General features: G+C 47.4%; 1 protein-coding gene across 2 annotated transcripts; it reads right to left on the bottom strand.

The window, feature by feature from the left end:
- Positions 1-8055: 8055 nt before the first annotated feature.
- LOC119406565 (uncharacterized) lies at positions 8056-44637 on the bottom strand. Of its 2 annotated transcripts, XM_049419589.1 has the most exons (4): positions 44505-44637; positions 42412-42564; positions 15823-15983; positions 8056-8505 (listed from the first exon to the last, which is right to left on the bottom strand). In XM_049419589.1, the coding sequence occupies exons 1-3, from the start codon at positions 44625-44627 to the stop codon at positions 15834-15836; spliced, it is 426 nt and encodes a 141-aa protein (XP_049275546.1). In that variant the 5' UTR covers positions 44628-44637; the 3' UTR covers positions 8056-8505; positions 15823-15833. The 2 variants fall into 2 exon arrangements, with proteins under 2 accessions (XP_049275546.1, XP_049275545.1); XM_049419588.1 differs by lacking the exon at positions 15823-15983.
- Between the last annotated feature and the right edge of the window lie 24152 nt (positions 44638-68789).

Here is a 68789-nt window from a genome sequence, read left to right as displayed (position 1 = left end):
TGCTTAAAAGACCTTGGTGTCCTGCATTAATGATATACGGAACGAAAACTTGCGGTGGTGTTTTGTAGCAGAACAATCGTTGAACTGCTAAAATGCCAGATAAAGAAAAGCGTTTAAAAAAAAAAAAGAGGACAAGAAACATCTTTTTTTCCGCGACTTTCGGTTTGTGCTTAGTGCCCAGCGGCCGCCGGTAGCAGCTGCAATGCTCATCACACCCCGCGCGCGCCGCTAAAACCGCCGCAACCGCACGGCTGCGGGTGCCTGTTCATTTCTGTCGGCGCAGTCGCGTGTAATGAGGTACGTCTGAACCACCGGAAACTTATCTCTTTGTATGACACGTGTTTTTCCCGCGGTCGGTCTTCGTTTTTGACGTTCGTCGCGGCGGGACGAAATGCCTACTACGGCTGCCGCTGAAGGCTTTCACAACAGGATCGTCGGTCGCGAACACCGTTGCATACGTTCCTAGAGTGCACAAGCGCGTAGGCTTTGAATACGTGCTGCTCAGACATCAGGCCAATGAACTCATTGAAATGTGACTTCCTTTGCTAGCTCGGAACACTTCGTCGCTTCACTTAGCTGCGTCTGAAAAAAGAACCAAAAGCAAGGAAACATGGCGCCATCTAGCTGTAATGCGCTCAAACGAGGCTTGCTTTCGTATATTTCGTGCTCTCCATCGTAACGAAGGCAACCGATTTCGAATAATTCCACATGTATACGGCTTATGGTAGCGGGATGTGACAGTAGCTTCTGTATGCACAGAGCTATGAAACGGCTGAGATATTCCCCCATGCGGTGTCTCGTCGCGCTAAAAACGAACTGCTCAGCAGTCGAACGCCGACCGCATAGGTAAACACAAACCGACGAGCTACAATGCCTTGATTCAGCCGTAATAACTGCCTTTTGTGGCCTCATCGAAGCTAATGAAACAACTCATTGTTACGTCCTCCGTAACATTAATTTATCTACTGCTGCCGCTGCCACGTTGGACCATGTGGCTGACCCAGACTGCCTGACTGGCACATGCGCGGCCTCCTGCTCCTCTTCGTCGCATGCCACAGCAGGCTCGTAACCGTAATTTTGGCAAGTTTGAAATGGTCTCCATCAGAGTGATTTATAGCTGGTAAAGGGTATGGCGACATGAAGCATGCTGTGTGGCTATGTGAAGGCGTTGCGCGCTTCGAAAAAAGGCTGCCGATCGGCCCACCGGCTGTCGAATGAGGGAGCCATGACGTCAAGGCTTCCAACTCGCGCTTGCCGAGTGACATGCGCACGCTCACAAAAACGTAGAAATAAGACCGCCATCTGAAAAGTTCGATAAGAGCGACACTGAGAATTCATTTTCAGCATTTTCGCAAAATTTTCAGTTTGCATCAGTACTCCAAATACTTCAGGTGTGCGCAGCGCCGCTGCGATTGCTTGTACCGTCGGAAATGAACTCATAGTTCATGCTCCGAGACGTCGCGTCGCCTTGTACTATCGAAGTGTGGGCGCACTGTTTTTTCTTTTGTAGCGTTAGCTACACTGACCTAGCCGAGCCATCCTCGCGTGGATCCTCAAGAGCCGCTGCGCATGCGCGAGGTTCAGTGATTCACGCACCGAAGCCGGCACCTCCCTCGCACTTTGCCGCCGCCGCCGCCGGTATGCACTTTCCAGAGGATACGTCGTAGCCTTGGCAGACGTATTGGCGCCGGAGCGCGCGCAGCTATTCGCCTTGTGGTGTGCATCGCCGTCTGACTCCGCTGCTGGCGCTCTGACTGGCGTTTGCCAGTTTGGTATAGCCATGGAAAAGGAGAGCGCAAAATGCTGCTCAACGAGCAGAAGAGCGGAGAAGCTTAACTCATCAGATGCCGAAGTAGTTTGCCTGGCAAAATAAAAATACATGTGCCACATAATACGTATAACGTGTGTGTGTGTCATTGGAGCACAGTAATCATGATGTCAAGCTAATCCTAGACAATCGGAAAACTAAGAATAATTAGCTGAACCTTTACTAACGCTACGTTATCCTGGCATAGCCGAGCTACGCCACTGCACATACTTTTTAGTGTGCCCACATCGGCGAATCGGTTTTGAGACCCAAACACTAGGCCGAGCTGGTATTGCCAATGGTAACGTTGGGGCAGGTACAATGCCGACTGCGCGTTCTCTTTTAGTCCGCTGTTTGGGCTTCTTCGTCGTTGTGGAATACACAACCGCTTGCACGTTGCCTGCTTCGCTAACTTTTAACAACATGGCGGGAGGTGACGTTGCTGGATTCCTTCAGGAACCAGCTTGAAGGAGGCATCCGTCTGGCTTCATCCACCGCCGTGCCTTAAGCGAAGGTTACATGAGAGAGATAGCGAGCCACGCTTGACGATAATTGTTATGTTTAATGGCCCACAAGCCCCGATAGTATCTGATGGACGCCGTAGTGGAGGCTCCGTAAATTTCGACCTGGGCCTTTTTAGCGTGCGTGAATATAAGTACTCGGCCTCAAGAATTCTCGCCTCCATCGAAATGCTGTCGCGGCGGCCTAGATTCGATCCCGCGACCTTCGGGTCAGCAGTCGGGCACCATAACCACTATACCACAATGGCGGTCATCCCACGCCTTGCTTTCGATGTCAGTACGTTGCCGACCGTCACGACGATATTATTTAGGCTCTCTGTAAGACCCTTCTGTGGCTGGTAGGCGGTTGCCTAAGGTAATTTTGTCTAATAGTATCGCAGGACTGCTCGAGCTAGCGCTGCCGCAAAAGCAGTTCTTCCGTCGGGATAACTCTGGAATACCACATCGCAATTTACAAGTTTCTACGAAGAATTTCGCGACTTGGGTGGTACTAGGCATGTGCAGACTTTTCGTTTCTTCGACTAGCAAGCAGATATTCTCTACTTAGAACATTAGGTTTTGACCATTTGTTAATGTCGGAGCGGGTCTAGGTATGTGCAAATCGATCGCTTGACCGGTAGGCAAGATGGTCTGATCTTCAGCGGGAATTTCGTCGCTCCTTACCACGGCAACGTTTGGCGTTACTGCCAGTCCAGTGGTGTTTTGACGTAGTGAGCGAGGTCAGCGTTCGGGCACAAACAGCGCTAGTTTTGAATAGTCGAAAGCGTACGTTAGAAGTCGAGATGGCCAGCATCGGCCAGGAGAAGCTCTGGCGGTAGTGATGAGAGCAAACGAGAATGTAGGCAGCACAGAATACTCATAAGTTTAAAGGAAGACGCTTTGAACGCAAAACAATGAAAACGCAAGTATCAGTTCCCTTGGTGACGTCATCGGTCTTGCCTTCAAATACTCCATAAGTTCTGGCCCAGTCCACTGCTACGGGGCGAAGTTGCCTGCGTTCACAGTTACAGTGAAGGTGATTTGTCCTGGTCATCTTGCAGCGGCAGGTGTATGGGCCGTGGGGAGAAGGGGCACCAGAGCGATTCCGCCAGGCTTGTGCACCACGGTTGTGTCGAATTCGTAGAGTCTGATGCTATACAATGAGAGAGGTGACCTGAAGGGTCCTTAATTTCGCGAGCCAACAAAAGGCCGAGTGTTCCTTACCACTTCGGGGAGAGAGAGAAATGTTTATTTACAGAAAGGCAGATAGGTGGACCTGAGCGATAGTATGCTCTAAAGCCCCTCCATCGCGTCTGCTGCCGCTTTTTTAAGTACCGCCATCTATTGTTTCGATGGCGACGCCCACTTCCGGTTCCGGAGCTTCCGGAAGGAAGTTCTTGAGCCACTTCCTTCCTTTTCCTTCCATCTTTTTTCTCGCACGCATGTGCACACGCGAGAAAGCAAATATTCACTCTCCGTTTCGCAAGTTGTTGTTGTTTGAGGTTCGTCGTAAACTGCCTGCCGCCGAGCGAGTTTTCGCTCGGTGTTCTGCGTCGCGAGGGCATGGGCGGCATGGGGCGGGTGCATCAACCGGAAGAGCAGCAGAAACATCATCGGCATTTCGGCTTCCGCTAGGCGGGGAGCCGGTGTAAAGGGAGTGGGGGAGGACGAGTTGCGCTACTTAACCTAGCCGGCGGAAACGCATGGAGGGCTTTAGTATGCTTAGCCTGCTACTCTACACCGGGGGAGAGGAAAGCGGAAGATAAAGAATGATAAATGACGATGTTGAGTTAGAGAGTTGAGTATGTACAGTCCCTTCAAGTTGGCGCAGTGCTATAGCCGCTCCTCCAATGCAGTGGCCTGTAGGGAAGCTGTGATCGCTCTTACGACCACAGTTGCACTTTTGGCGTCAGGAACACAACCTCATCAGTTAATGACCTATTATTAAATGGTTCAGTAGCGGAAACCAATTGCTGTCGGTCACGTGCATATGCTGGTCAGGTAGAAAATATGTGCTGAAGTGTTTCTGGCACTTGAATGTGATCACAGGAGCCTTCCGCAAAAGGTAAGGGCAAAGCCGTCAAGGCTTCTGATGACGCGAGGCTCCGAAGAGTCGAGATTCCACTATCGGCGTACTTTAGCGAACAAGGCCTCGAGATTTTACCTGATTAATCTGCTTTGGTCGCGTTCACGTAGGAGCCAGTCACGGCCCATGCCATATCCATCAATGGGCATAATTTTTGTTTGCCCCACAACACGCACAGAATATTAGGGGCTATGATGAATCAAAGCCTCCGCTGAAGTCCTGATGCAGCCGGCCTAAAGATGTGCATGACGGCCGTCTCGCATTTCTTCACCTTTCTCAGCACGAAGATGCGGCTTACGTCCGTGCACGCGATGTTGCAACTCTACAGACGCTGTTTCCTTGACACTTCAGGTCAGTTTTCCGGTGCTGACGAACACGTGTAAAATTAATTTAGGATATGAAATGCTCTGGGCCAGGCACTGGGAGCGTTTGTGATTACCACGCTGTAAAGTCACTTTACCACGCTGCACTTCAAGAGCGGTGACCATTGTGATTGCAAATGATCATCCTGGCGCAATTCACGCCACACTCGAGGTACTTGCAGCGCATAATAGCTCTCCTCGATGCCCAGTTCATCAGGTAACCTCACTTCCGAAAGACCGGCCTGTGCCTCCTTTCGCAAGAGGATATAGGCTCATCGCGGGTGCCTTCTACTGCCTATGCTTCTGCCTATGGTCTGAGCTGCAGGTTCTCTGGTTCATCGGAGGCTGCAGCACCCAACATAGTCAAACGTTTGTGCCATGTGTTCTAGGCATGCTGTACTTGATTGCTCTGGCGTGTGGTAGGAGGTACATAGACATAGAACGACCGGCTCCTTGAGCACAGTCACAGTGTCTGAACGACAGTATCGGGGCATCTCGGTATCCACGTGGGTGACTGCGAGTGTAGGCCTGCCTTTGAAAGCACCTAGCACGTAGTCTAGATCTGGTGGTGAAGGTAATGATTCAGGCAGAGGATGTCGCACGTATCGGCGAAACATGCACAAGCATGCCATCGTTGCACCTTTCTTATAACGAGTTTTCCTTTCTGGAGGGTTCCAGAGATAGCGGCGATTGAGTTGCATGTTGCTGACGTCCACTTGGTTGATAAATCTAGCTCGTGTTTCAACGCCTTGCTTGCGTTTTCAATCTTTTCTGGATTCTACTAAATTTCGCTCAGGTCTCTACTAAAGTTTAGCTTTAAGGAAGCACTGCGTCTCCAATCTGTTTCTCTTTGTCTTGTGTTTTTCGCAAAGTGCAATAATGAATGATTTGTTCCAGGTAGCCTAACTCACAAATCTCCTATGTTGATTACGGAGGACGTATATCCACTTTGTGGGCTTTGGGGGTGTAAGTGACGCTTTTAACTAGGTTATATTTAACTGCTCAAGTGCTAACGAAATTTTTGACTCAATCCTCATTAACCTATCTATCCTGCTAAACCATTAGTGAACAATTACTGTCTTTCTATAAGGGGCATTAAATTCGAAGCATTCTTAGCGAACCCAAGGCACTTTGAGCGTTTCTATCTATCTATCTATTATCTATCTATCTATCTATCTATCTATCTATCTATCTATCTATCTATCTATCTATCTATCTATCTATCTCTCTATCTATCTATCTATCTATCTATCTATCTATCTATCTATCTATCTATCTATCTATCTATCTATCTATCTTCTATCTATCTATCTATCTATCTATCATCTATCTATCTATCTATCTATCTATCTATCTACTATCTATCTATCTATCTATCTATCTATCTATCTATCTATCTATCTATCTATCTATCTATCTATCTATCTATCTATCTATCTATCTATCTATCTATCTATCTATCTATCTATCTTCTATCTACCTACCTACCTACCTACCTACCTACCTACCTACCTACCTACCTACCTATCTATCTATCTATCTATCTATCTATCTATCTATCTATCTATCTATCTATCTATCTATCTATCTATCTATCTATCTATCTATCTATCTATCTATCTACTATCTATCTATCTATCTATCTATCTATCTATCTATCTATCTATCTATCTATCTATCTATGTGTGGGCGCTCCTGTGATCGTCTCCTTAACGTTGTGTAGGCCAATATTGGTATAGGAGGGTAGGAGGGTCTGATGAATATGACTGTCTGGTAATGACATGAATAACATGAAAATGCTGTCGCGTACGTCGTCAAACCCTTTCCTCCATAAACGTGTGGCACATACCCGAATACCACGGCCCGCGGTATGCGGGTATGCGCCACAGGTGATTGACACTTTATATCCACCCAGGAACGCCAAGAACAGACATCGGTAATTTAAATGCGAGAGCGTTAAGAAAAAGGGACACCGGCAGTGCTGACTCGACGAATGCAAAGAATAAAAATCAGGATCTCAGCAGGAATTGAACCCAAGCGTTCTGCGTGGCAGTCAGGTGTTCGACCACATAGCCACGCCATGTCTTTAGGCTGTTTTGTAAAAAGACCTTGTGCAGGCGTAATGTCGGTGCAACGTCACTTGTGGTTGCAGTGCTGGGTATCTAATTTTCGAAAAAAAAAACAACAAACATTGCATATGTACTTCTAGGGCACAGGCGTCATGTCGTGTTGACGCCAATAGTGGTACCAATGTTGGCTGCACTTTTATAGAAGTCCAATAAACATTGCATTCGTATTGCTTGATTCAGCAAGCTATATTGAATTGTTGGTAGACATAGGCGTGCGCAGGGTTCCCTATCAGGGGGGGGGGCGAAGGTTCATCGCAGCGCCCCCCCCCCCTCACCTCACCCCCCCTCATTTCCTCACCCTACTAAGTCAACGTATGGGGCAGATTTTGCGCCCCCAATCTTAGGTAACTAGAAGGGTCAATGTACGGGGCCGATTTTGCGCCCCCCCCTCTTAGGTGATTAGGGGGGGCGGCCGCCCCTGCCCTCCCTTTGCGCACGCCTATGTTGGTAGACCCCGAAGCAACACGCTAACGAAAGTTACGTATGATATTCACACCATCGCACCGTAGTGCGCACTTCGTTTCGATAATACTGACGTCCGTGGTCCAACGTGACTGCTGACGTTACCTCAGAGCATTAGTTACTATTGAAGCGCCAGTGCAGCCGGCGTTCCTGGTAAGCACACGATGTGCATACAGCTACTACAATTCCAAAAACAGGTTGATCCACCTCGTAACGCTTGGCTCAAAGCCAAACAGTTCCACGCCACATACGTGTCTGCGCATTTATTATTTCCTCTCTCTGTTTCTCTCATCTTTCCACTGTCCTTTCGCTTTCCCCCGGCGTAGGGTAGGCAACGGGACTGCTATCTGGCTAACCTCCCTGCCTTCATCCTTTTGTACTGCTCCCTTCAAAAACATGCAGCGAAGACCATTACTTGCCGGCTGCCTTGCATGAAATAGATTCCCACAGTGCGTGGGATCTGCCCAATTTTATTTATCACACTATAGTTACACATTTTTAGGTGTGACGAGAGATCAAGATCTCGGCTATTGTTAACTATCGCGAGGAGTGAGCGCCATAAAAACTGTTAATGGCTACGGGATTAGAGGCGGATTCTTATTACGTTAACTTCAGTTTATTTGTCTCCGTATCGAACATTGAGTTTTTCAGTTTCTCAATGAAAAGCCTGAAATTTTCACCTCTCATCAGATAAGGCAACGTTCCTTACGGGAACGTTTGCCCATTCGGTATTTCGTATTCCTGAAAAGTTAAATTAAGAGCATGCACGTCTTAAGCTACTCCTCCCGGGAAAAGAAATGAGCGGTACTTTCTTGAGGGACTTGGTCGTGGCGAAAGTGTCGGCCAGCGCTTGTACCACGGCTTGTTCTGCAGGCGTTTCGCATTCAAGCGAGACCGTGTGGAGGTGGCGATTTCTGGCAATGACTGTCAAGCACTCGGCCACGTCCGGAGCTTCGCGTCCATCCAGGTTCAGAGATACGGAGGGCGTTACGGCCGCCAGGATGCTATCGAAGAAGTACGATGCTCGAGGATTGGTCCAGTTGATGTAGAGACGAGAGAAAGCGTTGATCGTACAAATCAGATCGAAGAGTATGAAGACTCCTTCCTGCGGGTGCTCTTCTGTGATAGTCACCTCGAGCAACTTCAGCGTCTTGTTCACCTGCAAACACATGGACGCAAGAAACTGTAGTGTTCCACAGAACGCCCGTAAAAAAAGCTCACAGGGCCTTTTCTGCATTCACCGTAGGCGACTCTAAGGTGAAAGCCATCTTTTTTTCTTCTCACTCGATGCATTGACCCTTCACTACCGCTCTCGGAGATATTTCCGCAGCTAATGTTGTTTTTGCACTGCCTCCAGGATCGGAGGCATTGCAAACTTTCTGCACTGCACCTCGTTTTGCACTGCCTCCGTGATAAGTCCAACTTTGACCAAGCTACCTTGGCATGTGATGACGTCACAAATTTTGGATATCTGTGACGTCATCACGACAGGATAATTTTTTAGGACCACTCACGTTGACGCCAACGCTAAAGGTGCCGCGGGACACCGACGGGAAATTTTCGCGTTTGATGAGGCATCTAGGCTTTCATCTTCAAGATCGAATTGAAGTGCTCTACCACACTATATGCGACTAGGGACTACAAAGGGTGTCTTGTTATCCACCGTTAAAAATTAATAGGCTGAATATTGCAGGCCTTGACATGACGGAAATTACTATTTCAGAGCTCTGCGGATTCATCACGCAATATCCAAGAATTAGAAGGCGCTACGTAATACTCATATTCGTCTGTGTATACCAACTGATGTGTCTTCGTGTTATTTTATTGTAACAATTCAGTTCAAACCTTTTTCGGAGATATTTCCTTTATGATTGCTATAATGGCCTTTTGCTCTTTCGTATATCACGCATTATTTTGACGCATAATTACTGTAATTCTTGTATCTAGTATGTGACATTCTAACTTTGAGACCACACTCTTGTGAACAATTATTGTCGTATGTGCTGTATTATCACTCATGATAAATATTATTACTATTATTCATGTGGACATTATTATGAATATTACGAAATAAACTAAGAAACTTGGATTAGCTAATAACGAGGGATACATGCGACAGGATCATCCTCTGAGGTGCTATGTTGCCCATGTCCTGGTACGTTCTAGGCACCTTCCAATGGTCTGTCTAGCGCTTTGCTTCACCCAAGCTGTTTCCTGCGAAGCTATATATTCGCGCTATAAAATATATCTAAAAGCGAAGGGCCGAAAAGGAAGGCACGTGTCTGTATTTGGACTTTCACTACTTTAAACGAATAAACCACACGAAGTCAGTAACAGCTTAGGCGCATGCCTCGGATGGAAGTTGTCTGCAATCCGCAGAAATTTATGTGCCCGTTTTACCGCCTGGCTCCTGATGACCACTCGCAGCAGGAGTTTCGAGAGTGGCGCTGGAAGGCAGGATTGCTTTCGCTGTTTATGAAATGGGATAGTGTTGGGGAGGAGTGTTTGGGTTGAGTGAGTATTGTTCAATGCAGTTGGCTGAGCATAATTGTATCATATCTTGCACGTTCTGTGCCCAAGACATATAGGACATTAAGGATCGTACTGGCTACGGCATATTCGGTGGACTCCACTACTTTATATACATGCAATCGCACGCAAACAACGTCTCGCAGCACCTTTTAAGGCAGAAGCCGTAGATCCCTCATCAAACGCGGAAAGTGACCGTCGGCGGCGTCAGCACGACAGATGCAAAAAGTCATCACAATGTGATGACGCCACATGCTGACGTCACTGTGACGTCACGTAAAGTAACTGTCACGAGGACGTCATTACATGACATTGTCGCTTGGTCAAAAGTGGGCCGATCACGGAGGCACTGCGAAACCACGTGAGGGGCAGAAAGCTTCGAATTCGTCCGATCCCGGAGGCAAAGGCACGTCGGGTGAAGAAGGCATTTGGGCGGGAGGGGGGGAGAATTCAATAGAATGAGAAGGAAAAGTAGACGGCTTTAGCCTCCCAGACGTCTTCGGCAAATGCATAAGGGGCCATGCGACTCTCTCAACGTGGCCCGTGAGCTAAAACCGACCGCTGGGCCTAGGAAAGCCAAGCCTAGCAAAGCCAAGCAGAGGCTCTCTCTCTAGTTCTCTTTCTTTCTCTCTTTCCCTGTGTTTTTTCTCAATATCTCGTTCTCGTTTTATTGTGGATCGTTATCTCGCTCATAGCAATCATGTGGTACTCGTAAAGGCTTGTTCTGCTAGCGTGCCTGGATAGCCGAGTGGTTACGACGCTCACCTTCGGACAGTGGGCACCCTGGTTCGAATCCCGCTTCGCCAAAAAAATTTGCTTTCTTACGTTTATTCTTTCTCCTCCTCAACTTCTCCTATTCTCTTTTCCTGCAACGCGTTGCTAGGCGACGCATGGTGACGTCATCGGTCGGTGAGATTTCCCGCGCACACCGATTGGCTTAACCTCCGGCTTCAACCGCTTCCCTGTTAAAAAAATGCCCCTACCTCCCCGAAGGGAATCGTGAGGAAATGCGAATGCATTTCTTGCGCCGAGAGTACACGGCGTAGTAATTTTTCATTCATCGCATTCATCGACGCGCTCAAGCGTCTCCATTTTGGGCGCCTCTTTCAACGAACGCTTCCTACATGCGTTCGTAATCACCTCAGGGATGTTGCCACCGCCTTCAAAGCAGTGCAAACGCGTTTAGAACGCGCTGTTTTCAGGGTGCGCCAAGGCAGCACAAACGCTACAAACGCGTTTCAAACGCACTGCATTGAGGCGGTGGCGCAGGGAGGAGAGAGAGCGAACGGCGAGAGAAGGAGCGGCGAGGCACTGCGCCTACCCTCTCCTACACTCTATCCACACACGCCAGAGCGCGCTCCTCCGCTCCACTCACTCTCCGCTACTCCGCCCGCACCACCTGCTCCGGTTGCTAGGGGCGAGGATAAGCGCGCGCGCCCGCAGCTGTTGCTATGGGAGAGGGAGTGAGAACGGAGAGGCGCGCGGACAACGCCGGATGCCTTACATAGCCCGACTAAGAAATGCATTCGTATTTAAAAAGCTCGGCAGCATGTCACATCCTGTAGCACTTCAAGGCGAAAGTCTGCTGCGCAGTTGGTAATACATTACGTTATACGAGATCAGGCTTCTTGCAAGACATAGAGCCACAAGGTGGGAGTCACGCACGAAAGTACCTTCATGTTCTCAAGTGATTGTATTACTGCTCTGTGCGGAGGTGTCAAACGATGTCTGAATTTTTAGCCACAGGCATCTCTGTACCATTGGCGATTGCGCGCTTCATCTGTTTCTGAGAGAAGCAAGCTATGTACTACATAAGCATTGTGCACCTTTAAGTAAAGAGGAAAGCTGATTGCGCATGTGAACTTTACACAACGAGAGCGCGAGCACACGGTATCATGCCCTCTTTACTGCGCACTCGGTTATATTACGCGTCACGAACGCAATGTATCATAATGTATTGCAAAACACGGCTAATTGGGCTAGTTGGTATTGGTTCATATTTAGACTGGATGGGGCGCGCACACAAACAGGGGCACAAGAAGGAAGCCACGCGAACAACACAAGCGCCTACTCGCAACTGTAGTTTATTGGAAAGAAAAGCGCGTACATTTATATCACTCCTGTCACATGACTTGGCTAGTAAAACAGCAAAAAAAGAAAGGGAGATAATGCGTGAGTGCGCCCTCCGTAACATTAACTGACAATAAATTTTCGTATCTCATCAGCACACTGAGGGTCTGATATGAAGAAGATGTGTCTAACCACACGTGTATATTTTTGGTATCTCCCTCTTCTTTTTGCTGTTGTAATAGCCAAATCATGTGACAGGAGATTATATATATATATATATATATATATATATATATATATATATATATATATATATATATATATATATATATATATGCGCTTTTCTTTCCAATAAACTATAGTTGCGAGTAGGCGCTTGAGTTGTTCGCGTGGTTTCCTTCTTGTGTCCCTGTCTTGTGCGTGCCCCATCCAGTCTAAATATGAAGCAATGTATCGTGTTGATTTAGTATAATCCCGACTACAGGAAGCATCGCGTGTCGGTAGTACAATATTTTTTTATAAAACATTTCAGTGCAGAGCGTTCGTTCAGCTTTCTTGTTCTTGTTCGCTTAGTGATGAGGGCGCCTGAACAAATTTTCAATCGCCTGTTTAGAACACAAGCAGCTTATCTAGCCCGGTTTTCGCATTTCACCACTGCCTCACTCTTTACGTATATCCCGCTTATGTTAAACCATGGACGGAGCCTTGCGCGCTTTCATACTCGCAAACGATCGTTTTCGCCGATGACCAACAGCGACAACCAAACCCATGCTGATCGGTGTGTCCCTTGCGCTGCGTGACCTCGGTCTGTTAAAAAATTCGCACATTGAAAAACGGCCGCTGATAGTTCGCTAAATGTAGCTTATATTGCAGGAAAGGCATATGAAATACAAGGGATGATGAAAAGCAAGGATGGGCGGCGCCTCTACGTAACACTTCATTGAAAAAAATTGGACCATCTCCCCGAAGGGAACGCTGATGGGATGCGAAGCAGCAGCGTTGCGCACGGGTGGCGTCACGGGTTGAACGGCGCTAACGCGGGTGTTGCGGTGAGCGCTGGGAGATTCGTTTGAAGCGAAACTCGGTGTAGCGTTTACTGGCGTAAACGTTTGTTTGAAACGCAGACACGGGACGCGAGCGGGCGTAGGAGCCGGCAGCTGCGGCGCTCCGGCGGGTGAAGGAGAGAGTGACGTACGCGCGCACCTGCGAGGGAAGCGTGCGAAGGGTGCGTGACGTCAACGCCCAGCTGCGGCGTGACCTACTTGGTACCGCTCCAACACATGCGCCGAGGGAAGCGCGTTGCCTCGCGTTTGTGCGGACGGACAGCGTTACACAGGCTAGTCAAAGAGCTGCTACGCATCTAAAAAACGCTAGGCCTGCGCGGAAAGCGCAGTACGGTCACAGCGAAAGCTGGAGGAGCGGCATTTCAAGAGCCCATTGTAAACTCTCGTGTGGCTACTAATACAAGTATACTAGCAACGTACCCACTACGCCATAAGTCATAATTTTCTTTAATTTGGGAAGCACCCACCACGATATTATTCGTCATTCTGTGGAAAAGCGAGGTACCATCTGTAAGGCATTAGGTGCACTTTGTTGATGCGACGGTTGATTACGATGAAGAATTATGGTTGAGCCCTTTGTAATGGGTTCGAAGCCTTAAACGACCCCCTAGTTACGTAATTCACATTGTGTGACGCCCGGTCGTTATTTAACTCTCCCACCACGCTTCATAACATACCTTAAAGTGAGAAAGAGAGAGAGGGAATTAACATTATTGAGACCCTGAGGAAATGGATCATGGGGAGCCTTATGGGCTCCCTTGGCAACCAATAGAAGTGCCCTTGCGAGGAACCCACTACGCTATAAATAATGATAATTTTTGTGAAGTAGGGAAGCAGCCACTATGCGATTTTTCGTCATTCTGTAACCAGGCGTCACACAATGCGAATTGCGCAACGAGTGGGTTGTTGAATGCTTCAAACCCATTACAATGGTCTCTGCCGTAATTCCTCATCGTCATCAGTCGTCGCATCAACAAATTGCACATAATGCCTTACAGATGTGTGTGCTGCATGGCATTATGTGCACTTTGTTGATGCGACGACTGATGACGATGAAGAATTATGGTTGATCCTTTTGTAATGGGTTGGAAGCTTTAAACGACCCACCATTTACGTAATTCGCATTGTGTGACGTTATTTCACTCTGCCGCCACGCTATTATAACATACGTTAACGTGAAAAAGAGAGAGAGAGAGGGGAGCGGGGAAGAACTTCATTGAGACCCTGAGGAAATGGATCATCGGCTTAACGGCTTCCTCGACAACCACTTGCGAGAAACCCACTACGCTATAAATCGTCATAATTGATCTGTAGTAGAGAAGCAGCCACTATGCCATTTTTCGTCATTCTGCTGAGAACCATGGCACCCGCTAAACAGCTGTAAGGCATTATGTGCACTTTGTTGATGCTGTACCTGATGACGAAGAATTATGGCAGAGCCCATTGTAATGGGTTTGAAGCATTCAACAACCCACTCGTTGCGCAATTCGCATTGTGTGACGCCTGGTTACAGAATTCGCGTCGTGTGAAGCCTGGTTGTTATTTTACTCTTGCACGCTATATTGCATATGTTAATGTGGTTCCTTCTCGACATGAAGCCTGTATAGGGTCTTTTCCCAAGGCAGTTTCAAGCGCCGGCATGGCTCTGAGGTAGAATACTGGGCTCCCACGCAGAGGGCCCAGGTTCGAACCCCGTTCCACCCTGGAAATTTTTATTTCGTTCTTTTTTTCTTATTTCGCGCGATAGTGGTTACGGACACCGGCGGCGGCGGACAACTACGGCACTCATAACATAATGATCTCATAACAGCTTTCGCGGTAAAAGGCGTACTGGTTTCGCACCGGAACGGCGGACATCTGTACAGGTGCCTCCTGCGGAAGCGAAGAGGCAATTGGACACGTCCTATGCAGGACGTGTCCTGCATAGGACGTGTCCTAGCGGCTCTCGCTATGACACCCAGCGATGCCCGCTCCGGATGCTTTTGGACCAACTGTTCTCGATATATTTGCTGGACCCAAGATTCTAGGACCATGGACATATGCGTCGAGGGCGCAGAAGGCAGCGAAAGCGTTACTGATACGCCTAAAGTCAACAGATCTGCGCGACCACCTGTAGACGGTGTGCTGCCCCACGTGTGCTTGCGATTCTAACCATCTCTCTTTTCTTCTCTCTCTTTTCGCCCCTTTATGCTTTGCTACTGGTAACAAACTGGGCATGCGTTGTTGCCAAGACTCGTGTTTGCCATGGCTCTCTCGTGCCCTGGACAGCACACGAAGTAGTGGTAAGACATCTCAGGACGGTGGCGCAATACCAGCGGCTGCGAGCTGAGACTTTAGAATATGTGACTGGTCGTGGTTCTTTGAATATTTCATACAATGTAAAACCTTTAATTGTTGATTCTTCGAGCAATCTCGCTCAATGACTCAGTGTGCAGGCTGCTACGGAGAGAAAAGCAGTACGGCACTCATTTGTACCTCACCACAAATTTAAGACAAATTTCGTTAGGGCTGATTTTTACGCGCCAAAGCAAGCAGAACGAAATAATCTGGAGGTCTCAAATTTAAGAATGAAGAAGGATACTGAACAAAGCTAGAAAATTAGGCGAGCTGGATTACGGTCGTGGTTTACAGCGCAAAAGCACCCGGACAAAGAGGAGACCATTCAGCTGAAAGACTGTGGCTATGTGGTGTGGTCTTCTGTTTGTTGAAGCCCATTTAGGCTGCAAACCATGAGCCAAGAAGCAGCTTAATTCTGTATCTGTGCGCTTTGACACGTATTACATCGGTAAGAAGCGTAACCACCTGCACCTTACCTCAAGGGCTCCTATGATGTGGTGCAGAGCTTCGGTTGTGAAAGAGTTGCCATCCGAGCTGAGCTCTCGCAGCCTCCTGTCTCGCCGAAGATGTGCTGCGGCGGACATCGCGAACTCATCACCGAGGCCACAGTTGAACAGTTGCAGACGAACCAGGGTGCCTACACCGACATGATGAGAATAGTGAGGAGAATCATCTTGCACATATTAGCGTCTACGTATAATAATAATCACTGTTGGCGTTTCACGTCTCCAAACCACGATATGATTGTGAGGGGCGCCGTAGTGAAGGGCTCTGGAAATTTAGACCACCTGGGGTTCTTTAACGGGCACCTAAATTTATAGCGTCTACGTTGAAGATACTCTATGCTGCCTCAGCTAAGAATATTCTTCTTTTAGTACGCCTGAACTCCGATTTTGAACTCACTGCTCGCTTAAATTGATTAAGCATAATGAAATTACCTTTCACTATCAACTTATTTAATTTACTGAAAAATTACTTTATTGGCTTTTATCATCATATATCATATATCTGCACAGTCAAGCTATCAGTCACTTTTGTATAACTTTCGCTCCTCTAGACGTGGTTAAGCCGATTAACGGGAATGCCGCCTTTCTTATGCTCTCAAGCGACCGGCGCCGCTCCGCAAAAGCTTTCCATGACGGTTGCTGCGGCAGGACACCATGGTCTTTATCTTTTTGATGGCCTAGGTTTCACGCTTCTGCAGGGACGGAGTGAGGGGCACGCGAATGTTTTTTTATTTACTTTTATTGCAATAGCAAATATACAGACTATCGCCGGGTTTTTGCCGTCGCCGTCATGTCCTGTATATGTATATATATATGTAGAAAAGCCCCAAATAAAAATTAGGAAGAAATAGTTTTGGACGTGCGCCGAACCTGCGGCCCCTCACTCCGCAGCGCGCTGCATTAGACCATTCCGCCACGCAGTATACATCTCCAAGCTTCTTAATGGCGAGCTATTTATATACACCTTTTACCGCTGGCGGTACGCAGAGCTCAGAGGTGCGTCAGCGTGTTTGCTAGCACCCGCGAGATGGCGCGAAGGGCGTGCTTTAAAAGGCCATCGCCTCGTTAGCAGCTACGTTGGGTAGGCCGCTCTTGTGTTCGGATGAACAGCAGCGTTTGACAGTTGGATCACATCCAGGTGGCATTGGTTGAAACGCACGGGACGCTGCACGTGACGGCAATAAAATTATGAGAGACGTGGGCCATGCTGCGTGATTGCTCACGCTTCGTTCGCGTCGTTTCGCTGGCGAGCCATGCTAGTTCTTGATTTTCGGGTCTTGGGACAACGCATTCCCGCCCTCATATTGCTGCTTCTTCCAATAGATATTTTTGGCACAACAGGTGCTTTCCCCATATAATCAATCACACACCCCCTCCCAAATACCTTGCTGCGGGCCTTCCCACGATAAACCGGTAACTACTCAAACTGCATGAAGTCGGTCAAACTCTCAGTGCTCGACACAAATCAATAAAAAAATGTGGTAGAGGCCACTACTCGCCTAATGCTTCACATGACATCGATGTTCAGAAGGAGTGGGATCTGCCTAATTTGTTCGCGCGTGACTACGTATAAGGGCTTGTGCACATATTGTACCTGCCACTGCGTTAGTCGATACTGGTGCTACAGTTTCTGTCATGAGTGTGACATTCAAAGAACGGCTTGGTCGGAAAGTTATGTTCCCGTGGAATGGTGGTGTGACATTTCGTGGTGTCAGCGGAGAGTGTCTTGCTCCCCTTGGCATTTGTGTTGCAAGTGTTTTATTCGGCGAAGAAGATCTCATCACGGAATTTCTTGTTCTACCACGGTGCACACATGTGATTCTCGGGATCGACTTTCTTCAGGACTCTGGTGCTTCCGTTAACAGTCGCACAGGCGAAATTACGTTGAATAGCGCGCTTCTCTCTACTCTTGCCGACACATCCTTACCAGAGGAAAACTATTTTGTCGTATCGAACGATTCGCTTATAGCGCCGTGGTCTCTCTCGCGTGTTCCTGTTAATGTTGCCGCGTCCGACCTTTCATCGTTCGACGCGCAAACCCAACCACTTGTGACGGGTTGCGTGAAGAAAGATGTACTTGTGCCGCGTTCTCTCGTGACAGTTGTGAATGGCGCCTCAAATTTGTGGGCTTTCAATTGTTCTTCGGTACCTGCTATTCTCCCGCGCGATATGAAGCTCGCTAAATTTGACGAAGTCACTTACAGCTCTATCACAGTTTTAAGCGAGGAGGAGAAGTTTCAAAGAAGCGACCCCCAACGAAGCAGTTCCGAAGAACAGGTCTACGGATGATCAGCAAGTCGCTGCCCTCACATGAACGTCACGCTCTTGCACGAGTCCTTCTGTCACATCTTTCTGTGTTCGATTTCACAAAAGGTGACACGGAGGCTTCACTACCACGTTCTCGTGCTCACCACAGAATTGACACCGGATCTGCACACACCATTCGTCAAAAGCCATACCGCGTGTCTTCGACAGAAAGGACAGTTATAGCTGAACAGGTGACCGACATGTTACGGAAGGGTGTTGTGAAAGAGTCATCTAGTCCGTGGGCCAGCACCAGTGATCTTATATAGTAAAGAAGAAGGATGGATCGTGGCGGTTCTGTGTTGATTACAGAAAACTAAACTCGGTCACATAGAAGGATGTGTATCCGCTTCCTAGAATTGATGATGTAATCGATTGTCTACATTCCGCTGCCTACTTTTCGTCGCTGGATTTGCGATCAGGGTATTGGCAGATACCCATGCACCCAAACGACAAGGAGAAAACGGCCTTCGTGACGCCCGACGGCCTTTATGAATTTAATGTTATGCCGTTCGGCCTTTGTAATGCGCCAGCAACATTCGAACGATTTATGGACACTATACTTCGTGGACTTAAATGGGAAATTTGTTTGTGCTACCTCGATGATGTGGCGATTTTTGGCAGCACACTGAACGAGCATAACAGACGCCTCAGTCTCGTTCTGGATTGCGTAGAAAAGGCCGGCTTGATCCTAAACTCAAAGAAATGTCGTTTCGGCGAAACGGAGACGTTAGTACTCGGGCATCTCGTAAACAAACACGGTGTGAGGCCAGACCCACGAAAGATTGAGGCTGTCAGCTCCTTCGAACCACCTAAGTCCGTGCGGGAGCTGAGGAGCTTCTTGGGCTTATGCTCATATTTTCGTCGCTTCGTTCCAAAGTTCGCAGACGTGGTTCATCCCCTAACGTGCCTTCTCCAAAAAGACGTGCCTTTCAACTGGACTTCGGCTTGCGACGAGGCGTTCCGCCAGCTAAAGCTTCTGCTAACGTCGGGGCCTATATTGCGTCACTTCGATGCGTCCTCGCCGACAGAAGTGCACGCCGATGCTAGTGGCATCGGCATCGGTGCCGTAATAGTGCAGCGTCATCACGGGGCTGAACACGTAGTGGCTTATGCTAGCCGCTCTTTCAGTAAGGCTGAGCGCAACTATACCGTGACGGAACAAGAATGCTGGCAGCTGTTTTCGCGGTACACAAATTTCGACCTTATATCTACGGACGCCCGTTCACAATCGTCACCGACCACCACGCTTTATGCTGGCTGGTGAATCTCCGTGACCCAAGTGGACGACTTGCACGTTGGGCTCTTCGACTACAGGAGTACGACTTCGTCATCTCGTACAAGTCTGGTCGTCACCACGCAGATGCAGACTGTCTCTCCCGCCTTCCTCTGACGACAACCGAGTGTGACGAAGACAGTTTTGATGACTGCTTTTCCCCCATTTCTTCCACATTCCCAGATTCGACGACTTTCAAGACAGAACAAAAATGATATTGGTTTGGAACCACTATTCGTCGCGGCAACGCGTCCTGGAGCCACTGGTCGCTTTTGTGTCCGTGACGACCTACTTTACAGGACGAATTATTCGGCTAAAGGCGCACGCTTCCTTCTGGTCGTGCCACAGAGTTTGCGATTGGAAATACTTAGAGCCATGCACGACGATGCGACCGCTGGTCATTTGGGGTTCATCAGAACTTTGAACCGGATACGGACGCTTTTACTGGCCCAGAATGCGAGACACCGTCAAGCACTATGTCTCAAGTTGCGAACAGTGTCAACGCTACAAGCGCCCTTCGACTTCTCCGCCAGGTCTTCTCCAGCCATGTCACCGCCTCGTCTACCATTGAACAAGTGGGTATTGATCTTTTAGTCCCATTTCCACGATCATCTAACGACAATCGATGGGTGATAGTATGTGTCGACCATCTGACCCGTTACGCGTAAACGGCGGCCATACCATCTTCTACAGCTGCGTGCGTTGCAATGTTTTTGCTTCGATTTATCATTCTTCGGCATGGTCCTCCCGTGTGATCATTAGTGATCGTGGTCGTCAGTTCGTCGCGGACGCCGTAGAGAACTGGTTCGTCTGTGCAATTCGCAGTTCCGTCATTCATCGCCTTATCACCCTCAGACGAATGGGCTTGTAGAGCGTACGAACAGAACTCTGACTAACATATTGGCCATGTACGTATCTTCCGACCACAAAGACTGGGACGATGTTCTCCCTTCATCAATATGCGTACAATACTGACAAGCAGTGCTGGGCAGTATCGAAGATACATGTATCTTAGATACTCTTTGGGTATCTTGTATCTGTATCGCGATACACCTCGCAAGACATGTATCAGTATCTGTATTTCCGATACATTGAAGAATGTATCGTGTATTTTAAGATACAAGATACTGCAACACCACCGTGCGAAAATAAACGTTGGCTGAACTCCGCTTCTCAGGTTGATACTGCTGCCACTAAATAAAACTAAAGTCAGTTACATTATTTTTTCTCTCCACCAGAGTTTTCCAGCGAGGGCAGGGGGTGATGAGCTCTGAGCGTCCATATTGATGGAGCAGTTCACGTGTGGTGCTCGCATTGTATCGAAAGACGAGTGCGCGAACAGTCCAGCCCAGCCGACCTTTTGCTTTTTCGGGGTTTTATTGTTTTCTTTAGTTGGTATCATTGTCATGACACTGGCTCTTAGCCATTATCCTGTGCCGCGTGCTCCAATGCGTGCGGCGTCTTTCGCACGACATTCTGATGCCGCTGTAGTGTCATCAAAGTTTCTCTTGAGTTGTGTTTCGTCACGAAGTCTGAAGAATACAAGAATGAGGTTGCTTTGCGTCTTGAGGCTTTCACCACATAGGCGATTTGAAGGGCCTCGTTGATTAAGTTGACTTACATGTAGTGATATATGCAATAAGGTTCTCATATCTATAGCACCACCGGTACCGATGCTAGATCTATAGAACAGCATTCACCTAACAGAAGCTATCTTGGCGTACGTCTTTTTTCATTTATTCAATGAGTTTTTAAACCATATTTTTTTGTAAGCACACGTTCTTTCTCAGCTGTTTCGTCTTTTCCATCTGATACATTACCTATGTCTCTGTATTGTTTTTTTCTTTTGGTCCGCTTGCTGCAATATGCTTTAACGAGCTGCCAAGGTAAGCTTCTCTGCATCATTCTTACTTTTAACTGTCTGCGTCGTTTCTGCTACAGAATTACATACTTATAGTCCATTTGAGCTTACATTCTATGGAAAGCGATGTTGAGAACAAATATACAATAATCTGCTCGGCCTGGAGTGTACAGGAACACAAATTCTGCTTACTACTTAGTAGAAATAGCGAAAATTCGTTTGCTATAATAATAACGCAAATTATGCTGAGCATCTTAAAGATGTCAGCAAAGGAATTCGGGAAAGATTGTTATAACATATGCTCCGTTTTTCTCACGAGTATTCCGACGAGCCATTTTGCGCTATTTTCCATAGGCACTGAACTTTCTGTGGTCTTACCTTAATGGTTAATTGTTATAGGCTATTGGCGGTAGCCCGCGACGGTGGGCTAGTTGTTATGGTGCCTGACTGCTGACCTGAAGGTAAGGGGCCGACGCATTTCGATGGAGACCAAATAGTAGAGGCCCTATGTGCATAGGTTTGCAACCCCGGTGGTCGAATTTCCGGGCCCCCCACTACGGCGTCTCTTGTAATTATATCGCGGTTTTGGGGCGTAAAACGCAGCATTTTTTTATTTGCGACATAGACTTGTCCCTTAAGGCATAACATTTGTTATGTATATTTTGTTAAATGTGCGCCGTTAGGACAAATTATTAACTCTTGGGGGTACCGCCTGCATCGTGTTTTTATTCTTATTCCCTGTGTTTGATGCGGAAGCGCTTATCTTTTTTACTTAGATATATTGAATTTCCTTTTTAGGCTTTCCTAAATGCTTTACTCTAACTAATCCCAGGTATTCGGATATATAAGTGGCAAAATAGTGTGAGTAGCGGTGGTGTCCTGGGGCACTTTGTACAAACTATACAGTAAGTCGACACGTTTCTGGGCTGCACATACTCTCTCTGGAAGAAGAAAATGTGAAAAGATTGTGCATTACGAGTACATCGCTAACGAACGCTTACGCCAGCAGATAGCGAATAGAAAGGTCATTTCAGTTTTATGACCCTCACATAAACACGATGCGTCGCGATGAATGTCCCTACAAGCGTTCTTGCTGATGCACACCTGCCCGGTGATCGGTACTGCGAAAACCGTAATACGTTTACGGCCGATGTAGAACTCCAGAAGGATATTTGCACCATCGTGCTGAGGCTGTGAAAGTTTTTGTGAAAGGGATCAGCGAAGTGTATGAAAAGCTGTCATGTATTAAACAGCTACATCAAACGCCAGGGAGTTTGTTTCGGAATGAAAACTAATATACCTTGATGAGAAATAGAAAACTTTGGAGATACCGACAGACATTTCATTCAAATGAAACAAATCTGGTCGCAGTTAATAAATTTTCGAGTGAAAATTTCTGTGCATAGGCGTTTAGTGCTACATTATATAGACGTATAATAGCAAATTTGCGAATGTATCGAAGTATCTTAAGATACAATTGCAATGTATCGTATCGGATACAATCAGTGTTGTGGTATCTTGTATCTGTATCTCAAATATTTCTTGCCTGAGTATCTTGTATCGTATCGCGATACAATTTCAAGTATCTTTGCCCAGCCCTGCTGCAAAGCATGAGACGACCGATTACAGTCCTTTTACCTCCTTTACGCACGTCCACCGCTAAGCTGCATCGACACGATACTACCGTTTGAATTTCATAGCGACTACTCTGTCGCCAGAACGCTGTGTCTTGCCGAAGAAGCCCGGCGGATTGCTCGCCTTCGTACTGTGGCATCGCAGCAGCGATCGAAAGAACGCTATGACAGCCACCATCAGACTGTCTCGTACTGCAAAGGAGACATCGTGTGGTTGTGGACCCCGCAACGTAAACGTTGATCGTCATCGCCCTTTCGTCATCGTTGATCGTTTGAGCGATTTGACGTACGTGGTGGCACGCTTGACGTCAGCTGGCCGTCGGTCAAGCCGGACCCAGCTGGTACATGTTGCCCCTGTTAAGCGGTTTCACTCTACACATTCTAAGTGATTCGGACTGGCCCAGCGGGCTTCGTCTGGGAACCGGGGAATGCAACGGGTATGAGCCGAGCGAGGGGAAGAGGAGGAGGACGTGAACTGGTTGAGCCTACCGGCGCCATCATTACCTGACCATAAACCTCGCCCTGTAAATAAACATAATTCAACCGTACCCGTAACAATATACATGCAAAATTTAAAATTTTGGGGTTTTGTCGGCTATGCCAATGGAATTACGGCTTTTCGAAACGTGATCCTTCTTATGTAACACGTGAGGCTTTACTCCATAATTTAGCGATATAATTGCTGGAAATATCCATCTAAAATAGTGACACCGTCAGAGGAACGCCGCTACTTGCCTCCAATAAGTTTCGCGTATGCCAACTCCAGGGGTACATCACACGGCCCACAATTCATAAACGTGAGAGTTTGAAGTCGGCTCGTTGGCGGAGGAAGCTCAAACTTGGGAGGTGGCTCGGTCTGCGTAAGCGCGGAGGCCACAGCTTCGAAGTGTTTGGCACGATCACGGCAATGCGGGCTCGTTGTCGGAAGAGGCGCTAATACGGCAGGCGAATCGCACTGCTTAAGTGCGGAGTTCGTAGCGCTTCTTTTGCCCTTTTGCTTTCGTCTTCGCCGTTTCACCCGGTATACACTGCCATGTTCCCTAGCGTTCAACCAGCTATTCCACAAGAACATTTAAGCGCGTCCATAGCCTTCGGCATCGGCATGATCACCGTGATGCGGGCCTCGTGGTGGAGGAGGCTCAAATACGGGAAACGCCTTGGTCCGCATAGGTGCAGAGTCAGTAGCTACGATGTCTTCGGCGTCACCACGGTCATGCGAGTTCGTTCGCCAGAGAAGGCTGAAATCCGGGAAGCGGCTCGGTCGGCGTATGTGTTGGGGCCACAGATTCGATGTCTTCGGCGCTAGAACTACAGTGCGGGATCGCTGGCGAAAGAGGCGCAAATCCGGGAGGTGGATCGTGCCGAGTAAGTGCGGAGTCCGTATCTTCGTCATCGGCATGATCACTGTGATAGCGGTTTCTTTGGCGGAGGAGGCTCAGATTCGGGAGGTGACTCGGTCCGCACAAGTGCGGAGGCCATAGATCCGATGTCTTCGGCCCGATCACGGCAATTCGGGCTGGTGGCGGATGATTCTCAAATCTGGGAGTTGGCTCGAGCCGCCTTAATGTGGAGCTCATAGCTTCGATGTCTTCGGCATCGTCACGGTCATGCGGGCTCGTTGGCAGAGGACGCAGAAATCGGGAAACCGCCTCGTCCCACGCAAGTGCGAAGGCCACAGCTGCGGGGTCTTCAGCGCGGTCACGGCCATGCTGGCTCGTTGGCGGAGGATGCTCACTTCGGGAGGCACCTTGGTCACCGTTATTTGTGGGGGCCACAGCATCGATGTCTTCGGCGTAGCACTCAATGCGGGCTCGTTGGTGGAGGAGGCTGAAATCCGGGAGGGGATCGGCACGCCTAAGGACGGAAGCAATTGCCTTGATGTCTTCGCGTGATCACGATAATGCGGGCTCGTTGGCGCAGGAAGAGGCTCCTTCGTCAGCGTATTTGGGGGGGCCACAGCATCGATGTCTTCGGCGTTAGTGCTACAATGCGGGCTCGTCGGTGGAGGAGGCTCAAATCCGGGAGGTGGGTCGACACGCCTAGGACGGAAGCATTGCCTTGATGTTTCGGCGTGATCACGATCATGCGGGCTCGTTGGCGCAGGAGGAGGCTCTTCGTCAGCGTATTGTCGGGGGCCACAGATCGATGTCTTCGGCGTTAGCGTACAATGCGGGCTCGTCGGTGGAGGAGGCTGAAATCCGGGAGGGTGGATCGGCACGCGTAAGGACGGAAGGAATTGCCTTGATGTCCTTCGGCGTGATCACGATCATGCGGGCTCGTTGGCGCAGGAGGAGGCTCCTTCGTCAGCGTATTTGTGGGGGCCACAGCATCGATGTCTTCGGCGTTAGCGCTACAATGCGGGATCGTCGGTGGAGGAGGCTCAAATCCGGGAGGTAGCTCGGCACGCGTAAGGACGGAAGGAATTGCCTTGATGTCTTCGGCGTGATCACGATCATGCGGGCTCGTTGGCGCAGGAGGAGGCTCCTTCGTCAGCGTATTTGTGGGGGCCACAGCATCGATGTCTTCGGCGTTAGCGCTACAATGCGGGCTCGTCGGTGGAGGAGGCTCAAATGCGGGAGGTAGCTCGGCACGCGTAAGGACGGAAGGAATTGCCTTGATGTCTTCGGCGTGATCACGATCATGCGGGCTCGTTGGCGCAGGAGGAGGCTCCTTCGTCAGCGTATTTGTGGGGGCCACAGCATCGATGTCTTCGGCGTTAGCGCTACAATGCGGGCTCGTCGGAGGAGGAGGCTGAAATCCGGGATGGATCGGCACGCGTAAGGACGGAAGCAATTGCCTTGATGTCTTCGGCGTGATCACGATCATGCGGGCTCGTTGGCGCAGGAGGAGGCTCCTTCGTCAGCGTATTTGTGGGGGCCACAGCATCGATGTCTTCGGCGTTAGCGCTACAATGCGGGCTCGTCGGAGGAGGAGGCTGAAATCCGGGAGGTGGATTGGCACGCGTAAGGACGGAAGCAATTGCCTTGATGTCTTCGGCGTGATCACGATCATGCGGGCTCGTTGGCGCAGGAGGAGGCTCCTTCGTCAGCGTATTTGCGGGGGCCACAGCATCGATGTCTTCGGCGTTACGCTACAATGCGGGCTCGTCGGTGGAGGAGGCTCAAATCCGGAAGGTAGCTCGGCACGCCTAAGGACGGAAGCAATTGCCTTGATGTCTTCGGCGTGATCACGATCATGCGGCTCGTTGGCGCGGGAGGAGGCTCCTTCGTCAGCGCTATTTCTGGGGGCCACAGCATTCGATGCTTCGGCGTTAGCACTACAACGCGGGCTCGTTGGTGGAGAGGATGAAATCCGGGAGGTGGCTCGGCACACGTAAGGCCGGAAGCCATTGCCTTGACGTCTTCGGCGGGATCACAATCATGGGGCCTCGTGGTGGGGGAAGATTAAAACCGGGAGGCGGCTCTGTCGGCGTATGTTTGGCGGCCACAGCTGAGATGTCTTCAGCGTTAGCACTGCTAATACTGGCTCGTTGGCGGAGGAGCGCTCGAATGACGGGGAGGCGGGCTCCCGCCGCTTAAGGTGCGGAGTGTCCATTAGCTTCGATGTTCCTCGGCTTGAACATGGCACTCGTGTACAGTGAGTGACCGCAACGACTGGGCTCTGTACTGCTGCCGCTGCTAGTAAGGCAGATGGGCTGAATTCCATTGTTGCCGCGTACACCTGCAGCAAATCATGTGACAGGCGGCTATGAGTATTCACTTGCTGGGAGGTGGAGGGGATGCCACTCAAATGAAACATACTTGGTGCGCTTTACGCGGCCGTGAAAATTAGCCCTAGTTTCGCTTCTGAATTTGACTTTTTAAAGAAAACAGACGCCACAATTACATCCGTAGATGAAAATTATTATAAAAGGGAGCAGGTGTGCGAAAATGGACACAGGTAAAGAGAATGAGACAATTCTAACGCAGACTAGGAACTTGGTCAGGTGCGGATACAGAATTTTTCTGAGGGGGTCAGCTTAGGGGTAGCGTGACCACCTGAATATGGAATCGTCAACACCCATACTCATCCTATGGATTCAAAAGTTAAGGGGGAGGAGGCAGGACATCAAGACACTACCTAAAGTTCCATTCGTGACCTGGGTTAGATAAGTTTCGATGTTTGTGTTGTGTCGACCTGTTCTCCGATGTCCTTGTTTGACACGCTCATCGACTTTTATGATAAGTAAACCATTTATTCGATCCGCGATGATGAGTTCAGTTAATCCGTTTATCAATATGCATTAGTTCCTTAAGCACAGCGCCAGTGGAACATCTTGGCCACCACTAGAAGGTGCTATAGCCGTTATCATGGGCGAACGAATTAGAGATGTTGGGTTTCTGTATGACTGCAAATAACACGGATGGAAAGATGAAGCACAGTGAACTAACATGCCCCCCTCCCACCACCGCTTTCGAGTCAAATCGAGGACCAACCTGCAAAAGACAAACTGACTGAGGCCAGGTACAAGAATACCCTGAGAAAGCACAGCGCCTCGTTGCAAGACGCCATATGAAGGCCAGTCAGCAGAACCACTCTGAGAGAGATGTCATCCATTTCAAACTCAATCCCGCCGCCAACCCGCCTTCGCCAAACTAAAACACCGCGTTGAGTTCGCAGAGCTTAGCTGGTTAGCACCATACCCGTTATAGGAAGAATACTATGGAGGGGCGAAGCATGTAGGAAAGGGTTTCAAGTGCATTAACGTGAAAGCTTGGGGAGGGGCCGAAGCATGCAGTGTGCGCCGTTGTTTCCCACAGCAAAATCGCTGGTAATGTCAATGAGAGACAGAAGAAGGGCCTGGGCAAGGTAATTCCGCTATATTGTTTTAAGAGAGTTTTTTTTGATGAGGCACTACTGGTGCCAAGCGTGAAACCGGGAATGTAGAGATGGGTGTTTCAGCTCCACTAAAGTCGTCGGAAAACTACATCGGAATGCAACTTACCCTAAGGTGCTTCTTCCCTACATGCCCGGTTTCAATTCCCTACGTCATTTAAAAAAGGGTTTTTCCGCACCACAACGTCGTCGGCTATTGTTGGGCGAACTGTTGCCTTCTTGATTTTAGTGGACCGGTGGCGAGTAAAGTACATTACTTTGCAGATATGTTTCAAGAAGTGGTGTTTCAAGTAGGTGACTTTACCGTAGAGATGCACGTTTGTGTCACTGGTTTTAGATAAGAAACTTGAGCGCCTTGGTAAATTTCATCGGGCATTCTCAAACCGCTGCTAAGCCACGCATAATGTTTTAGGTAGTAGGGACGAACCTTTAACTCATAATATGCAGAGTATGAACCGGCGGCAAGTAGTGGGACTTATCGAATTTTGTGGCGCATATTCGTTTATGATAGACCGTGACGACGACATGACACGAGACACGCCGACAAGCCGACCCTAAGGTGCTTCGCCCCTAAAAGAATTGCTATCTTTTGCTTAATATTGCGATGATAAATGTGTATAGTACCACCTTAACTACTTCCCCTCCATTCGGTCGAACTGACCGAAATTTCTGAGCTTAGAAACTTGACGCATCATAAGCTCAGACACAGTGCTTACCGCCTTTCTATGATAGCGTCTATGGCTGAAAGAATTCTGAAGCCTGAGCGAAAGAATGTTTGCAGCCAAAAACGCTGATGATCGGAAGAGGGCGACTGTCTGTACACGCACAAAATTTTGCCATGGCCTAAGACAGCTATCTGAAAAGCGTGGCACGAAAGTTTGTTCTCAGCCCTTTTAAAATGATAGGGCTCTGGAAAAAAGTTAATTCCGATAAAGAAAAACTGTGCAGCAACAACCGTGGAATAAAGCATTCTAGCGGGCATTTGGACTGTGAAGACAATGTAATTTGCAAAACTCCCATCCCGTGCGCAAAATCTTATATAGGGCGCACAGGACGATGTTTAAAAATCATAGTAAGAGAACACAGATACGCGAGTGAAAGGTACATTGTCCAGGACATTTAGCGGCGCACTGCGCAAGATGTGGGTGTAAAACTATGTTTAGCGGTACGAAGGTTTTGGGTCGTTGTAAGTAAAAAAAAAAGGAACGATAAATCATGAAGGCCTACTTCATGCTAAAAAAAAATGATACGCCAAACCACGTAAGCTCTTCTTCCGTGGCGCTGGGAAACCCAGCTTTTAACTGCATACACGCCCATTATATCAATCCACGCGTGTCTTCATGAATCCTAGCTTCTCACAGTGGACTCGTTTATTTTTAGATGTTCCTTTTATATGTTTTTTCTGTCTCTCATCATTCCATGTGTATGTAGATATGTCGTGCGTTGTTAGCAATAAACTGTTGCAAGTTTGCGCACATATGCGTCCCGTCTTCAAGCTTTTTGTCCTGGTGTTTCATTACAGCGCAGCAAAAAAAAAAAAAAAAAACGATGCCATACTAACTATTTCCTGTCGAGCCCTTATTGAACCTTTTCGTCCCAACCGAGTACTCTACCACTGCGCCACGCCGAAACATGTTGACGTAACCGTAAATGTCCTAATCAACAGAGTAAGACATCATTTGGTTTCACATTTCATGTCGCATACTCAAGAAAGTCGCGACCTTCCTTTCCAAGTAAAGCTTGCTTCTTTATTAGACACAAATAAATGGCTGCCGGCATCGAATGACATGCCGAAAATGGCTAGAGCGCTAAGTTTCTTTAGGAATTCACATACTAATTAAAAAAAAAAACATCAAATGGACCGAGGAGCAGGGTATAGTTTGCGGTTTGTTACTGTTGATTTTTATTAGCTGTTTCTCACTATTGCCAGTGCTAAACATGTGCAGAAACTTTATGATGACTCGTTCGATAAATACGCGCGTACGTGAATTAATGTTGAGTAGTTTTCTCACGCAAGCGACGATATGCCAGTGCTGCGGGCGTGCCAATGTACTGATTTTTTTCGTTCCGTCGTTGACTACAACTAAAACTGTTCGGCAAAAGCAAATACAATGCCCTGAAAAAATATACCAGTGTTAGTTCACTAATGCATAACAATTCACAAGTACTTGTTCTGACAAACTAGTCAGAGAAGTACCGGCGAGGGCCGCTAGCAGCTTTCAGTGATAGCCTGTGTGCGCTGCCGAAAGCACGTCGCATCGGTGGTCATCGCTCCTTGTGCGGACACCATAGACAAGGACAACTGGTTCGTCTGGGTTAACCGATGTCGCAAGTGTACTCTACAGTCATTCTTACACGTCGAAATTGCGCATACTTAAACCAAGAAGCGCCGGTGGCATGCATACAGACTCGGCCAGCACGCTAGGCTTAACGGTCGCTGGGAATCACACTGGGTAGGACTGATCTCGGCGCAGGTGAGTTTCGATGGTTGAAGTTTCTGCATTTTAGCTTCGCAACCTGTCTTACTGTTACCTAAAGTGCAGCTGAAGTAAGTGGAAGCGCAGGAATTGCCTGGGATGCGTTTCCGATCTGGCGATATCGACCGACAACACTATTTTTCCGGCTTCCGTTAGGAAAGGTTGTCAAGTCGGAGCTCACATATTTCTCTCCAACTGCATGGTGATCTAGCGATTCGCTTTGTCTGTTCAGACCAACGCCTTCAGACTTACAAACACTGCAATATGGAAACATTACAGTAGCACATCGCAGATGCGAAACTGATATATGTGCGAGCCATGCGCAAAATGTGCATTCATTGCTGCTTTGTGGTCCGCAAGTAACGCCGTTATTGACACTGCATGAGTGAAAACAAAAGTGCTAGAAAGTAAAATGATCAGCGTTGCTGCTTTGGTTTATTACTATATTGTTCTCGATATTCAAAGGGAAACATTAAATGTGACAGTGGTTTCACACCACGTACATTATGCAAATCCTGTTACTCTGCCAAACAGAAATTGATGCATGTTTAGAGCCTGTTAGGATAGCACCTATCGGACTCGAATCAAACATTCGATATTAAACGATACCGAAACATTCCGCCGCCCTCAATATTGAAAGCAGCGCGTAGCACTGGCAGATACAGTACGCGCTCCAGCATACGCTAGCGTCCTCCACTGAACATTGCAGCGTTTCCAGCCCTTCGCAGTGAGCGCCAGCGTCACAGCGGCGAAGCCAGTTCCATACCAGTGCAACCCAGCTCGTCCCAGTGCGTTCACGGAAGTGCCGGTGAATCCGAGCGTGTACCAATGCTCCCACTGCGATCCAGTACCAAAAATATCGCTGGTATCATGCTAGGGGTACTGGAACGGCGCAGGAGTTTGGAAAAGGATATCGCGATATATTAGATTGCATGCATGTCATGGCAGTAATGTCGTCACCTTCGGTTCATGTTTATCATGCGTGCAAATCATGTGATGCCCGTACCGGTATACAACAAGATAAAAATAACATTACTTTAGCACAATGGTTTTTGGGCAGTTATGTCGTAATGTCACGTGCAGATTACGTGAGCAATATGCGCGCGACACTTTTGTCATGACCAACAACTAATGTTCCTTATACACTTCCGTCATGTCACGGAGCATTCGGTATCTATGAATTAACGAAGCGGACAGAGACGTTGCCGGATAGATTATATTTTGCAGGACATGCATCTGACGATATTTTAAATGCGAATGCATTTCTTAGTCGGTCTCTATCAGGCATCCGGCGTTGTCCGCGCGCCTCTCCGCTCTCACTCCCTCTCCCATAGCAACAGCTGCGGGCGCGCCGCTTATCGTCGCCCCTAGCAACCGGAGCAGGTGGTGCGGGCGGAGTAGCTGAGAGTGAGTGGAGAGGAGGAGCGCGCTCTGGCTTGTGAGGGCGCTCGCATCGCAGAAGCCCGGCGGAGCTCCCGCGTGTGGGGAGAGAGCGTAGGAGAGGGTAGGTGCAGTGCTTCGCCGCTGCTTCTCTCGCCGTTCGCTCTCTCTCCTCCCTGCGCCACCGCCTCAACGCAGTGCGTTTGAAACGCGTTTGTGGCGTTTGTGCTGCCTTGGCACAGCCTGAAAACAGCGCGTTATAAACGCGTTTTCGCTGCATTGAAGGCGGTGGCAACATCCCTGAGATGATTACGAACGCACGTAGGAAGCGTTCGTTGAAAGAGGCGCCCAAAAGGGAGACACTTGAGCGCGTCGATGTGTCCAGCTTTACGCCATTAAAATTACTACGCCGTGTACTCTCGGCGGAAGAAATGCATTCGCGTTTCCTCGCGATTCCCTTCGGGGAGGTGGGGGCATTTTTTTTCATAATCTGCGCTAACTTTTGTCGCATTCGTACCATACCTTGCAAATATTGGTGTAAATAATATCATCGAAACGAGTACGACAGCAGAAAAACGAAGAAGGCTAGACTTTAATTCAGATAGCATGCATTTAATAGTGTTTTTGTCTTGAATTACCAGTCACGTTCCCCATAAATATTAAGAAATCCAGTGCAAATTTTGGTAGAGATGCTGCCCCACGTATCTTAAGTCAAGACTCAATATGAAAGACGTGTCGGAAGCAAATCGAAGATCACATGCTATTTGCACTAAAGTATGTATATATACTCCGGCTACCTTTTATGCTCCCCTTTATGAACTATTTAGTTATGGGTGATTAACGTACTTTTTAATTAGTGGATGAAGACTCAACGCTGAAGACTAAGAGTTGTAGAACTGCTTCAGAAACCAGCGAATGAATTACTTCCTGTAAGACAGATTTCACGCCGTGCTTTTTTCAACTTTTCAAAGAAAGCCCACGACATATGAAAAAAAAAAGTTAGTATGCAGTTGCACTCAACGTGAAAGCTGTAGGCTGTGCAAAGCAGTGATTCGCGTGCGCTACAGCGACGCTCGCGTTCAGGGGCAAGCGCGCGCTAGCGCTCGAAATGTGCAGCCCGCTCGGCGTCCATGGCTGGAAAGGAACCTCCCTTTGTGAAGAAGTGGCGCAATCTTGCCTCCTCCTTTCCCTCTCCTCATCCTCACATCTCCCCTCACCCCTTTTCCCTTTTCCACCCCTTGCAGTAATACTATACACGGCTATGGTATGCTCTAGCCTCCCCTTCCTCTCTTCTTTCCTCCTCACCCTCACGTCTGCTTTCTACCCCTTGCTGTACTGTAGCACAGATAGCTTTGTTATGCTTTACCCGCCTCTCTTCCCTTCTGTTTTCCTCAACCCACACTTCCTTGTACCACTTCTTGCTATATCGTACTACGCATGGCTATGCTATGCCATACCCTTCCTCCCGCGTTCTCACACTCACATCTCTCCTCTTAACCGCACTTCCCTTTCCACCTTGCTATAATATACTATACACGGCTATGCTATGAATTATCCTCCCCACCCTCTTTCCTTTCCACTTCACCCTCACTCCCCCGTTGCTATAGAGTGCTATACACGGCTATGCTACGCGCTATCCTCCTCTCGTTCTTTCCCTCCTGTTCATCCTCACACCACTCCGCACCCTCACTTCCTCTTCACACCCCTTGCTATACTATACTAAACATGGCTATGATATATATAGCTGTGATGTACATGGCTGTGATGTGCTTTATTCTCTACCCTCCTCTTTACCGTCCTCCTCACATAACTTCTCTGTCGCAGCTCCTTGCTATACTATAGTATATATGGGTATGCTATACATGGCTATACGTGGTTATGCCTGCGCGACGCCAGGGGACCACATGAAAGGACAGCATACTATGACAGTATACGGCAGACCGGGCCCCGAAAGTGCTCCGAAAAGCCTTGCGATGGAGCGCTTGCGTACTGCTATGGTGCTGCTCTCAAGCGCGCATTCGCTGAACGAGGTCGCCTGCAGCGTGACTGCGGCCATGAGGAAGTACCAGAATTTTTGATGGTGGCCGCCATCTGGGCCTACAGCTTGCGTGGGATGACAGCGCAAATGCATGCTGCTGGCCGAGCACTGCGTAGGAGATAGGACGTCCAAGACAGAGTGACGACGTGGAGGTAATCGCGGTGGTGGGGTTGCGAGGGGGCCTTGTCGTGCATGCGGCTTTAGACGTTCCTGTGGGAGTGTTCATTACTGTTTTGTGGCTCCAGTGACGCAACAGAGATTACTGAACTTTTTTGTTCTTGACGAAGGCAGCGGCTCAACCGTTATTCACAGTATCGGCCTCTCGCTTTTGTTGTCACCGTTAGGAAACCCGACGTGTTGGGCCGTTTGTTTCGGTCAAGCGCATATATTGTGGGTATTCATTGTATATATCTTCTTTATCTGTACATTATCATCATCATAATGAGTTTGGTTATGCATCCTCATCTTCGTGTATCATCATCATCAGTGTGGGCTAACCGTGCCTGTTGGCTGCTCGGTCCTCGGGCCTGTCTGTCCAACTAGGACCTCATACTATGTTTTTTTTTGCGACACAATCGTGTTGTTGGGGCTGATCGCATATTGTATGTTTTGGCAAAGCTCAGCGGCGCGCTTCCATTGCCTCTAGTTGTACCTGTTGTGTTTACATTGAGCGCAACAAGAACCGTGGGCCCGATTCCGCGGCTAATTTTCATGCGGTTTAATAAGGACGTTCTTAAGGACCAATACAGCCCAGATTCAAGAGTAATTCTCTCGAGCTATTTTATCAGCTATCTTTTGCCCTCACTGCAGAGATAACGCGCCTTTTGGGCACACAGTTACGGCCGCTTGCAGGCGCCCACTGGACAACAAGCAGATACAGTAGAAAAGTCTTCAAACGCAGTTTACAGCTTAGTCAGGACACCACCGGGTTGCCTTTAAACATGCATTTTTTAAGCGAGCCGAACTGCTAAACGCTGAGAAAAACTGACTTTTCCCCCTGTGATTTAATTTGAGCACTGCTCTCTGCCCTAGTTTTCAAATGGCAGGGAAGCGCGTGTACTGCACTACAGGTACTGCACTAATCAATCGGATGTCTAGACAGGTCATCCACTAGTATATGTACCTGGACGCACTTATATGTCACCACTAGGGACGAAAGTAGTGGTTTTTATACTGAAGCACAATTTCTTAGAATATGGAAGAAAGGAAGGAAGGAAAAAAGAAACAAGCGGAAGCACAGGGAGGTTAGCCAGTTCTTAGACCGGCTGGCTACCCTGTGGTAGCGGAAGGGGTAAGGGCGATAAAAGATGATGAAAAGAGATTACAAAAAATCAGCAGCATCATCAGCCTGTCTACGCCCACTGCAGGGCAAAGGCCTCTCCCATGTTCCGCCAATCAACCCGGTCCTGTGCTTTCTGCTGCCACATTATACCGCAAACTTCTTAATCTCATCTACCCACCTAATTTTCTGTCTCCCCCTCACGCGTTTGCCATCTCTTGGAATCCAGTCAGTTACCCTTAATGACCACCGGTTTTCTGCCGACGTGCTACGTGCCCGGCCCATATCCATTTCTTCTTCTTGATTTCAACTATGATGTCCTTAACCCCCGTTTGTTCCCTGACCCTCTGCTCTCTTCCTGTCTCTTAAGGTTACACCTATCAGTTTCCTTTCCATCGCTCGCTGCGTCGTCCTCAATTTAAGTTGAACCCTCTTGTAAGTCTCCATGTTTCTGCTCCGTAGGTAAGTACCGGTAAGATGCAGCTGTTATATCCTTCCTCTTGAGGGATAGTGGTAGATTCCATTCATGATTTGATAATGCTTGCCGAATGAGCCCCAACCTATCCTTATTCTTCTAGTTATTTCACTCTCATGGTTCGGCTCCGCGGTTACTACCTGTCCTAAGTAACGTACTCCTTTACAAACTTCCAGTGTTTCGCCACCTATCGCAAAGCGCTGTTCTCTGCCAAGATTGTTCCACATTACTTTAGTTTTATGCATATTAATTTTCAGACCTACTCTTCCACTTTCCGTATCCATTTCAGTAATCATGAGCTGTAATTCGTCTCCCGCGTTACTCTCAATGCAATGTCATCAGCGAATCGTAGGTTACTGAGATACTCTCCATTAACTCTTATCCCTAACTCTTCCCAATCTAGGGCCCTGAAAACTTCCTGTAAACATGCGGTGAATAACATTGGAGAGATCGGGTCTCCCTGCCGTACGCCCTTCTTTATTGGGATTCTGTCGCTTTCTTTATGGAGGACTATAGTGGCTGTGGATCCGCTGTAGATTTCTTCCATTATGTTTATATAGGCTTCGTCGACGCCCTGATCCCGCAGTGCCTGCATGACTGCTGATGTCTCCGCCGAATCAAATGCCTTCTCGTAATCTATGAAGGCTATGTATAGGGGTTTGTTGTATTCCGCGCATTTCTGTATCACCTGATTGGTAGTATGAATATGGTCTATTGTTGAGAAGCCTGTACGGAATCCTGCCTGGTCCCTTGGTTGATTGTACTCTAATGTCGTATTAATTCTGTTAGCAATTACTTTTGTAAATAGCTTGTAGACAACGGACAGTAAGCTTATGGGCCTGTAATTTTTCAGGTCCTTGACGTCCCCTTTCTTATGGATCAAGATGATGTTGGCATTCTTCCAAGATTCTGGTATCCTCCCCGTCGAGAGGCACTTCGTATACAGGGTGGCCAGTTTCTCTACATAATCTCTCCACCGTCTTTCAACAGGTCTGATGTTACTTGATCCTCACCAGCTGCTTTGCCTCTTTGCATTCCCTTTAGGGCTTTCTTTACTTCTGTCAATACTGGTGGGATGTCAGATTCCTCTGCGCTATTACTCCTTCTTACGTTATCATCCTGAATGTCTCGGCTGCTGTACAGATCTCTGTAGAACTCTTCCGCTACCTCAACTATTCTATCCATATTGTTTATTGTTTGCTGCTTTTTTCCAAACAATATGGAAAAAAGCAGCAAGAAAAGGAAAAAAGAAAAGGAGAATACGACACTGCTTAAAGTCTGTCTCTAAGACCAGTTGTCCGCAAGAAACGCAATAATGCTTTCAAAGCCTTTGTTGCTGAGGACAGACACAGTCAGTGTCCCAGAACCCATTGTTCAGACAAAGGGCGATTATAAAGTCTAACTCATCGTAAATTTCTTTCCTTGGCGCACTGAAACGGGAACACTCACACAGAAGATGGGCGATCGTTTCTTCCCAGTTGCAGTTATTGCCCGCAGAGTTGTCGGAGATTCCAATCAGAAAGGACAAAGCAGTCGTAAAGGCCACGCCAAGCCATACGCACAGAAACGTCTCCTCAGCTCGAGATATTCCTGACGGTACACGGAGCTGGAGACCAGGATGCATGCTGTGTAGACGAGCGTTGTTGAATTCCGCCGAGTTCGAATGTGCAAGTGGGAGTTCACGTGCCAGCGAACTAAACCTTGTAGCTGCGTTGGTTCTAGAAAACGGTATAAGCTGAGTGGGCACTGTCATGTGCAGATCGGGCGGCCTCACCTGCACGGTCGTTACCAAATATACCACTACGACGCGGTATCTACTGATACGCTATGCTGCGTTGTTTCTCTATTGCATCATGATGAAGGAACCTTATATCCGCAACTAACTGCTCATTAGGTCCATAACGAAATGGCGACATTGAAAAGCTGCCTTGGAGTCACAGAAGATGGAGCAAGCTTGCGAAGGTTCTTCAACTACAAACTCTAGCGCTGCACGGCTGGCGGCGAGTTCTGCAGCTGTCGATGATGTTAACTGCGATGTCTTCAATTTTATGGCGACGGACTTTGCGTGAACAAGCACTGCCCCTGCTGAGCTTGCAGAAGTAACCGAATCATCCGTGTGAATGTGAAGCCGTCGGCTGTCTTTCTTATGCAGGTGCAGTGGCCTGTTGTAGGGCTGAATAGGACGACTGTGTTTCTTTTGGATTCTAGGAATGGTTAGAAGGGCTTAGAGTGGGTGCAGGCGCCACAATGGTAACGGCGGTCTTGCTGGATGCGTGCAGTTTGAAGTAAGCACTACGCAATGCGATTCTTTAGTACTGCTGAACGCAGAGTATGGCCTTGAAATAGGAAGTGAGGCTAGCTAGTGTAATGGAATCCGAGCGAAATGCCTGATGGACATTCTCAAAGCATCAACGCGGATGTATGCAGTTACTGGATGGTCACGCGCGATGACGACTGCCGCTGCTGTAGATGCGCATCTCGGAAGTGCAAGACATATTCTCAGTGCTTGAGCGTGAAGCGACTGGAGGACACATACATTTGTTCTTCGGGTTTTGCAAATCACAGGTAAGCTGTAGCGAATGAAACCTAGGAGCAGAGTGGTGTAAAGTTGAAGCATCGCTCGTACAGATGCACCCCGCGATTTTTCACCAAGAAACCTTAGAGCGTGGGTGATCATGGTCAGTTTCTTTTAGGGGCGAAGCTCCTAAAGCCATGGCTCTGTGCCTCCTAGCTCGTACGTGACCGTCTATGCCGCGCGTATGTGCCAGTGGTGATGGCAACGAAGCAGCGCGAGTGTCATTCGCTGTGAGGTTACCCGATTTTACTCCGGTTTTCGAAGCTGAACTCATGGCCGTCATCATGGCACTGCGAAAACTCCCGACAGACGAGATCAGGGCGATAATAATAACTGATTCGCTCTCAGTATGCACAGCACTTACAGCTCCACATACCTCTCGTGCCCTCAAGACATTTCGATCTTTAGTTCCGTCTCAGCTGAAGCACCTAAAACTAGTATGGGTCCCAGGTCACTGTGGCTTAAAATTAAATGAAATGGCTGATGCTTTAGCGCGCGCATCGCTAGATCTCCCAATAATCCAGGTTCTTCCAGTGGTAGAATATTTCACCGCAATCAGATACAGAAATTGGCAATTCACACCGATAGGATGGAAACATAACAATGTGGACGGAATACAAACATCTCAATTCCCATGGAAGTCTCACTGGAGCCAATCTAGACAATCTGAAGTTACGATCACCAGATTTCGATGCCGTGTCCCCCCATTAAATCTATACTTGCACAGAGCTGGTCTGACGATATCGCCCCTATGTCAATTCTGCGGAGAACTAGAAAATATTGCACATTTCTTTTTGTCATGCCGAAGATATTCAATTATTAGATCACGACTGCTCATTACTCCGCTGTTAAAAATAGGCTTAAACTTAACTGAAGAAATTATACTAAGCTTCGGAGCCTCAGGGTTGGGATACTGCCATAGGGATGCCTTCAATGCCGTGTGTAATTTCATGCAAACCACTAAACGTGTACCATTTTAATCTTCCTTCAAAAAACGCTCTTAATTAAAATGCGGTTCATATATCTAATCTCACCAAATTGCTCTGATCAGGTTAATACGGCTGTCTGAAATACGAGCGCAATAGCATAATTTTTGAAGTATTAATTTGATGTCTTATTTATTATTACCATTCTACTCTTAATTTTTTTTAACCATTTTACATTCTTCGAATAAGATTTTAAGCTTCAACTACATATTCTTGGCCGATCCCCCAGAGTGGGTACGTGCCATAGAACAGAAGGCAAAACAAACAAACAAACAAGTTCTTCTCCCAGTGCAGGGATGAAGAAGACGTTGCAGTTCTTTCCTGATCGATGAGGCGCGTTGTGTCGTGCTCTGTGCCTCGTCGATCCACGTCGTTACACTGGTGAATTGCGGGTAAGCTTCATGCTTGGTACTCCATCGCGGAGCCGACAATCGAGCCCGGGATCGCCACCACACGTCGAAACACCGGTCCACGATTCAGTCGCCGTCTGCTAGTCGCCGTCAGGACCGTGTACCTCGCACCCAAGCTGTCTATCGGGGACGTCAAGTCGTTTAGAGACGCTGCGTTACGTGACTACGACAACAAGTACAAGAACCGTCTGTTTGTGCTGGTTGGGGACTTCAACGTGGGACCTCATGCCAATGACTGGATCGTGCAGCACATGCTTCCAAACACGCACTCAGATGTATCCATAGCAGACTACACGATCGGACGTGCATAGACTTTGTGTTTGCAAACTTCCACTGCAACCAGTACAAGGACCTCTCTCACTTCATTTCACGGACCATAAAGCCGTCACAATGAAGGGACCTCGCAATCCAGCCGCCATGACAACGACGAAATGAAAAGAACAAACGATGAAACGAAACAACAAACGAACAAGAACAAAATAAAAGTTGATTTTGCATAATATACGCACAGTCTTAAGTCTTTCTAATGGTAATGGGCTAACTTTCACGGGAGGAGTTACGGTTTACCGATGATCTCCCCTCTCGAGCTTCGCCCACCTCATCATCTCTTTTCCGTGGACATGGCGCGATTCTTATGCTGGCGATGCGAGGGCTCCAGGACAAGTCGTGATCAATTATGACGATCAGAAAGCGGAGAATTGTCTCATAACTGATATTGTATCCGTTGATTTTATTCACATACGGGCCCATCGCCTTGCGCGTGAAGGGAAGAAGCGAGCATTCTCTGATGACAGCTCAAGTCCCATCCTTGATTGTGTTTGACATCAGTGTAGCAGCTCTGTGAAGCCTGGCAGGTACGGAGAGACACGTCACCCTGAGCCCAGATGCAGATGTCATCTGCATATATTGATAGATGAACAGACCGTGCAAGTGCTTCAACCAGGCCGAGGAGTGCTAGGTTAAAAGTGTGGGGTACAGAACTACATCTTGAGGCATACCGCGAGAGGTAGTGGCGCGTTGTTGGGGCATCTTAGGTCTATACAAAGAAGGTCCTGCCCTTCAAACAGCTCCCAATCTATTGGTAAACATGGCCCCCAAGTCGAACGTTTCCGAAAACATCCACAACGGCTTCATGCCGTTGTCGTGCACGCCTTTCACGTCCAAGGACATCGCCGCAGATAATCTTTTTCGGCTGTTTCGCTGTTGCACAGATGAAACGAGGTCAATGACGTTATCTATGGAGGACCTTCCACGTCGAATGCTGGTCATAGCCTGAGGGTACCACTCTAGGCGAGTCAATACCATCCTCTGAATCACTTTTCCAAAACAGCTGGCAAGTGCGACCGGGCGATAAAGGTCAAGCCTAGAGAAGTTTTACCTGGCTTAAGCATAGGGACGAGGCGGCTGCATTTCCACGAAGAAGGTAAAAATCCGCTGCACCATGAGTCTTTGCAAACGGCTAGAAGGGCACGCCGAGCTGCTTGACAGCGGTTGCAAAGTGCCGTGCAGGCGGCCCCATCAGGTCCAGGTGATGAAGATCGCTTGCATGCTGTAAAGGCTGCCTGAAGTTCCCCTAGAGAGAGCAGATTGTCCGTTGTCGAATCTTTTGAAACTGGCGCGTTTCCTAGGTAACGCATGGTGGACGCGGACCCCTAACCGGCAACCTTCACGCAGATATCGTCTGCTATTTCAATTTCGTGCTGAACTTGGTAGAGAGCTAGGCATTTAAAGGGGCGATGTCTGTGTGGCTAGAGTTCCTGTATATGCTACCTTACCTATAGATATCATATACAGTGACTCTAGGTGTGGCGATGCTCGTAGGCCGCGAAAAATCCTCCATATTTGCGATAGAGGCTTTTGTGGATCAAGCTACTCGATTAAAGAATTTCACCTAAAAGACTGGAGTGAGTTCATTCGACGCTGAATATTCTTCTGCAGACGTTCTGCCCCCCTCAAGTTGTAAAGGAATTTAGTGCGCCTACAGCGTCGTGTAAAAGTGCGCCTGTAGTAGTGCGCTTAGTCTTGCAGTGTCAAAATGGCTTGAAGGTTAAATATATGCTCCTAGCGTGAAAGTGAAGTTCCTGCGTTTTACTATAAGACAGAGGTACTCGTTATCATCAGGTAGGACTGAGTGCTCGAAATAGGTAAGCTCGCATCTCATATAAACGATGACGGTAGTCTGCTCGTTGCAGGTAGCAGACTTGAAGGCTTCGCACCAGATAACCATATTGCATTGTGAAGGCGTGGATCGCAAATAATGATAATGGGACATTTCTTCTTGAACACAAACGGTTGAACATCCGAAATGCGGCGTTTGAGGCCAAGAACATTTCATTGTAAATTTGATGCTTCTTTGACTTCGTTACAGCAGGTTTGCTGAGGAGGAGCCATGGTGCTTCTCCAGACTTGACAGAATCGTTTCAGTGTATCCAATATTTGAGGAGGACTCTTAGCTACCGGAGTGTGGATGCTAGTTAGGAGCGCACGAATCATATTCATGGGGGCCTCTGCCATGGCTACGACCTCCTTATTTCGGCTATGCCGCCACTTTCGTTCCCAAGTGATTTTAGACGAGCGACGCTATGGCTCTGCTGGCTTTGAAACTGTGGCTAACACCAGGTACAAGTAGTAGATGCAAGATAGCGTTGCCATATCTCCGACGAATAGTATATTTTGAGGCAAATAGTATCATTTGACGGCAGTCAGTACATTCAGAATCAGTACGTTTGCGTAGGCCGTGAAAAATCCAGATTGTCACGCTTATCGCGCGATATTTTGTCGTAAATTACACGCGTTTAATGTCAACCAAGCCTTATGAAGCCGCTGGATCGAAGTTTAGGAAAAGAAATGTGTGAGCTGTAATTCCTATTCTGGTTTCGCGCCACACACTCAGATCTTGTTGGCACAAACCAACTCGCCCAAATCGCCCTCTTTCAGTAACGCCAAAGTTTCTTCTGGAATTATCCTAAGAAAGTGAGGGTTAGTACAGCTTTCGAGATTAGCAACAGGATAAAACGACACGTCTTACTTCAATTTCTTGCAGGGTCACGTGGTTTCGGACGGCGTCTGCGAGAGCCTGACCATGGCGCGCGACGACTAGGTGCTCGTTTACGCACAGTTTCTTCACACTCCGGTTGCGAGCCAAGTGGTCCAGGAACACTCCTGCGTTTGTGTCATCAGCCTGCAACCCCCCAGTTTACAGAGTATGTAAGTCGAGACTTAGGCAGTTAGAATCCACTTCCTTCACGATGCCTAAGCGCATGAGCCCTTACCTTAGCGGAAGAGTCGCGAAACACCCCTTGGTCTCGGAGGCTTTCTTTCTGTCGATAGCGGTTGTCCCAGCCATAGGCGTGCGCACAGGGGGTGCCGGAGGGGGGGGGGGCGGCCACCCCCCTCTAATCGCCTAAGAGGGGGGCGCAAAATTTGCTCCGTACATTGACCCTTCTAGTCACCTAAGAGAGGGGGGGCGCAAAATCTGCCTCATGCATTGACTTAGTAGGGTGGAGGGGGCGCTGCGATGAACCTTTGCCCCCCCCCTGATGTGGAACCCTGCGCACGCCTATAGTCACAGCCCCTGCCCAAACCCTACTAAGACGGCAGAGGGCAGCACAAGAAAATGAAAAAGGCGGATTGCATTAGATGCACCGACGTACGTAAAATAAGTGCCCTTGATGGAACACAATCGTTAAAGGCGGTCAAACATGGGGGGGGGGGGACAAAAGCGCAAAGAACGCGTTAAGTGACATGGGCCAAGTTGTTGCCTGGTACCAGAGGCGTCCAAACGAAAAAAGTCAGAACCTCTACGGCACATCGCAGATATCAAGAAAGAAAAAAACATCGTGTAGATGTTAAAGAGGTTCCACGCAAAACGTACACAGCAGGCAAAGAAGCGATAAGGATGAGCACGGACTTCCATTTCTTGCTTACTAAAGCAACAAACAAATATATATCTGCACACATCACATCTGCATCTGTCCAAGCAAATGAGCGATAAAACAAACTCATCCGAAGTTGTAGCCAAACTACGAAAACAACACCGTGCGCATCTGAATTCAAGTATGATAGCTCACTATATCTGTGTGCGATGGACGGCTTACTGGCGAAGGTTCCATTCGCGATTGCTGCAGCCTCAGAGATGATCCTTACGTTATCTTCAAGCTGAGTGGCCATAACTGCTGCTCTGTCAAAGGCACGAATCGGTATCCCGAGCAGTGAGGTGCCCAGAACCATCACTGCCTTTTTGCACATTTTGGCTGTGTTCAAGCAAACGCACATAAAAACATCTGTCCGTCTGCCCGGTGCAGCTTGGAACACCAACTATGAAGTACCACCTGGTCCGCTCGCAAATCTTGTTCCATTTTAAAGCGTAGTAATAGAAATAATGTAAGAAATCGTCCATCAGGTTATCTAAAAACGGTAACTGTCTTACAACTCAACCATGGCATTGCATAATCTGTTATAGCTCAAGCAGTAGCACTTACGCTGTTCTCCGCGGCCGTTTGCAGCCACTAGCGTTGTTTTCACTAAGCCTAACGGACCATGAAACTAAGAGATTATCTAGTAAGCAGCTCCGAACTGTCACTACTACCTTATGTGCTTGCAGCTATGACAAAAAACAGCGCAGAAAGACGTCTGGATAGATTCGACGAGATTGACATGTTAATGCTTTGATTAGCGTGGCTCTTTTAATGATTATGAAAATATACAGCTAACATATTTAACTGCAGAGGAAAAGCCTATTCATAGGGCTGATGCATTAAGGGCAGCCACCGCAAGAGCGCGGCAATGACAAAGCGCTGCGAGCCTTGGTGGCTCTTGATTCGCTTCGTAGACTTGATAGTACGGAGATATTATCTGCGAACCTGAGGCAGCTTATGTTAGAAAGGAAGTCTGAGGCTCGCCATATCCTTGACAGAAAGCGCCCTGGTCAATTGGTGCATTAATCGAGTGCTCGATTCGGACAAAAAGGTGTCATGGAACGGGCTGTAGTTTGACGCTCTCACTGAGCGTTCCGGTAGTGGTTCTGTTGTAACCATGCGTTACTTTCCATATAAGAACTTTTCTTGAAAGTCAGCCTAGCAGTGATTAGTAAACACGCTTCTGAGTTTGCGCAATACTCACCACGACCTGATCGAACTGCAGGATAGTTAGAGCAGTGGTTTCCTCCACGTAGCCGCCGATCTTGCTCGCCACATCATAGTTAAAGAGGATGTTCGTAAGAGTCAGCCAAGTCAGGTTCTTCATGGTTGCGAGAGCGTCGGAAAAACCGGACCTCTCGGTCTCGATCATCTGAAGCGATAAAAAGCAAAAAGGACGCAAAAAAAGGAGCAAAAGTGTTACGGCGAATCGGCCTAGTTGAAATAGATTCGTCTTGACAATATTTTCGCGAAAACACGGAGTCAAAGAAGAGCCGCGGCTTCATCCGTAACGAAGGAATATTTTGTTCGCGCGAGCCTCAAAACTCGGCAGGTGGCATAAAGAGGAAAATGAATATCGAAAGAGAACTCCCCACCACACTTCAAATTGTGGTTGTCAATTTGTGTTAGAATTTACCGGACGCTGTGGATGAGCACATTCTTCTTCAAATGAATGGAAACGTAGGCTTCATTTTCAAACTAACTTTGTTCTGCTGCACTTTCGAACTTTCCTTAATGATGTTAATGAGAGACTTGCAGTTCTCGTCACAAACCGAAGCTAGGCAGAGAAATCAGCAATTCACATTAATCACATTAACGCGAATCTCATTATAGTGAAATCATATTAATTATGGACCCAATAATTGTGATAAAATAAGGCAAGGTAGCCGTGCGCATAAGCGGGTCATGTAGATAACAAGGAGAGTGCACATGGCAGATTCCGGCTGCGCCGGCTGTAAATAACCTTACAAGAGGCATTCGCAGAAACGCCATTGACTGCGCCCACATGTCACTTCATCTCGGTTTACTAAATCTAGTGTAGGCGCGCCTACTTCACATCTAGCAGAGGATTAACGTATTTCGCTAGCCAGTCATAAACACTCGCAACAGTGACGTGCCTGCAGCACCAGAAGCCATTATTGGAAGGAGGACACACAAAGTTTGCATACCGCCGGCTAGATAGACAACTTGGCAAACAAAATTATCACAAGTGCAGGAAAGTTCCAAGGAAATGATCATGCCTCTATACAATAAATTGTAAAGCTCTAAATGATAACTCAGTACGGCAATCAACAATTTGCTGTGGTTGCTTGTTACACCGGATGCTGTGCACGAACAACAAATGGTGAACGACATTTGTTGTACAAATACAGTAAAAACTTGTTAATTCGAACTCGAAGGGGACTACAAAATTGTTAGAATTAAGTGGAGTTCGAATTCGCGGAAGGGCGCTAGAATGAACGTAAATCGCGCCACACTGCATGGGTAGAACCCAAAGAAGCCACCTCTGGACTCGTTATCGCAATTTAAGCACTACTACAAGTTTGTGGCAGGAGATTTCGTAAATTGAGTTCATGGAGCAGCGAACAGAATTATTTGGTATGTCAGTGATACGCCACAAACAAGCACCGACATGCATTCATGTGAGCAGAGAGCCATAATGTCGATAGTTATGCTGCAAAGCACGTTTATTTACATGACAGAATTAACGCAGTCAAGGGTTCACTTGCTTGTGTTTCTTCTGTCACCACTCCATGAGCATTGTCTGCAGCTTGCCCATGAGCTCCAGCGCAGCGTCCGAATTCTCATCTGCTGAGAAATGCTGCGGTTTCCTTGTTTTAAATATCTAGTAAATATGTTTTGGTTTGGTTTTGCAACACATTGTGATCACTCTGAGCCGATATCTGCGAGGAGCGATGAAAACCAGGCGCTCCCAGTTCGAACTAACTATTGGGGATACCCACGCGTTCGAATTATCGGGAGCTTTCCTCAAATACTCAGGGCCGGGCCCAGGGCGTCTGTTGACTTAACTGTAAGTTCAAATTAACCGAGCGCGAATTAACGTGCTTTTACTGTATTTCCAATTTATTCAAAGTGCCATCAATTATTTCACATAAGAAATGAGGGAGATAGATATAAGTTTCGCGAATGTTTCGCGAAACGTGCGGTGGAAAATGGAAAAGCATTTACAGTCGCATGCTTTTTTTTCCTGCGTTTGCTGGAAAAAGTTTACTACAGCTCTGCGTACGGCCCCGGCGGCCGTATTTTCGATGAGGCAGCGAAATTGCTTGAGCCCACGTACTTCGATTTAGGTGCACGTTAAAAACCCCAGGTCCCATAATCATATCGTGCTTTTGGGACGTTAAAGCCCAACAGTTATTAAGCTCTGCTTAAGGCACTGCAAGCAAAGTAATTACAGACAATATCTCCATTTTTCGTCTACACTACGGAACCGCTTGTTGCCCATTAGGTTTTCTGTACGGCTACACTGCAAACGAAAGATGGAGCTTGACTAGACCGAGTACAATAACTGCTCGTCATCTTAGTGTTTTGCTGTACTCGGAAAAACTTACGCGCTACCTACGATCACTATATATTTATTTCTAGATACTCCAGTGTCCAAAATAGCATAGCAGGTGTGATGCACAAAACCAGTTTTCAGAGAAGGCACAGACACAAAAACATAAAAGTTACACGTAAAAAGTACAAGAAAGTATTGAAATGCACAAAGTAGATAAAAATGACAAACGCCATTGGTTGGAAGCGAAAAGTTCGAAAGAAGACTCCACAGAATACATTGAATCAGCGCAAAAAGTAATAAAAACACAAATAACACAACAAAGACAAAATGAATGCATAGTCGATGAACTTTAACATGAATGCAAATACATCATGTGTGTACCAGCCAGCGTCAAGAAAGATCCTATTAAAGTATTGACAACAAACAGTGCGGCTTCTGCCAGTATACTCACCGAGCCGGGAATATCGAGGAGCCAGAGCTTGCATTCCAGTCGATTGACACCCACGGCGCCAGTCTTGAGGGCGTGCCAAACGACGAGCTTCTCCATATATGTTGTAATATCGAAGTAAATGTACACCACGCACCTGCGCGTGATCAAGATGAGCGTCCCTAATTACAAACTGTACGAAATAAGGAAGAAATAGGAATCGACCGAGCTCCCCAATTGCCATGAAAAAAACAAAGGACTTTGGACAGCTACGCACTAATGGTGTGATGACTGTGGAAACAGCGGAGCTAGTGGCCTTCTCCTCCTCCTTTCCTTCAGCTTCACCCTCACATCACACCTCCTCAACCTCGCCTCCCTTTACTATACTATACATACATGAATATACTATACTATACACAATATACTATACTATACTATACCTGAATATATACGCTATGATTTTTCTTCTTTCTATATTTCTTTATGTCTGGTTCTTTCTTGTGCTCCCTCTCTTTTTTCATGTCATGTCTCTGTTTCTCTTTCTTTGTCTTTCTCTTTCTGTCTACCTCTCTCTCGCTTGCAGTGAGATCATCATATGTTCCCATAAATACTTGCTCCGCTGCCGTGCCTGGATAGCCGAGTTGTTAAGACGCTCGCCTTCGGACCGCGGGTACCCGGTTCGAATCCCGCCTTGCCAAGATATTTATTTTGTTTCAATATCTTCTCCGCCTCCTCTCCACTTCGCGGTTTTCACTTAACGCTCGCGTCCCTCTCCCTTCCCTGCTCTTTGCCTCTGCATGTACTCCTCGTTTTACTAGACTTTACTCTCTCCCACTTCAGGCTCCAACCTCCTTCCCCACCGCTATACCTCACTTCCTTCGCTCTGCTCCCTCGCTCCAGCATCTTCGCTTTTTCCTAGCACCTGCTGTACTCGATAACGGGGCTTGCCCAATTCCGTGGTGCATACTCGCCCGAGTTCTTGTGTTAGGCTACGTGCAGTTACTCCAAGCCTTGACAGCTCCGCTGCTAAAAGACTGGCAGAGGTTTAACTGTTCTAAACGTACTTATCACGTGTGAAAGGTACGTTTGGCTTGGTTTTCCAACGACTGTGCCCACCGGTGGCGGCTGCAGCAGATTTGATATTTTCACACTTCCGCTCTCGGTAAGCTTCTCTATAACGTGTTAATCTGGCCTCCCTTTGGTATGGTGTCTCAGCAGGAAACTTTTCCATTGCATGTTTTTGCAGCCTGCCATTCAGCTATATCTAATGCATGACTGGACTGAACCTGGCGCTTGTGCGGAAGCGCACGCACAGGCGGCCCAACCGGTACGCCATCTATGGCGGGACTTAGCAGCAGGGGTGTTGCTTTTGCATGGCTGCCATTGGATGCCTTTATTCAGACGCCAGCGCGAAGCGCCGCTTCTGTTACGGTCCTTGCGGATGGGCGGAATTCAAGATGGCGGCGCACACGGTGTACGTCGTGACCGCAAGAGGTACAGAAGCCGCGCGGCGCTGGAAATAATCTTGAAATATTCGAGCAACAAAGCATGATGTGCGGACGGCGTGAGTCGTAAAATATCGCGGCGCAGAAGCACATAGTGAGCGAGCACCCAGAAACTGCCGACTACGGCCAACGCACGCCTGACCACGACTGTCCACAACGACAGACGACGAAACTTTGTAACGGACATCAAACCCCGTCAGAGAGTGGGGGTGGAGGGACTTGCGAGATAAGAGAAGGCAAGTAAGTTTTAGGAGTGCTGTTTCTTGGGCTAGTCGGAACAGCACGCTGTATTTTTGGCGCGCTTGAAAAACAAGGACGCAGTGAGGCACACATAAATCACAAACAAACTCGCTCCAGTTGTTCAGTGGCTACAGCCCTCTTTGTGGTTTACGCGTGCCAAACTGTATTTATGTGTATCCTAGTATTTGACGACTTGCCGTGAGGTTTAATAAACATCACGCAATAGTCTTGCGTAGTCTCGCTCATGATCTAAATACGCTCGCGTGTTGTAGCTGTTGTGCACGATAAAGATGTATTTCGTTTGGCACAAATTGTAAAAACACATACAAATGGGGGAATATAACCTCAAGCACAAGCTTTTATTTCCTCCATTGACGCGTCGCAACTGATCGCACGTATCGGATACGGAATATCTTCCACTGTCATCGCTAGCACGACCCGCGTAATCTCGACGGCTTGGTGCTATTCCCACGGGTCCGAACAAAATTAGCTGCGATTGCTCTGAACGGAGCGAAAAATCCCAACATGTTGGCAACGCTCAGCTGACCGTAGCGGCGAAAAGGGTCGCCTGTTTTAAAGACAGAAGCCTAGATGCCCTGACAAGTAACCTTCCGCGCCATTGACAAGAACGCAAAAAATCACGTCATTATATGACGTTGTGACGATGTCATAACGTGACATCACATGATGTTGTCATCACATGTCATCGTCGCTTGGTCAGAGGTGGACCGATGCTGTGAGGCAGCGCAAAACCACGTGAGGTGCAAAGAGCTGGCAATGCCTCCGAACGTGGAGGCAGTTCAAAAGCACGTTAGTTGCAGAAAGGTTTCAGAAGGGTCAATACATAGGATTTACGAAAAACAGGATGATTGCTATTTGCCTTTGAGTGGTCTCAGGCACATGCAAAGGGACCATGTGATTTTTTTTCAGTGGCGGCAAAATCCGCGCACTCGTGAATTCGCCTTGTTTAAGAAACGATATCTGAAGACTGGTTGCGTTCAAGCGCACATTAAAAGCCTTTACGAAAACGTGACTTTTACGAAACCCGTCAAATGAAAAGGAAAACAAGCAAGAAATACTACAATTTCCTGCAGAATGAAATTTCGCTGTACGTTACATCTGCTGTCGTTTCTTTTTCTCTCTTCCTACGTACGCAGCTACAAAACGCTGTAAAACGTAGTGACAACTAGAGTAAGACGAATGGTGGTTTTGGCTATATCTCGCAGAACTATATACCGCATGAACAGTCAACAAATACCTGTGTTGTCGAAGCAGCAGATGGATGAGCAGAGAAGCACGAAGCATGTCCAGCACATCAGGTTTGCCTGCGGGCCACTGGTAGCTCTCGACGAAATCTCGCCCCACTGGTACTCCGAATTTTGACGTTGTTTCGGGCAAGGATGCGGTTCCACAGGTCGAAGTCGGAAACAATCCAGCATCGCTTCTCGCCGGGCTCCCACGTGCAGGAGCGTTCGAAACCCAAATTGTTGTCAGCACTTTCACAGCCGTCGACGTCCACACCGTTGCTCACTGCACTGGCGCGGGCACCTGGAAGTGTTCATATAACAGCTGTTTGGGCTTCACGTCCCAAAATCACGATCTGATTATGAGGAACGCCGTAATGAACGGCTCTGGATATTTCAACCACCTGCGCTTCTTTATCGTGCGCCTAAAGCTAAGCACACGGGTCTAGCATTTTGCCTCCATCGAAAGGCGACCGCCGCGGTCGGGATTCGATCCCGCAGCCTTCGAATCAGTAGTCGAGTACCATTACCGCTAGACAAGCGCGGCGGATTTAAAAAAGTAGGCCAAGTTGGGCTTTGCACATAACGCATAAAGTTTCTCAGGAAACTAGCTAAGCAAGCAGTAAACCTACGAGCATTCTGGGATGATGCCAATTAGTGAAAGTTTTTTTTTGTTATCGTAAGCGCCACGAGAGAGTCAGATATAATTTCATTGACGATCAAAATTCTGAATACTGCTGAATCCAGCCCGTGTAGTTGCAGATGGGATGACTAGTGATGAGGTTATGCATACCGGTCTGCTAAAGGTAATATAGAAGCGTCAAGCATCGAAAATGTATAAAGGCAAAAACAATATACGTCAGTCAATAAGCTGGTATATAAAAAAAGGAGGTACTTTCAACAGCACAAGCCGAAAGTAACCTTTAGACTGCACACGAATTGCTGTTAGAAAATTGTCATAAATGTCATTAGGCGATGCGCTTGTAGGGTAACATACTACAGAAAAACTGACAGAACACAGTTTAACAGGACGAGCACTGGTCCTGTTAAACTTTGTCCTGCGAGTTTTTTTTTATAGTGTGTGTTACCCTACCACAAGCTCATCGTCAAGCCATCATGAACCAACTCGCCCCAATCATAGCGCTACTGTCTTAAAGGTTAACAAGTAACAGGGGAGGCTACTTAAGCAAAGAAAATTTGCCGAAGAATAAGAACTGGTAGAGCGCATACAGCAGTAATTCGCAAATATTCACCGGCAGTACACTGATGTCACTAAATATAAAAATTAATAATTGAATTTTGCCGGTACTACCATTTAGAGTGGAAACTGCGAGAATAAAAAAAAAACTGGAAATAATGGAAGATCCAAGCAGTGTTCTATTGAAAGGAAACTGATGAGCAACATGACGAGGCAGAAGCGCAGCATAGTTGGCGGGATAACACACAGGCATAGCTGTTATTATATTGGCCATTAAGAAAATAAAAAAAAACAACGGACCTGGGCAGCTTACGTAATGCCTAGGACAGTGAACCACTGGTCACTTAAGACAACGCAATGGATGCCACGGGATGGGAATCGCCATCGATGGTGCCACATAGTGGAGCGGAGTGACGAAAACAAGTTGATATAGTTGAATAAGTTGAGTAGAGCATGCTGGTTCAAGTAAAGCGTTCATTATGTTACAGCATGAAAGAACGATGAAAAAGCTAGGTCACACAAACAACGGAACAGAGCTCTTGTTGCGCTGTAACTTAAGTAACAAGTACCTACTAGCACATTTTTACTGTACTCCTAAAACGTAAAGCTGACAGTGCCGATACAAACGCGGAGAAAGAGAGGCACTCGCAGTAGAAAAACGCAGCGCAGACTTTCAACAAAGCATTCATTTTGACTGTGTACGGTTATTTATATTGAAGGCTTAACAAAATGAACGAAGATCGCATTTGCGCATCGTTTGTAGTCATGTCGCTATCGCCCTGGCATTCTTGTCTAATGCCCGTATTCACAAACCAATCTTATCCTTATCTCATGGTTTCCTCAACTTTCCGTACACTCTGCACGCGCAATCAGGGCACAAAAGCGTAACAGGGTAAACGATAACTACAAGATTGGTTTGTGAACGCCGTCCCACTACGTTCAATAATAATAATATCTGGTGTTTAACGTCCCACGACCGCTACATGATTATGAGGGACGCCGTAGTGGAGGGCTCCGGAAATTTCGACCATCTGGTGTTATCTAACGTGCCCTGACGTCGCACAGTACACGGGCCTCTAGCATTTCGCCTCCATCAAAATGCGACCACCGCGGCTGGGATCGTACCCCCGACCTTCGGGTGAGCAGCCGAACACCGCAAACGCTACACCGCCACGGCAGACATCCCACATCGTTGATCAAATGCATTAAAGGCACAACACCGTTAAGTAAAACGCGGGATAAGGATGGTTTGTGAGTACGGGCCTTAGAGGGTCAGCTCTTTTTCACACAAAGCTATCGGTAGGAAGCTAACGAAATTCTGACCCGCACGTGATGTGGCGGCTGCCTCGATGATTTCCCTTGTAGAGTTGACTTACATCGAGATAAAATCTGGCATCAATCGAAAAAAGGTTTGCATCTACAGTAGCGACCGTGCACACCAAGATGACCCTAAACTGATCTGTAGTAACCATAGCAGCGTTCTCTCAGCCGATAGTTCATGCATCGGCCACTTTGGCCTATAACACTTTATTACAGATAGCCGGTACAGTCAAAGCCGACTATATCGAGCTCGGGTAAATCAAATTTTCCTTTATATCGAACTATTTTTGAACGCGACAATACTTTAATGTCAGTGAATAGGATAATCTACGGCTACTTTCAATGAAAACAGCCGGAACGCTTTATATATCGAATATTAAACGTGTGGTACGCCCCAAAATGTTCGCTTTCGCTCACAAGAAGGTGGCTTTTCCTCACGGGGGGGGGGGGGGGTGAGCTTAAAGGAAGAAGGAAATGAAAATGGAAATTGGGTGTGGAGTTCACGATAACTGTCTCTCAAGTGAGGACACCTCACCGATACACTCACGGGGGATTGGGGATTAAAGGAACAGTGAGAGTGAAAAGAGTATGGTAAGAAAAAAGAAAGGTATGAGTGGAAAACAGGAGGGGGGGGGGGGCAGGAGAACGGGCGTCCGAGTCACCGTGGTGAGCGGCTAGAAAATTCGTTCGACTAGGCCGGCATCCTCGAGAAAAGCGAGTAGGGCCGCAAGGGCTGATCGGCGACGGTGCACGTGGCCGGTGGGATGGAGCAAGTCCTGTACGGGTCGCACACGGCAGTCCGACGAGGCGGTACTTCATGGCGAGCCGCTTCCGCGCAGTGTTGAGAGAAGGACAGTCAAACAATAGGTGGCACAGGGTTTCGATCTCGCCGCAATCGGTGCAGTTCGGTGCAGCGGCGCCGCGAAGACGATGCCTGCGTTCTGCGGGCCACACAGAACCGGTCCTCAGGGCAAGAAGAAGCGCGCGCTCGCGGCGAGTGAAACCAGTGGCTGGGATGGGAGGAGGGGTGTGTCCGGAGGCGACCCGTGCGTCAGGATGCTCGCGCACCAGCTCCCGGCGAAGGTTGTTGCGTGCCGAGTCGTACGAGCTGGCGTAATCCCCGCATGCTTTTGGGAAAGAGCCATTTTACTGTGTTCCTTCGTCCTCGTCCTCTTTTGCGCTGTGTTTCCCCAGCTACGCTCCATTACCTTACATTGTGTGTATGGTAATGATACTGATGTCTGAATGTATGAGCTGTTTCTCTCCGCAGGAAAAAAATTCAGTACTGGTGTTTCCAACGACAAAGCGCATATCTTCTTTAGAAAAAAAGGACACAACAGCAGCATGGCGCTTATGAAACCTTTTAAATTTTGTCTGGGTAATGTTACTTTTTAACTTCGAGTTACAGATGCAGATTAAAGGCAGGGGATTTTCAAACCTTACGTCTGACGTCTGCGTTGTCTGTTATTGGTAGATATGAAAGCTGCGGACGAGTAAAAACTGACAGGAAGTAACTGATGGCACTGTCTCCGAGTCGTGGTTATTTGGGTTAAGCCATGTTTCTGTAATCACTACGACATCAATCCCGTACAAGGGCAACAGTTTTCAGACTTCTGTACATTGTTTACAATATTTATTTGCATTAACCCATAGTAATTCAATTGGCTTTTTGTTTACAGTCACACCTTAAAAGAGGTTGCCTTGCCAAGGCCGTGGGTTCGAGCGTGTTTCGCAGCTAATTATATGTGCCATTTTATTCCAGACAAACAATTAACTGATGCTATTGAACTTATCGTAGGCTAGAATTGCATTTGCTCCATCGCTGCGATTCAACGCAAAGGCCTGCCGCAGTTTCCTCCGAGTTTGCCAATAAAGGTCATCATGATCGTTGTGTTATAGATAAACCTGTCATGCCAGGTGTTCAGCTTACGTTTACCCTATAGTACAACTATACTGGAACATATTAAGTCACAGTTACGCCGCGAGGGTGAAGCAACGAATGCGATAGAAACAAATTGGAATGTAATGCGTAGAAAGACTATCAGCTCACTCCTTCTGCAAACACCGATGCTGCAGCGAGCGAAGTGACCTTCGTGCGATGAAAGCACAACACATGCGAAGCTATGAGCCATCTGTTGAACCCTTCTTAAGAGATAAGCACGCCAGAACGGGTGACCACGCTTTGTAGGTTTTAAAGTACAGAGCCGGAGGCGTGCAGTCCAACCTTGGCAAAGGATGAGTGGGCCGACGCTCTTCGAAGGGCGTTCTTTTTGCGCTTTAGCCACCTCGCAGCTGCTAAGTGAACAAGCCTCTGCCACGCTGAAGCAGCTCGGGGGTCTGTGCTAACCACCACAGGTAAATGGTGCATATAAACAGCTCGCCGTTTGTATGTTGGATGATTATGCGTTCGTGGCAGAGTTGCTTAACGCACCGCTAGAGAGGGTCTCAGGTTCGAATCCCCGGTCTGGCGCTTCTGAAAAATTTTCCTGGGCACTATCGTTCCTTGTGGGCGTTATGGATACACGGAACGACACGGCGGCGCCGACGGCAAAACCCGCCTAGGGTGGCCATATGATCTCTGTCGCAATAATATTGCCGCGCCGGCTTCTTTCTTGTTACACGTGTAACCACCAATAGGCGCAAGCGGCACCGGAACCTTCCAGATTGATTGACAATTTTATGATAAGATTGCTCGCACGACGCTACTTATTCTAGGACTCACGTAGTCACCAAAGCAACGCTGAAACCTTCGAATGACGTGCATAAACGCCGACGCGTTTCACAAACGATCATTGATCGACGCCCAACGTCTGTGCTCGCCGCTATGATAATAATAATACGCCCCAAAACCACGATATGATTAAGAGGGATGCCGTAGTGGAGGGCTCCGGAAATTTCGACCACCTTTGGTTCTTCAACGTGCACCTAAAGCTAAAATCACGGGCCTCAAACATTTCCTCCTCCATTGAAAATGCAGCCGCCGCGGCCAGGATTAGTTCCCGCGACCTTCGGGTCAGCAGTCGAGCGCCATAACCACTAGACCACCGTGGCGGGGCCGCCGCGATCATTGTACTGGTTTGTACTGGCATCGTTGTACTGGTATTGTATTGGTTGTACATAGGGCACAAGTTATACCAACTTGTGCCCTATACCAGCTTGTGCTATGCGTACTTCCCCACCACAACAACGTGACAACATGAGTGCGAAGGACATTCAGGAGAAAAGATGACTCGGGTGTTCCTTGACGTCGCCTTGCAATCCTACCACCTCCCAGGTAGCACGCATGGTCTAGAAAACGTTTTTTAGGGGCGAAGCTCCTTAAAGCGACACCCGTTCGTCCGTCGTAGTGCGTAACCAGTCTTAACGCTAGTACCAGATCTTGACCTCCAAGGTGGTGCCGGTGGGAGATTTCTCCTGTGCGTTGTTGAACAATAAAAATTCGCAGCGTGCGCGTTAACTAAAAGCCGAATTCTTGTTTCTCATTCCCATTAGCAGCCATTGGCATGTTCAGTAGGAACGTTAGTAGAAGTAGAAGTGTAAGTGTTAGCTAAAAGCCGACTTCTTCTGTCTCTCATTCCCATTAGCAGCCATTGTTTACCTCCAAGGTAGTGCCTGGTGAGATTTCTCCTGTGCGTGATTAAACAATAAAAATTTTGTTCAAAACGCCGTTGATTGATGAAATAAACCAACGAAAGACGCCAGATGTTTTCTAAAAGGAAAACAAAAAGACGCCAGATGTTTCTAAAGCAAAACGAAAAGACGCCAGCTGCTTAACGAAAGACGCCAGATGTTTTCTAAAGCAATGGTTTTCTAAACAATGAAAATTCACAGCGTACATGTAAAATTAAAGTGAGCTGCAAGTTGTCATAACTCTCATCGAACCTTTAGTATAAACGCGCCCGATCTCACGTCGATGATGATGTACTGGGCAGATTTCACGGAAGATTCACGGTTTACCGATGAACCTCCGCAGCTTCGCCACTCATCATCGTTCACTCCGTGGATATGCTGTGATTTTTTAGGCATGAAACGGATAAAACAGTTTCTAAACCAATTTCGACGTTTTAAAAACATCATAGAAAATTCGTATTATCAGTTTTGATAACGTCTAGAAAACGCATTTTTTGAGACCATTTTGGTCTGGAACGTATATTTGAAGATGTTTGTTCGATTCTAAACCAAGTTCGACGTTTTAAAAACTCCACGAAATCCGTATTATATCCGTTTTTGATAACGTCTAGAAAACGCATTTGTTAAGACCATTTTGGTCTGCAACGTTATTTGAAGACGTTTGTTCGATTCTAAACCAATTTCGACGTTTTAAAAACCTCACAGAAAATCCATATTATATCCGTTTTTCATAACGTCCACAAAACGTATTTTTAAGACCATTTTGGTCTAGAACGTATATTTCAAGAAGTTTGTTCGATCCTAAACCAATTTCGACATTTTAAAAACGCCTTGTTCGTGACGTCTAGAAGACGCACTTGATAGACGTTTTGTCTCCCAGCAGCGGACCGCGCGCCACTTGGCCCATGCATGCATGGGCATGCATGAACCACCGCGAATTGAAATTTGAACTTGAGCCTGCGCACGCCATCTCTCAATGCGATAAAAAATAACGCGCAAAAGGATAAGGCGTATGGTGTGCACATTGCATCAGCATAATGAAGACTTCAAAGTTCGTTAACCAGTAACATTACGTAATTTACTGTAATTTACTCGCAGCAATAGCAGTCTAACTTCCGCACGAAGGCCTTAGCGCTGACTGTATCCATCAGCGCGGTCGTTCCTTCTGCAATGTCAGTTAAGCTCGCCGATTTCGCATGGCCGGTCATGCACTCTTTTGCTATATTTCGTGCTTGTGTCGTGGTTCGTGGAGGCTATAGGGAACCGTGCTGGAGTTTCCGCGTTGTGGGCAGCGCCGCCCTGGTGGTCAAAGCGGGCATACTCCAGCCGCTCCCGCGGACGAGAGTGGCGACTGGTTGAGGCGATGCGGGCGCGTATCGCCGAAACAAAACTAAAGGATGCTGTGGTACTGTTGCGCATTCAAGTACCACAATACTTAGTGAGGAGGGCTATCCTTCTATGATTTTTCCTTTTAAAACTAATAATAGGAACGGATGTAGCGTTGCATTTCAGCAGTCAGGCGAGCACAGTATGTTCTGCTCTTGCTCTCCTGTTTAGTGGCGTCGGGCTGGTTCCCTAAACGGAATTGCGCGTGTCTGCTAGATTTTATTCGACAGTGAGGGTCACCAGTGGAAACCGGGCCAAAGAGCAAATTTAATCGGTCTTTTGTCGTAAATAAAACGTACATATTGTAGCATGCGGCATATGTAATAATCTTTTCATCCGACCACAACCAAGATCCTTCTGATGCCCCGCGTGCAGTGAAATTGATACGATAGGCGGTAGTCTACATTATTGCAAACAGTTAGCAAAGAAAGCTGTCTGTCTACGAGTGCGTACGGGGGGCACGTTCGCCGAAGCCGCTGAAATGTTTTGAGGAATACGCACGCGATGGATGCCTCCGTTGAACTTCACTTGTGCTACAGACAGAGTTGTCACGAACAACGCAGTGGACTACTCTAATCGTAGCTTTCTGGAGTCAGCCGTGCGGTAAGCTTCTTTTGCGCATTGGCTGCCGCGGCGAAGTGACATCGCAATTTATGCCTCGCTAGAAAGGGTCAAATGTCTTGGATTTTACCTCGCCGTTTAATTCGCCTAACGTCACTGTGTTAGTTTTTTCGCTTGCCTGTGTCTGCTTAGAATGAACGTGTTTGATCACATCGACAATGCTGGCGTTTACGGCCAAACAAGGTATGATTATGGGAACGCCGTATGTGGAATCAGGATTAATTTTGACCGCTTGGGTTTCTTCTTTAATGTGCCATAATCTCCTACCGCTGTCTTCTTTGTATTTCAACCCCATTGAAATGCGGCCACCGTGGTCCGGAATCTATCCCGTGACCTCAAGCTACAGCGCGACAACCATACATTCTATGCTAGCCGGGGGTTTGGCTTGATCAACGTCCGCGTGCATACATACGCGCGGGCTGTGCACATACCCGGCAGAAAAACGTTGACGTAGCTACCCCTTGCCTCTTATTTATTTTTTACTGCAATATTGTGCAGCTGGTATCGACGCAGCACGTACTATCATGGGGCTTGTGAGCCTGCACTAGCTTGACCACAAGCCCAGACACAATGACCAATGGTGACGACTGAGTCGCCACGGCGCGGCACAGCACTGTCTCTTCGACGCCGTGTGCACAGACGTAGTCTGCTTCGCGGGCTCTCTCTCCTCCGTTTTCCAGTGCTTTCCCCGGAAAGTAGCCTTTAGACAAACTTGTTTTTTTTCTAACCTTAGAGCAGTATCTGGCGCATGGCTTGCTCGAGCTGTTCGCGCCAAAATGAAGCACGGGAACAGAGCACGCGCGTGCGCTCACCGCGGTACAGTGCGGCCGGTCGTCTGAGCACGAGCGGCATGGCCTCCGAGATTAGCCGGCGGCGCGGAGGCCATGCGAGCGGCTGAGTTATGTCGCGACTCCCCGCCAGGCGCCCTTTTTCGGCGCGCCACCTATCCAGCGCTGGTCTCCCATAAACGCAGCTGTGAAGAAACTACTTCGCTGCGTGTTAAACTTGTAGACCCGAACGCAAGTATGTCTTTGTCGAGCGACTGTTACGCTAACTGACGGTTAGAGTCCCGTAAGATTCTCTGCGGAAAACTTCAATCATCAGCTTGCGCGCGGGACGCTCTCGAAACCTCCTTTCTTCTATGCTCGAGGGACGGGCGTGGTTACTTTGATGTGCGATTAGTTTTCTGTGGATTTGCCGATACTGTAAACCACGGGCTCATGTCATTTCTGAAGGTAAGTTCATTTTTACTGCATTTGCGCTCAGTTTTTGAGAACTATGGCAAATGAAAAAGCGTGTTCCATTGCATCACGGGCTGCATGTGCGACATGTTTCAGCAGTACGTCACTGCGGAATTTATTCAGCATACATGATAAAGCTGTCTAAACGTAAATGCACGTCATGGTTTCCGTTCATGCTCGAACGAACATGAGGGAAAAGCATTTATATTTGTTAACCTAATTTCAGTAAAATGACTGTCTTTTCTTCTCCGCTTGATGAGGCAGTTTCAAGATACACAGTAGCTTAAGCTACGTGTGCCGCGTAAGAAGCAATTTTAGAATAGGGTACGCAGCTAACGTTCCTTGGGCGCATATGCTATTTCCGCCACTTAACGTGAGTACGCAAGAGGATGGCGTACGACGCATGCGGAGTAGCCAGTTATACAATGGGATACGCAGATAGCGTTAGTTGCGTACGTAGCGCATAATGCATGTGCAATGGCGATGAACGAACGCAGAGCTTCGCGCACCCAGTTTTAAAACTGCATTGTTGGAAGTTACTGCATGTATCATCTGTTTGATTGTGTCACTGAAGTTTGGTGGATGAGAGAATCTTTGCAGCGACAGCGTACTGGTTCATGGTTTCTTCCACAGTAGTAGCTGCATGTAACGAGAGGCTGGGCACGCTTTTCTGTTGCGAATTTCTGAGGGCATGAGAGTCAAAGACGCGTTTCACGGGGAGGAGTTCGCCATTTTTTCTCAGTGCTGCCTTGACAATCTCGATGCGCTTTCGGACTTGTGATTTGTTTCTCCTACTCGTTAACCTTCTCCATTCTCGGTAAAGCCTGCAGCTTTTAGTAGAACCAAGCGGTTCTCTTGCGCGTCTCTTGTGCCTGGTTAAATATAGCAGGCTCGCTCTCTGTCGCCGTATGGTGTTATCGGGTTATCTTTTGACACCGTCCTATAGGTATAATAACAAATACTGAAATGATCTTTTCTCCTATATATTGCAGATGGTAGCTGCCCTAGATGTTTAGAAACAAAGGCTACACCAACTAAATTATTACTTTCTTCTTTTGATGGGCTGACTGACAGGTTTTAGTACGAAAAAAGATGGATGTCAAGAGATTGACATTTTCACCTTTCCTTGGAAACTTTCAAAACAAAAGGTGACAGTTTGTAAAGCAGTTAACCTTTTTGAGCGTGTTTGTCGGCATATTCAAGAAGCCGCACTAGGGCTATTGTGCTAAAATATCTTTGATGTGTAACGCTGCCCCATGCTGCTAATGACACAACAACTTTCGTGTGTATGCTATTTGTAGTGTTCTTTGCAGACTTCCGGATGTGCCTAGTGAGTTCCATCAAGTACCTGTCATGAAGCCATGTGTTCGGACTGACTTGCCACACATTGTGATATTTTGACACTGAGCAATGTGATGTATTAAGTGCAATACCCTGATCTGCCTCTGACAATCCTGAGTTTACAGCTGTGTGCTTTTTGAGAAAAAATAGAGAAGAGTCCCAATTTCTTTAGCTGATGTGTCTTATCATTATATTTGTTCTTTTAGCCTGACATTTTCTAATGCTGGGCATCATAAAAGAAAGATGTTTTTTATCAGGCTGGTATTTTCATATTCCTAATTTTTATTTATTCATTTTAGTAAGTGCTCATTCATTGTAATTTTTGTGGTCGTTTCGTTTAGTTTTCTTGTTCATACATTTTGTTCTCGCGTTACAGGTGGTTTAGTTGTACTTTTCGTTATATGTCGCTGTAATTTACAGTGTTCATTTTCTGCTAGCCACGGCACATTTATGCTTAACTGTGTGCTCTCTAGGGAATTCAGACCATGATTTCTGTGATAAGTTTTGTACGCTGCATTTCAAAGGCTGAAACCGTTACTTCTTTAGTGCGCGCCGTTTGAAACACGGATGCTGCATACACAAATTTTTTAGCTAATGTCTAAAATGGCGCCTTTTGTTCCCAACGTCCAGTCTTACTTCTGTAATGATGCCAGAGCTTTTCGCCAACATTTTTTCAGTGAGAAATGTTCCAACAGAGGCACGTTGTAAGAACGTTCCTAAAAGTTTCATTTTGTGAGCAATACACTTCAGCAACAGTCATTTTGCAAGGAATTTACGTTCTTTTTTCATTACGCATTCTTGGCTGGGTGGGCCAAATATTATTTTGCAGTTTTGTTTTGTTATTAGTGATTTCAACACATTGGAGTCGATTTCCACTAACTGTGGTCTTAAGTAGCGCTACTGAACGATTGTTTCGAAACGAAGGGAGACACACACCAGGTGCTTGATGCATGCCTCCTTTCCTGCTTAGAATGCTGTGTTGGAGCAAGATGGCGAGTTGGGCCTGGGTTTACGTTCATGTTTGGAAAATTAGGTTGAGCCACACTGAAAAAAAACGTGGACAGTAGAAGTGGACAGGAGTAAGCGCTGTCCTGTCCACTTCTACTGTCCACGTCTTTTTGTTGTGTTGCTGTGTTGGCTGTGGCTCGGTATAGCATCTTCTAACTCATTCACCTATCGGATAGGTAGGGCAGATTCATCAATGTGCGATAACTGCAACTGCATAGAGACTATCGATCATCATTTGTGCCGCTGTATGCTATTTCAAACACATCGTCGGACTCTCCAGTGTGCCTTCAGGAGACTTGACGGTCGGCCTTTTCCCGAAGGAAAGATCATAGGAGTCTGTCTTCATAGCACATCAGCCCAGAAAACCACACGAGCTCTCCTGCAGTACTTCAAGGCAACAAAATTGAATGACCACCTGTGATACACTCCTCTGTGTGTGTGTTGTGAAATGTGTCTCTTTCTTTCTATTTATACTCCCCATTCTCCTCCATCAGTAGGGTAGCAAACTGGACGCTAGTCCTGCCTATCCTCTGTTCCTTCTCTCTCTCTCCTTCCTACAAGAAAAAAGTTCAGTGGAAGATGAAGCGTTGAGGAGACTTTTCATCATGAATGCTTGTCTCCGTCAGGGCCCTGACGGCAGGGGCGTAGCCAAGGGGGGGGGGGTACAACCCCCCCCCCGCCCGAAAATTTTCAATTTTGCTCGCGTTTATATACACGCACACATACAAACGCACGCACGAACATACATAAAGTATGTTCGTGCGAAAATGTCGAAAATGTTTCTGGCTACGCCCCTGCCTGACGGAAACTAGTCCCCTTGTCGAGTTGTTGGCTTCAGCGACATTCCCTTTTCGACAATTTCTCTTCACTTCCTCCTTGCGTTTGATTAAGTAAAGCTAATGAGACGACGATTACATATTGCAGAATGGCTGTGCCAGATCCTAAATTTTGTCATATTGCACTGTTAGTTGTTTGACAACAATATTGCGAATGATGAGTCGTGGAACAAAAAGTGTTCTTGAAGGTTGGATACTATATAGCTGCACTTTAATTACCGCGATATTTTGCGTTCTTTTGCCGCTTCTGAATACTGTTATGCAGTCGCATGCTATATCTCATTTCGTGGTTTTTACGTTTCTATGCTGTACAGGAATCGTTGCTGTTTTACATAATAAATTATGACATGACCACTTTTGTCTGTGAATTGACTGAGCTCTCACTCTGTAACAGTAATTACAGAATAAAGTAACTGTAATTACTATAAGAGAGATGGCTTCCTAAAACGTGCACTATTATAATTGCATGCGCAAAAACAAAACAGCTAAAAGAAAAGAGATCCTGCATGACGCCTTAAAAACGTTTAGAAAACGTCTTTTCAAAGACGCTGCAATGGGATAGTTTTATCTGTTTTAAAAATGGGATTTTTTGCGACATTTTTAAAACGTTTTTAAAACATTTTCTAGATCGTCTTAAAAAAGTTTTCTAGATGGTCTTAAAAACGGATTATAGCCGGACATTAGACGAGATATAAACGTTTTCTAGACCTTTAGCTTCTATTCCGTGACGTTTTCTAAACGTTTTTATCGTCTCGAAAAACGTTTATAAAACGTCAATTATCCGTCTTGTGCTACCTGGGCTCGCCGAGCGTTTAATGTTCCCAGCATTGCTCTGACAACGCCATTGCTTATGTGAATTACGAGGCAGGCTATGCTTACCGGACTTGCCACTGCATTGTTTGGAAGCTCGTGAGGAAGCCGACAACGACTTGGATGGCCTGGAGGAGGACTTGGGCTTTTTGGTATCCAATGAACGGCGGAATTCGTTGAAGATGGCGGTGACATCGTTAACGCTGGGCTTGCTCATTGCGCACAGGCTCTGCAAGAGGGCCATGTAGTCCGGAGTCAGGACACTGACATCTGCGCATTTCGTCGATGTCGACGCCATGCCTGCGGAAGAAGACAAGCAAGGAATCAGGCCTGAAACAGCAGGCGGAAAGGAGACAGTTGAAAGGAGCTCACGTTATCTTACTCTAACTGGTGAAAGCCTTCGCTCCCACCGATAAACGGCTGTGACACGTTGCGCAAAAGGCAGCTGATGGTGACTAAACTGTTGTTAAATCTGTGTTATCGTCCGAAATATTTCTCGTATGACGATCATTGCGCTCGTCGAAGTTTGCACACACGCAAAAAACAAGCTCGTGTCGCTTTGCAGCAATATAAGAGCACGCACAATCTCGAGCAAAGCTGTTTCGTTGGAGCGCTTTATGAATACTTTTTGTGTCCGTAAATAAGCGACGCAGCTTTAAAACCTGCCACCCACAGCAGTTTCAAGCACAACAGTGTGTTTTCGCCATTGTAAACCCCAAATGTCTTACTGCAGTAATAATTCCACGGTATAATACGAGTGGACCATTTGCAACAAAATTTTTATGATGCCGTGCCGCCTTAGGACAGAATCCGAGAAGGGCTAGAGTGCCACAGTGGGTGACGGCAAACGGAAGTAGACCACCTGGAATTTTTTAAAAGCACGTCTACATCGAAGCACACGGATATTTTAAAGAAGGAAGTAAGGATGTCATGTGGTTGAACTAAATTTGGAAAGCCCGCGAAACAACCACATTTTTTGCCGTATAGGGCGTACAGTCAATCGCAGAAGTTTACGGAGCATATATCTCATTGAAAACAGCCTCTTCGCGACATTTCCGCTGCGTCTACGACAATGGACAGCAGCGCTACGCTTAAGAAACATTCCTTCCTTAATCGATGGCCTGTCTGATTTCAGTAACCACAAATATTTCCTCCTTTCTCTTTTTAACACGACATGCTCATCGCCAGCCATGGCTTCAAGCTAGTACTTCGAGAGAAGTATGTCAGTATGACTTATCAGACGCAGCCCTTCACGCAAACCACGAAATGGCGCATTGGTCGATGCACACTGGGATTCCTGTGATTATGCTATCAATGTGGAATTTTGTGAGGCCTTACTGCAGATGAGCGTCTTGCGTGAAAACAACGATGTAGCAATGCGCAGCGCGGACGTAGCGAATTAAAATGCCAGGTGAAAATAAGCAGATCAATTTCTGCCCTAGCGATGCAATCAATATGAGGTGGCGCACCGCTAGCGGGCGTGCATAGGAAGTTTAGCACGAGCTCACGTGGTTCCTAGACTTTTCCGGTCGGCTGTAATGTGCTCAATGATTGAGACGAGTCAATTTAGGGCTAAGTAATGTCCTACTATCGTCTCCATGGTCTTCAGTCTGCGTGATATTGGCGTAACTGGTTGTGACTACGGTTTAAGGGAACGGATGTTCCTCGTAACCAGGTTAGGGTGCCCGTGAAACATCGGTATTAGTATGCACTTTCGCCTGGGTGTTTTGTTATCGCAGGAAATGGCCTCAAACGCTTGGACGGTTGCGATACGGGTTTGCCATTTAAGCCTTTCCTGGAGCACACAGCAGGCATACTCGCCGTTCACGGGTTTTTTGCGTTTTTTTGCCATGGAATGGACAGCTTTAGAGTTCGGTACCCAGGCCTTGGGTTAGTTCGACTTGCTTAAGCGTTTAGGAACAACGTTGGTCCGCAGTAAACCAAAACGCAAGTTAATCGGTCTTGGATCTTGATAAAAATATCTGAGATTTTACGTCCCGAAACCACTATATGATTATGAGAGACGCCGTAGCGGAGGACTCCGGAAATGTCGACCATCTGGTGTTTTTTAACGTGAACATGCATCGCCCAGTACACGGGGCTCTATCATTCCGGCTCCATCGACATGCGACCGCCGCGGCTGGCATCGAATCCACGACCTACTCTTGGATCTCGAAGAGATCAACGCAAATGAGCTTTTTGGGACAGCATGTGTACGCACAGAATTGTCAAAAAATAGGAGCCGGAATGCTAACCGAAATTCTGATTGGCCTATGACGCATATGCAGCTGTGGCAATTTATGGCGACGTCGTGGGCGGAGCTCTGGCTCCCCTGATCTAAAATTGCCTGTCATGTACTACTTCTCAATGCAAAGAATTGAAAATTGAGTGACCTGATGAACACGAAGGCTTACCGTTGTTGTTCACGTTCGCGTAGCCGTGCTGGGACGTGGCTGCCGCTAACGTATGCCACTAGCGTTGTCGACACAAAGCGAGAGCAGAAAGCTGCTGTCGCTTATCCTACGCGTAGAAGGTGGCTGCGTGTTGCGTAGCGAGTGCTGTAGGCATAATCAGCTCTGGCTTCACCAATTATCTTCCCCTTGGTGCCTTCACCACGATAATGACTAGTACCCACAAGACCAGCCACAACACCACGTTCTTACATCATAGCCAAATGCCATGCGCAGCTGACGCTGCCATATTGAGATGCTTTTTTATTTTATTGCACTATCCAGTCAAACGTAAAAATATCGTACAAATATATTCAGTCTGAACCGATAGGCAGGTATATGTCATGATGGCGTCATTGCGGCATGCTCAATTTCATGCACTCACACAGGGAAAACCACAAGAACGAGTCCATAGCAAAGAATCGGCTTAGCAGTGACTGTAGCAAATGTGTGCACTGTCGCGTCTGGAATTTTCTTTTTCTGACACAAATTGGCCTTCGCTTTCCAGAAAGTCTACAGCTGCCAGACTGTTTGATGCCAGTGTCATAGTACGGGCCGATCACTACGCGGCGATGCTCCAATTGTGCGACTAGTAAATTCGATTGCCAACCTATCAAACACCCAGTAGTGGACGCAGAAATCATGCACATTTTGCAGTAGTAGTACCACTGTGTACAACCCTAGTCCTTGTGTTTGACTGGCTTCAGATAAGGCTTCAGGTAAGATACGAACACGTGGCATGGTTCAACCAGCTTGAAGGGCGCAGTAGTACATATTCGGCAATGTTTCATTCAAGGAAATGCGAAGTCGCTAAACGCTCGGCACGCTGACTAAGCCATTATTCCTTTAAGCAATTGATACGCCTCTGATACTACTGCTTCTCAAGGGGTTCACGTCGCAAAGTTGACTTCCGACTGTCTCGATATGCAAATGCACACCGTGAATTCCTGTACCTCTCTATCACAGGTATCATCAGCTCATTGCTTTGAACCATGAATCCATGCTGTAACAGAAGCCGGAAGGTAAAAATGAACGATAGATCGTAACCTTGTGACCCAAATGCATCTCACCAGCTGAGCAGAATTTCAAGAAGCGCTCTTTCGACTGAGAATTTCGTACTTCGCGTAGTAACTACGTAAGCTGTCTATATTGGGAAATGCCCCACATGGGCACAATAAAAAAGGGCTTTGTGACAGTGCCCTCAGGAGAAGAAGACATCAGCTGATTGCTAGTCTTCTAGAATGAAAAACTTGCATGACTACAGAAACACATTTGTTTCAGGTACCTCCAAAACATTGATAGGTGTCATATCCTTTACGAATTTCTCGTTGAAATCCATTTGAAATTGCGTGCAAATTTCGCCGTACAAACCTTGCACGTATAATTTCATTAGTTGCCCCAAAAGAGTCTACAACGAGCTCGGGAAAGGCCGCTCTCCCAGCTTTTGCTGTGGCTGTGCTGAGTGTTCTGCGCAGGCCTGGCGATTTTTTATCCTTATCTACATGCATTAAAAGCGTGTTAGCGATGACCTTCCTGAGCCCTTCCACTGGTTCTAAGCCAGGAGGCTTAATGAATGGATTCTGGCGCCGCAGGGAATTCCAACATACCTTAACGCACTCCTTGACAGTACAGGACACTTTAGAAGAGCGGTACTCTTGACGCATACGTGTGAGAGTACGCGGGAACCCTAAGTATTCAGAAGACGGTTTGTCGTGACTCGCTTTCGAGATATGCGTTCACATCTAAGACGGCAGCACAAGAAGGGGTGTCTGCTAAGTCGCATGCCTTATTAATATAGCCTTTGGAAGCAATACTGGGCGATTTGTTGCGCTCAGGAGATTCCTCAATCATGTGACTGCGACCTTCGTAGGGTACCCTTAGTGAAGCCATAGAACCTCCTCCCTGACCTCACTAACGCTCTCACCATATACTGCGTTACTTTGGGGTATATTTTTCCCAATTCTGAACAGAGCCGATGGTTTGTTTTTCTTCGAAATTTTTATGTATTCCTTCAAGTGTAATAATTTAATGTTGGCATTTTTCCGACTGACTGGCACATTCGACATCTTCCCGCGTTGTGTGTAGAGCGTCGCAAATGTCGTAAATATAAGATCGCCTCCCTCTGTCATGAGAACGACATTTATACCATCATATCTAACCATTTTTCTCGCGACATGTCTTGTGGGGCTTTTCTAACACCATCGGTGGTTACAAAAGGAACATAAGACCACCGCCGAAAAGTCAAATGGTTGTGAAAAGGCCACTAGGAAGGACGCAAAGCTGCGTTTTATGGAACGTATGCGTGCTAGTTTCATACTTCTTAAACGACCATATGTGCTTGATGTGAAGCATTACTACGACAGCATGCTCACAAAATTTGGCCGCTCTTACCGGCAACATCGCTAGGCACCTAAGTAATGCTTACGTGACCTTGAAGCCATCTCTATCAAAGAAAAAAAAAACAGCGAGCGTTTCCAGTGCGTCCCAGTGCTTTTCAGCGCACTGGGTGGCACGAGAAACGCTGTACAGTGTATCCCAGTGTACTACAACGCGCTGGGAGGCACCATGACAGACTGTACAGCGTGGCTAGTACCACCCAGAGCGCTGAAAGACGCTAGGATTATTCTACACTGTGGCCCAGTGTCTTACAGCACACCGAGACGCACTAGCCACGCTGTACAGTGTCTGATCGCGCACTGGGAACACTGGTGG

This window comes from Rhipicephalus sanguineus, chromosome 10 (genome assembly GCF_013339695.2).
Source record: "Rhipicephalus sanguineus isolate Rsan-2018 chromosome 10, BIME_Rsan_1.4, whole genome shotgun sequence".
Taxonomy (NCBI): Eukaryota; Metazoa; Arthropoda; class Arachnida; order Ixodida; family Ixodidae; genus Rhipicephalus; species Rhipicephalus sanguineus.
The sequence above is the reverse complement of the archived record's forward strand: the minus strand, read 5'-3'. Positions and strand labels throughout refer to the sequence as shown.

Excerpts from the sequence above, each read along its gene's own strand:
- LOC119406565 (XM_049419588.1), bottom strand. The coding sequence starts at position 44,627 with ATGAAGAACCTGACTTGGCTGACTCTTACGAACATCCTCTTTAACTAT. Across the intron at positions 42,565-44,504 it reads TGCAGTTCGATCAGGTCGTG|GCTGATGACACAAACGCAGG; the intron begins GTGAGTATTGCG and ends GGGGGGTTGCAG. Across the intron at positions 8,506-42,411 it reads TGACCCTGCAAGAAATTGAA|GTGAACAAGACGCTGAAGTT; the intron begins GTAAGACGTGTC and ends ATGTGTTTGCAG.